Source organism: Sinohyriopsis cumingii, chromosome 12 (assembly GCF_028554795.1).
Source record: "Sinohyriopsis cumingii isolate HCF-2022 chromosome 12, ASM2855479v2, whole genome shotgun sequence".
Classification (NCBI taxonomy): domain Eukaryota; kingdom Metazoa; phylum Mollusca; class Bivalvia; order Unionida; family Unionidae; genus Sinohyriopsis; species Sinohyriopsis cumingii.
Genome location: NC_142972.1, coordinates 9,936,195 through 10,008,283, shown reverse-complemented (window position 1 = coordinate 10,008,283; position 72,089 = coordinate 9,936,195). Strand labels below are relative to the sequence as shown.

The 72,089-nt window shown below is 38.5% G+C and overlaps 1 protein-coding gene across 3 annotated transcripts; it reads right to left on the bottom strand.

Moving 5' to 3' along the window:
- Window positions 1–39,144: 39,144 nt before the first annotated feature.
- On the bottom strand, window positions 39,145–69,662 carry LOC149785994 (heat shock 70 kDa protein 12A-like). Of its 3 annotated transcripts, none has more exons than XM_089976268.1 (3): window positions 69,539–69,662; window positions 68,771–68,821; window positions 39,145–41,677 (listed from the first exon to the last, which is right to left on the bottom strand). In XM_089976268.1, the coding sequence occupies exon 3, from the start codon at window positions 41,663–41,665 to the stop codon at window positions 39,860–39,862; it is 1,806 nt and encodes a 601-aa protein (XP_089832394.1). In that variant the 5' UTR covers window positions 41,666–41,677; window positions 68,771–68,821; window positions 69,539–69,662; the 3' UTR covers window positions 39,145–39,859. The 3 variants fall into 3 exon arrangements, with proteins under 3 accessions (XP_089832394.1, XP_089832395.1, XP_089832396.1); XM_089976269.1 differs by having other exon boundaries at window positions 69,498–69,636; XM_089976270.1 differs by lacking the exon at window positions 69,539–69,662 and adding an exon at window positions 69,378–69,515.
- Between the last annotated feature and the right edge of the window lie 2,427 nt (window positions 69,663–72,089).

Genomic DNA, 72,089 nt, shown 5'->3' with positions numbered 1-72,089 from the left:
TTATGAAAAGTTGCAATTTGTCCATTTTTGTCGCGTGACACCAAAATTAGTATCTAAATTTCATTAGTGAGCATTTTCTTCAACCCTAAGTGGTTCAGAACATTTAATATGATGCAACTAGACAAAAGACGAGTGAAGATTCAGTGAAGACGGTATCGGGATTAGATTGTCCATGAAGTCAAGTTATCAGCGGGAAATAGAGGACTCTTATGAAAAAGAACGTTAAATGAATGACTAATCACCGTATCATTCTCTTTCTATGGATGCCACTTTCGCTTTATATGCTGCACTGGAGAAATGCCGTGGGCGAGGAATTACATCTGCGGCTGAGATATTTTGAGAATGTCAATGATCCTTGTAGGAGAGAGAGAGAGAGAAGAAAAAAAAAACACTTGCATTTTCTTCGTGCTGATTAATTATTCTGACGCTGAAAACAAGCTTTTTATGAGAGCATTTTTCGAGGATCAGACCAAATTACGATATAAACAAACTTTATGTACTTGTATTTGTATTATATTTCTTTCAGCGACGTTTTCAAAAAATATTAATGCAATTTATAGGTATACCATGTTAAAACTAGATGCCGACTATGAAAACCTCGATTCACGTAACCACATGACATTATATTGAGGTCATGTTGACCATTGCATTTTACAATTCAATCAGTAGACCCGATTTCACCCTTTGTATTGCCAACGAGGTCATGTTGACCATTGCATTTTACAATTCAATCAGTAGACCCAAGTTCACCCTTTGTATTGCCAACGAGGTCATGTTGACCAATGCATTTTAAAATTCAATCATTAGACCGAATTCACCCTTTGTATTTCAGGAGGTTCCTTTATATGACATGAGGAACTCGTTTTGAAATTGTTTCTGAACTTCCTGAGATAGATTTTTTCTTTTAGCTCGCTGTAGAAGACCTTCTTTGGTAGTGACTCGTCTAATATCCTGGTGACGCGGCCTGCCCATCTCAGAAGTGATTTCATTAGCAAAGTCTGGATGCTTAGATTGCATCCCTTTGTGAGAAGTTCAACGGCAGATGCATACGGACGGCAAAGTTGATTACGTGACTTTAATCTATTACAATTTTTAAGACATTGTCGGGCACCGAGAACAACGCTCAGCGCCAGCAAATGTGAATTTCAGTGTTCATATTGGTATATTTTGCCTCATAGTTCACATTTTGTAAGGCAAACACCCTTGCAGTGACAGCGTTCTAATGCCATTGAACGTTTTATGTATATATACGAATGTTTCTCTAACTGGTTAAGAACACAGAAACCCAAACCCTAAGCTCTTTATTTATGGTAATCTGAAATAATATACGACGGTCTTTTAAATAAACAGACGTGCAGTCTGATTAATCAGTAATAAATTAATCAATAAACTAATATAAAATGTGCGTTAAGTCGATGTTGACCTAGGCACACTCTAATGATCCATCACCAAGCACTGCTCTGACCCTCATACTGTCGTTAGCAGCATCAAATCCAATAATTCTACACGTTTTGAATTGTTTGTAAATCTCAGGTATGGCTTTTGATTTTCTGGACATGGAAAGGGTTCATAAAATCTCCCCCACTGGTTAAAGAGTGTTGATGCCATTGTTATATTAATACTGAAAACATGTATTTACTTATCCCTCGCTACATTCAATGTCCTCAAAGTCCTCGTCAATAGGTTCACTTGCTCCATTCAATGTCCTTAAAGTCCTCGTCAATAGGTTCACTTGCTCCATTGAATGTCCTCAAAGTCCTCGTCAATAGGTTCACTCGTTACATTCAATGTCCTCAAAGTCCTCGTCAATGGGTTCACTCGCTGAAGATTCTGTTAACGTTAACACTTTGAAGTAAAGTTTTGTTGCACAATATCTAGCATTTATTTTTCGTGCCTTTTGTTGTATTCCTCACCATGTTTAGTTCGTTGCCATTCCAAGATAATACCTAAGTCGATTAATTTATCAAGAAGTTCGGGATACGTATTTGAAAAATCAGACAACTTCTTTTGAGCATTATTAACAAATCTGTATTACCTATTTAAGCGAAATAGTGATTTAATCTTTTAGGTAACATTAGAAACACCCAGTTGGTATGGTAACATGATTCCAACATTAAATACGCTCATAGATCCTTTCAAAATGCAACATGAATTAATGTGTGAACCTTTAACCATTATACCTACCGCAGTAATTGTTTACTATAAAATTAAACATATCCGCTCGTGCTTGTGAATTCGTAAATTTGAGATTGTAGGCACGATGTCGGTTGTAAACTATTACACGTAAAGTTCTTACGGTTAAGTGAGGTTTATTGTCAACACTAATAACGGCTGTTTGAAGGCAAAATGACAGATTATAAGTTCCAAAGGTTATTAAAACTAAAGTAAGCGTCAGGTGTCAAAGAATTATGCGTGCTATCGTACACATAATCGACATTGACCTATTATTTTCATGTACAACCAACTCGAGTTTCGACGTTCCTCCATTATTAATAAAAATAATATATTCTGCGATTCATTGTGAGGCGAACCGGCAACATCCTGATCAGCAGTATAACACGGTAACTGACTAGACCACCGAGCACAATTAGCAAGTAAATGAAAGAACCAATACTTGAAGTTAAAAGGCTGGAGTAAAAAACATGCGAGCCCATCTTCCCTTTATTAAGCCAATGTGAAAAACTACGCCATTTCGATTTACAATTCCATGGCTGCACTGAGAAATTCATTTAAAGGGCTACATTCATGAGCATAGACTGTGGTAATACAATTCCCATTCTAGTTGTCGGTTTGTTATACAAGCATTGATGTAAATCCTGATCATATACGACTCTAGGGTCATAAACTAAGTAACACACAGAAGCAAAACCAACAAGTTTTGTAAACCTCAAACAATAGTTTAATTAACAAAGTTATAGGTGATAATGTGAGAGGAACTTACAGTTCTATGAAGTGGATCCAACATAATCCCGAAAAAGATCAATGAAATCCCAATAGAATAAACAGTTCAGAACCGGAAATGTACTGATCCGCCAGGAACCGTGACGTTGTCAAATGGTGTTGTCCAGCACTCCTTTGAATAATTTTCAATGTTCCAAAATAACATTATAGTCCGAAAAATTAGTGCTTTCTATTTCCACTGAAGAATACAAATAAATATTTTTCCTTTCAAATAATGTCAAAGTACAACATAAATTCGTCTGCAGAAACACAAGAAATAAGAATGACTCTAAAATAGGAATGGGTCTGTTTATCCGGTTCTCTCCTTATATACACCTTCAGGAGTCTATTACGACTATGTGTAACAATATGCCCCACGTGACAGAACTTACTACTCAATCTAATATTTCAAAATTCCTTTTCATCTGACTTAACTCATCCAATAAGAATTAATTTAATTCTTCTAAGATACCACCTGACTGATCTGTCCAATGGGAAAAAGGTCGAATCTTGTAAACAAATTTATTAATAATTTTAATAATAGTAACTAACAACACATACGTAAGCATCTATTTTTAGAGACTATGCAATTTTATGTTGTTAAATATCCTAAAATAGACACTATGCACGTATGAAATCCAACTATAGATAGTCACAAACAATTTAGAGCAATGAATCAAAATTACAAAAATTTGGAGTTAAAAAAAATATGGATATACATAACAATTTGAATGTAGAGGTGGATGTTTTCATTCCCGTGTCACGTCTGCATTGCATCTACGTCGTACCCGCGTTTTACACGCGATGTACTGTGCCTAAATAGTGTGATAACAGCGATTTTTTTTGGGTTAGTGTTCTAGTCTGAAGTCTTCTACCCCACGTGACTATCCTCTGGCATAGGCGCCTTATGATAACGTTCGTGGATTACAATCGTGGGTTCGCACATGGATTAGTGCGTGTGTGTGAACGTGTGATGTGAAGACAATGTCATGGGCTGTAGAAGGCTTGGATTAGTGCGTGTGTGTGAACGTGTGATGTGAAGACAATGTCATGGGCTATAGAAGACTTGGATTAGTGCATGTGTGTGAACGTGTGATGTGAAGACAATGTCATGGGCTATAGAATTCTTGGATTAGTGCGTGTGTGTGAACGTGTGATGTGAAGACAATGTCATGGGCTGTAGAAGGCTTTAACCTAAGTCAGTAACAACAATATCATTCTACTAAACCAATATAAATAAAAATATGTTTCATCCTTGCTGCTACAACTATCTAGCAAATTCCATCATTGTCAGTAATATTATAAATAAGTTAACTTAAATCACAGCTTAAATATAAAGTTTGAAAAATTTTTAAAGTACCAAACTTAATGTTAACATGGTTGAACTATAGTGAATGTGGGGGGGGGGGGTGTTGGATGTTGGTTGGTTCATGTGGGGTGTGTTGATGGATGTTGGTTGGTTCATGTGGGGGGTGTGGTGGATGTTGGTTGGTTCATGTGGGGGTGTGGGGGATGTTGATTGGTTCATGTGGATGTTGGTTGGTTCATGTGGGGTGTGTTAGTGGATGTTGGTTGGTTCAAGTGGGGGTGTGGTGGATGTTGGTTGGTTCATGTGGGGGATGTGGTGGATTTTGATTGGTTCATGTGGGGGTGGGGGGTGGATGTTGATTGGTTCATGTGGGGGATGTTGATTGGTTCATGTGGGGGAATCCAGTTCTACCTAATGATACTGTTGCCAGAGACGCTTGAAGAACACAATTAACATAAAAGGTATACAACAGGTCTCCTACTGAGTAAGGAGTGATGATACATCCATATATATATATATATATATATATATATATATATATATATATATATATATATATATATATATATATATATATATATATATATATTGATATATTACACGTCTTTCTCAGAAAAAAATCAGGAGAAAAAGATTGGTTGTGCGGAAGGACTCTTAAAAGTCACATTAATACTAAAGTAGGATACAATCTAGATTGCCAGTGATTATTATAAGTAAATACTTTCGTAAGATACCATACAATAATCTTCAGAAATCATTTCCAGGGATAATTGTCATATTTTGTAAGCTAAGCAATTTTCTTCAGATAGCGCATAGGTGTAAAAATTAGAAATCGATAAAGACGGATAGATCGTTGTAACTGTGACTTTAGTGCGTGCTTTTCATATTTACCGACTCATGAACATTTACATTGAATTATTATCCGATTCATGGCTAAAACAGAACCTTGCAAGTTCTTGGATAATAGCATCACGTAACATGATTAAGATCTCTTAAGAAAGATTATCTCACGATAAAGGCAAGAACCGAGGAAGATAGAAATTAAAAAAGTTTTGTTTAAAAAAGCACATTATATTTAGGCTGCACACACATGACTAAACCTGACCAACATGCACACACATGACTAAACCTGACCAACATGCACACACATGACTAAAGCTGACCAACATCCACACACATGACTAAACCTGACCAACATCCACACACATGACTAAACCTGACCAACATCCACACACATGACTAAAATGAAAACCTGCTGAACAGCCAGTGTACAATTGTAAACTGTATATGTATGGATCTAAATCGAGATCGATCGATGGAGAGAATCATAGTCTTTGATTTAGAAACATGCATACTATATCATCAGTCATGATGCATTATTGAATGTTTAACTGGTTTAGTCTTTAGTCGTAAGTCACACTTTATTCAAAGAGAAAATAGATTGTTAAAATCAAACCTCACCGGTCCATGGCGGTGTGAGGCTCGAAGGATTAGAGGTATACTAGAATGAAGCAAAATTTGGAACCATTGCCTTTTTCAGATCAAAGACACGTGATTTCAAGTGGAACTTAGATAAAGAGAAAAGAGAAATTAATGAAAGTGGAACTGTGCCATGTTATAGATTTGTACACGTGGTTTCAAGTGGAAATGAGATGAATAGAAAATAATAACAGGGACCTGTATTATCTAGTATACATGATTTCCAGAGTGGACTGGCTTTAACATTTTAAAATAAATAACTGAATTAGTGGAAATATAAAATCAATCCAGACAATAGACTAAGGGACTACACGATGCATCATCAAAATCAGAGAATGCAAGATTATTCGAAAAATGTGAAAATTGTTCACCTTTGTTCTAAGAGGAGATATTTTAAATAATTTAAAATAATCATTTCTGAGTAAACAAAGCTACACCTTACATGATACATGAAATGTTAAATTAATAACATCTGCAAGGAATGTTACAGAAATAACATCTGCACGAAATGTTACAGAAGGAAAAGCTACAGGGAAAGTACAGAAGAAAAAGCGAAAAGGAATTTTAAAGAAGTTACATCTACAAGGAATGTTACAGAAGAAAAAGCTAAAAGGATTTTGAAAGAAGTAAAGCTACAAGGCATGCAAATGAAGAAAAGGCTACAAGGAATGTAAAAGAAGGAAAAGCTACATAGCATGTTAAAGAAGTACATGGAATGTTAATGAGGTACATGGAATGTTAATGAGGTACATGGAATGTTAATGAGGTACATGGAATGTTAATGAGGTACATGGAATGTTACAGAAGGAAAAGCTAAAAGGATTTTGAAAGAAGTAAAGCTACAAGGCATGCAAATGAAGAAAAGGCTACAAGGAATGTAAAAGAAGGAAAAGCTACATAGCATGTTAAAGAAGTACATGGAATGTTAATGAGATACATGGAATATTAATGAGGTACATGGAATGTTAATGAGGTACATGGAATGTTAATGAGGCAAAAGCTAAAAGGAATTGTTTTAAAAGAAGTAAAGCTATTAGGCATGTAAATGAAGAAAGTGATATAAGGAATGTTTAAGAAGTAAAAGGTACCAGGAATGTGAAAGAAGAGATAGCAACGATGAATGTAAAAAGTGTAAAAGCTTCAAAGAATGTACATAAAGAAAACGGTATCGGGAATGTTACAGAAAATAAAAGTTAAAAACAAATGCCAAAGAAGCAAAAGCTAAACGGATTGTTAAAGAAGTAAAATTTACAAGAAATGTTGCAGTTGTCCTGAAACCCAAACCAAGTTCTAGTTGGCATTCATATGTACCTTTCAGTCTCCTTTGGCGTTCATAACGACCTTTCAGTTGCCTTTGTCATTCAGCTACGTTTCAGTTGCCCTTGGCATTCATAGCTGCCTTTCAGTTACCCTTTGCATTCATAGCTACGTTTCAGTTGTCCATGGCATTCATAGCTGCCTTTCAATTACCTTTTGCATTCATAGCTACGTTTCAGTTGTCCTTGGCATTCATATCTACGTTTCAGTTGCCCTTGGCATTCATAGCTACCTTTCAGTTGTCCTTGCAAGAAGCAGTAAAATCAGAACATCTTATATCTTCTTCAGAACAACCGAACGGTCAACCGTAACCAGTCTTTGTAAATGGTCATTCGTAACCAGTCTTTATAAATGGTCATCCGTAACCAGTCTTTGTAAATGGTCAGTCGCAATCACTATTTGTAAACGGGTGTGGTTTATTTTATAATGAAAATTTCTTTAAAGAACATTGCGCTGTTTGAACCCTTACCGTGGTCTTTTCAACCACTTTTCGGCTCATGTTCCAGATCCGTTTTCCCATTCTATCGCACCTAGATCATATTGATTGGTGAAAAGGCTTAACGTCTTTCCGTGCCTTCATTGTTGCTCTCTTCATCTGACAAAACTACATAAAGTTTAAGTGAGAACTGCTCTTGGAATTCAGCTTTGATTTACGTCAAATGCTTTACACTGGACTATCGACAAAAAACAAACAACAAGACTTTGGCATGAAGATATTGTAAAAAATAATGGTATGGCTTAGTTGTTATACACACTCAAATATAAGCCCTGAGTTGGACCTTATTAAGCGTATATACACATCAAATATAAGTCCTGAGTTAAACCCTATTAAGTGTATATACACATCGAATCTGAGTCCTGAGTTAAACCCTTTAAATATTATATAAGTCCTGAGTTAAACCCTATTAAGTGTATATACACATCAAATATAAGTCCTGAGTTAAACCCTATTAAGTGTATATACACATCGAATATACGTCCTGATTTAGACCCCATTAAGAGTATAGACACATCTAATATAAGTCTTGATTTAGACCCCATTAAGGGTATAGACACATCTAATATAAGTCTTGATTTAGACCCCATTAAGAGTATAGACACATCTAATATGTCTTGATTTAGACCCCATTAAGAGTATAGACACATCTAATACAAATCTTGATTTAGACCCCATTAAGAGTATAGACACATCTAATATAAGTCTTGAATTAGACCCCGTTAAGAGTACAGACACATCTAATACAAGTCTTGATTTAGACCCCATTAAGAGTATAGACACATCTAATATGTCTTGATTTAGACCCCATTAAGAGTATAGACACATCTAATACAAGTCTTGCTTTAGACTCCATTAAGAGTACAGAACCATCTAATATAAGTCTTGATTTATACCCCATTAAGAGTATAGACACATATAATTTGTCTTGATTTAGACCCCATTAAGAGTATAGACACATCTAATGTCTTGATTTAGACCCCATTAAGAGTACAGACACATCTAATACAAGTCTTGATTTAGACCCCATTAGGAGTATAGGCACATCTAAGTCCTGAGTTATACCCCATTAAGAGTATAGACACATCCAATACAAGTCCTGAGTTAGACTCCATTAAGAATATATATGTTGTGAGAGAATTTCTTCCGCCATTTGTTATGAGGCGATTTTCATAACTTTTTATAAAATGTCTCTCACCCCCATCACTTCTGGTTACAAAATGTGTTGCCTCATATGTGTTATAGAGAGTGACATAGTTAATTCTCCTTTAAAAAAAGTGTGTCAATCCTTACAGTGTAGATCTTGCCCACATCATTGGAGAAGGCTGCGAGAGAGGTACGGGATCGCTGTAAGAAAGGTGAACTCCATGAGTCCGGAGTGACGGACTTTATTGAAATTATTGAAATCCATATACAAATGGAACACAAGTCCTTAATTAGACCCCATTAAGATTATATACACATGCAAAACAAGTCCCTAATTAGACTCCATTAGGAGTATATATAAATGGAACACAAGTCCTTAATAAGACCCCAATAACAGTTTATTCAAATTGAACACAAGTCCTTAATTATACTAAATTAAGAGTATATACAAATAGAACACAACTCCTTAATTAAACCCCATCAAGAGTATATACAAAGGGAACAAGTCCTGAGTTAGATTCCATTAAGAGTATATACATATGGAGTATAAGTCCTGAGTTAGATTCCATGAAGAGTAAATACATATGGAGTATAAGTCCTGAGTTAGATTCCATTAAGAGTATATATATATGGAGTATAAGTTCTGAGTTAGATTCCATCAAGAGTAAATACATATGGAGTAAAAGTCCTGAGTTAGATTCCATTAAGAGTATATACATATTGTATATTTATGAAGATAATTCGTTATTGTTAAGACTCTATGGTCTAAGTAACAGAAAAGAGCGAAAACCAACAAGTTTAGTAAATTTAAACAAATAATTTAATTCCATTGACTACAAAGTGAACATTTAAAAAGAACGGACATTATTTTGAATTAAATGCCAAATACTCATAAACGTTTTTCAAATGTCCAAGTAAAATATTCCGAATGAATTATTGTGGTGTTCCGATTGAATTTCAATCTTTAATCTGCTGATATGCCAACTATGACTCCAGGTTTACATTATTTGCTATGGAGAGAGAGAGAGAGAGAGAGAGAGAGAGATTACGTTTCGGCTTTTTAGATAAAAATCGTTATAGTAGTCATAGAAGCAAATCCACCTAGAAACAATTTCTCTGTCTCTGTCTCTCTCTCTCTCTCTCTCTCTCTCTCTCTCTCTGTGCGAGACGATTCTCATACAGATGACAAATGAATAATACCTTACCGCAACATTAGAATATAAAACTATGTTATCTACCTCAATATACAGTATACAGTAACTTTAGAATATTAAACTCTATTTTCTAATTCAATGAACATTGTACATCAACTTTAGAATATATAACCCTATGATGTACCTCAATATACATATACATGAACTTTGAAAAATACAACTCAATTATGCACCTCAACAGCAAGAGACAATTTTCCGTCTACCTATATAAAAGCCCTGGTGTTAATATAGTATTTGTACCTATCGCTGTTTGACCTACTTACGATTCTTGTATAAACGTTCTTTCTTCCCTTTCTCCACATGAATAGAATTCACGTGTTTCAGACTTGATTTGCATTGGCCACATGTATCGTTGAATTTATCGATCAAATATGTAAAAAGGAGAGACAGCTGTTATAATAATACAATTATATCAGTAGGTCTGCCGCGATCAAATGTATAAAAAGGAGAGACAGCTGTTATAATAATACACCTAATCAAGCCAGTTTCATGAAATCATCGTTTTTTGGTTTTTTTGCTGTTCGTGATTTCAACATGATCAGGTCAACAAATTGCAAACGGTAACTCATTTTGTTTAATTACATGACGTCGTATTGATCACATAAGCAATAAAAATATTTAGTCTTTTCAGTCTTAAAGCTTCCAAACTTACCAATTTGTTTATAATTTTTGTTTTAAAGAAAACAATATCTGTCCCTGCTGTTAATCCATATTTAGTCCTCAGGCAGCCCATAACATTGCGACATGTCTACCACGGCGTAAGGACAATTGTGTCGGTGACACGGAGCAAGGACAGTTGTGTCGGTGACACGGAGCAAGGTCAGTTGTGTCGGTGACACGGAGCAAGGTCAGTTGTGTCGGTGACACGGAGCAAGGACACTTGTGTCGGTGACACGGAGCAAGGTCAGTTGTGTCGGTGACACGGAGCAAGAACAGTTGTGTCGGTGACACGGAGCAAGGTCAGTTGTGTCGGTGACACGGAGCAAGGTCAGTTGTGTCGGTGACACGGAGCAAGGACAGTTGTGTCGGTGACACGGAGCAAGGTCAGTTGTGCCGGTGACATGTAGGAAGGACAATTGTGTCGGTGACATGGAGGAAGGACAATTGTGTCGGTGACATGGAGGAAGGACAATTGTGTCGGTGACACGGAGCAAGGACACATGTATCGGTGACATGGAGCAAGGACACTTGTGTCGGTGACATGGAGGAAGGACACTTGTGTCGGTGACATGGATCAAGGACACATGTATCGGTGACATGGAGCAAGGACACTTGTGTCGGTGACATGGAGCAATAACAGTTGTGTCGGTGACATGGATCAAGGACACATGTATCGGTGACATGGAGGAAGGACACTTGTGTCGGTGACATGGAGCAATAACAGTTGTGTCGGTGACATGGAGCAAGGACACTTGTGTCGGTGACATGGAGCAAAGACACTTGTGTTGGTGACATGGATCAAGGACACATGTATCGGTGACATGGAGCAAGGACACTTGTGTTGGTGACATGGAGGAAGGACACATGTATCAGTGACATGGAGCAAGGACACTTGTGTCGGTGACATGGAGGAAGGACAATTGTGTCGGTGACATGGATCAAGGACACATGTATCGGTGACATGGAGCAAGGACACTTGTGTCGGTGACATGGAGGAAGGACACATGTATCAGTGACATGGAGCAAGGACACTTGTGTCGGTGACATGGAGGAAGGACAATTGTGTCGGTGACATGGATCAAGGACACATGTATCGGTGACATGGAGCAAGGACACTTGTGTCGGTGACATGGAGGAAGGACACATGTATCAGTGACATGGAGCAAGGACACTTGTGTCGGTGACATGGAGGAAGGACAATTGTGTCGGTGACATGGATCAAGGACACATGTATCGGTGATATGGAGCAAGGACACTTGTGTCGGTGACATGGAGCAATAACAGTTGTGTCGGTGACATGGAGGAAGGACAATTGTGTCGGTGACACGGAGCAAGGACACATGTATCGGTGACATGGAGCAAGGACACTTGTGTCGGTGACATGGAGGAAGGACACTTGTGTCGGTGACATGGATCAAGGACACATGTATCGGTGACATGGAGCAAGGACACTTGTGTCGGTGACATGGAGCAATAACAGTTGTGTCGGTGACATGGATCAAGGACACATGTATCGGTGACATGGAGGAAGGACACTTGTGTCGGTGACATGGAGCAATAACAGTTGTGTCGGTGACATGGAGCAAGGACACTTGTGTCGGTGACATGGAGCAAAGACACTTGTGTTGGTGACATGGATCAAGGACACATGTATCGGTGACATGGAGCAAGGACACTTGTGTTGGTGACATGGAGGAAGGACACATGTATCAGTGACATGGAGCAAGGACACTTGTGTCGGTGACATGGAGGAAGGACAATTGTGTCGGTGACATGGATCAAGGACACATGTATCGGTGACATGGAGCAAGGACACTTGTGTCGGTGACATGGAGGAAGGACACATGTATCAGTGACATGGAGCAAGGACACTTGTGTCGGTGACATGGAGGAAGGACAATTGTGTCGGTGACATGGATCAAGGACACATGTATCGGTGACATGGAGCAAGGACACTTGTGTCGGTGACATGGAGGAAGGACACATGTATCAGTGACATGGAGCAAGGACACTTGTGTCGGTGACATGGAGGAAGGACAATTGTGTCGGTGACATGGATCAAGGACACATGTATCGGTGATATGGAGCAAGGACACTTGTGTCGGTGACATGGAGCAATAACAGTTGTGTCGGTGACATGGAGGAAGGACAATTGTGTCGGTGACACGGAGCAAAGACACTTGTGTTGGTGACATGGATCAAGGACACATGTATCGGTGACATGGAGCAAGGACACATGTATCGGTGACATGGAGCAAGGACACATGTATCGGTGACATGGATCAAGGACACATGTATCGGTGACATGGAGCAAGGACACATGTATTGGTGACATGGAGCAAGGACACATGTATCGGTGACATGGAGCAAGGACACATGTATCGGTGACATGGATCAAGGACACATGTATCAGTGGCATGGAGCAAGGACACTTGTGTTGGTGACATGGATTAAGGACACTTGTGTCGGTGACACGGAGCAAGGACACTTGTGTCGGTGACATGGAGCAATAACAGTTGTGTCGGTGACATGGAGGAAGGACAATTGTGTCGGTGACACGGAGCAAAGACACTTGTGTTGGTGACATGGATCAAGGACACATGTATCGGTGACATGGAGCAAGGACACTTGTGTCGGTGACATGGAGCAATAACAGTTGTGTCGGTGACATGGAGCAAGGACAATTGTGTCGGTGACACGGAGCAAAGACACTTGTGTTGGTGACATGGATCAAGGACACATGTATCAGTGACATGGAGCAAGGACACTTGTGTTGGTGACATGGATCAAGGACACTTGTGTCGGTGACATGGAGGAAGGACATCTGTATCGGTGACATGGAGCAAGGACACATGTATCGGTGACACGGAGCAAGGTCGGTTGTGTCGGTGACATGGAGCAAGGACAGTTGTGTCGGTGACATTGAGCAAGGACATTTGTGTCTGTGACATGGAGCAAAGACAATTGTGTATGTGACATGGAGCAAAAACAGATGTGTCTGTGACACGAAAAATTTCGTTAGCGTGGGATAGTTATAATATTTTATGAGGACGATAGCGTCTTTTTACACAAGAATACGAGCAACCAAATGATAGTAGTATATGGCATATTGCGGTTGTTCTTTCTGAAAATAAGGAGAAAAAAAACAAAACAAAAACGGCAAAATTAAATCCTCTCAGATGGTTAAAAATTGGAACGACGTCTTGTAATTTAAATATTTTTGCATTTCTGTCAGTTTCTTCACTCCTTGGTGACTAAAATATATAACGGTATTTTCTCTTAGGTAATACACATTATTTCTCCGTTTGTATTAGTTACACTTATTACTATTGAGAATCTAATGTAATAATAAAAAAAATTATAGTATTCTTATTTTCCCCCCGTTTGTTTGTATACCACCACCCACCCACTCCACGATTTTACGAACAGAAATCATAATATAGACGATATAAAAAGATGAACAATTCTTAGTCGTTTCATTCATAAATTTATAATTTCAAACCAGAGGGTTCCAAACACTGTCAACTTGGTGTTTCGACTCAAACGGAATTTTCTTTAGGTCTCACTGGATAGTTTCGTATTTTGCCCCCCCCCCCCCTCCAATTTTTAAGGTAGAAGGCATGAACCTAATTATCACAAGCCTAGCATTTATAAATTCACACATAAGCTAAATCTATAATGTGGTTGAGATTTACTTTGAGTTAGGCTTGGAAATAGGTTGGCTTGTTGGTAACTGCCTGTCACAGTTAGATGAGCATTGGAGATCAAATGCGTGACTTGGGCTGCAAATGAGCTGCCGACTTGGCTTACGTCTTTATGTGTGTTTGCTACAGAGGTAAATATCTAAAAATCTAGATGGTTGAGGGGTGACGAAAAGTATGCTAATTTGTAATAGTACTAGTGAACTTTATTCATGCATAAGACATATGCTGATTCTTTCAGCTGCCTTGTCACAGACAAATATTCAAAATAGTTATTTGTTGTCAAAAATGAATGTAAAATTTAGGGGTTGGTGGCAGTGTTGGTTCAGTATAAAAACCACAGGTTGCATCAGGAATTAACCTGATTACTGCAGTCAAAATCTCACATGTATGCTTTCTACAAAAATCATTAGTTTGTTCTTATTTGTATCTTCAGTGTAACATTATTCTCATTTTTCTGTAATTGGTCCTTGTCGGATGAAAATTCACCAGATAAACTGTCCAGTGAGACCTTAGTAATACGGTCGTCATATTTGCATGAGCGGGTCTATGTTTGCAAGCGATATATATGACGTAGTTCACCGTCTTTATTAATCCCGAAAATGCTGTACATTTTGGAGTTACATCTCTATGAACACATTTATACAAAAGTTTCTCATTTTTATTTGTTCAATTTATTTTAGAAATATTAAAACTAGGTTTTGCCATTATTGGACGCAGACGACATAGTTTTTAGTGAATGGGGCTATTCTAGAAACCAGAAAAGAACGGTAATGAGTCTGTCTGCATGTTCACTTTGAGAACTTCCGTTTAGTTTGAAACGTGAATAAGCTGAAAGTGTTAAGGACCCCTGACGATAACCAGTATAGAAATTATAAATTGATGAATGAAATGATTAAGTTATATGCATTTTTCATATCACAGATACTTTCCGATTTTAAAATCAGCGGTGGTGGTGGTGATGGTGCGGGTACAAAAAAAAAAAAAAAACGGGAGAGTGTGCGATTACTAAAGTAACGACGCCATACCTCAGACCTGATGCCTAAATACCAAAAAATTAACAATTATCACAAAAGTATATGAAATTGAACAACAGGATGAAAATAACGAAACTGAATTAATGAGACATTTGAAAATATTTAGTTCTGTATTATTAATTAAAAGCTAATTTCAGTTGTTGAAAATGATCGATATTTAAATTCCAATTGTATTTTAAATTAGGAAGTAACTTATCGTAATCACCTCATACCTTTTGTCTTATCTCTTTCTTTGACACATTCGGTTATATTTACAATCATTATACGAACCCGTTTTGGTTAATTGACTGATTAACTGATTGAACGATTTTGATTTTCGGCGCACCAGAACTGTATGCTTATATACCGCGATAAAAGGGTGATCTGATTGTACGGTCTATGCATGAAAAGTGATTCACGATCAACGAACGGTAATAAAAACAAAACCTTAAAGACCCCAATGTGATGGTGAGGATAATAAATGAAGGTTCCCGATTAGGACTAATAGACATCTGCGAGCATGCAATGATAATCGAAGAGAGGCATCACGAAGGCAGTCGATTTTATCTGTAAAATCATTTACAGTTTTACCACCATTACCCCCACGTCCATTAAAACTCACAGCTCAGTTGCTTAAGAACATTATTTCATTGGCAAGTAAATTCGGTTGAATGCTTGTGTTCCTGAGAGAGGAAAAGACTACCACGCAAGTGAGCGTACAATAAAGTTGAATACTTGTGCTCCTGAGAGAGGAAAAGACTAACATGCAAGTGAGCGTACAATAAAGTTATTTGGCCTGCATTTTTCGTGTGTCTCAAAAAAAAAAATGTTGGGAGTCTTCAAACCGCAGTGAAGTAGTAGTTACCGACTTTTCTAATGTAGTTTCCAAGTAAATCACAGACCGTTTTAAAAACCAATAGTACAGGCAACCCTATAAGGGCCCCAGCAATAAAGATTTATTGTAACCAACCTATGACTTCTTACGGACGTTGATTGTCGAAACGTGTTTGCAATGAAACATAACGCATTTCCTTTAAACGACTTCTCAATTCGTGGTTGTGACGTGCATATCCTACGAACAATACAGAAATGAACAATGCTGATTTCCCTAGAATCACATCCAACAGATACTTGTCTTATTATTATTTTTTTTGTCCCTGGTTTGTTTTTACGGCACTTTTAATACGCTGTATGAACAGGTATCGAAGGATTACAAATCAACGTCTTACAAACTGAATTACAGCGGCTCCACATGGGGCAGATAAACAAGGCCACATAGTAACTCAGATAGCTCATGTTCGTATAGAAATCGTCAAATCAACGGTCTCACAAGGATTATGTTTTCAAAGCAAAATGTACTCTTCAGCTTGAGGGGTTAAAAATACGTGATTATGTTATATGTATTAATGTGCGCCAGAGAGAAATACTTTCATAAATTGTTTTTCAACTGGATACAAAAGAAATGTATTACTTCAAATATCATAGACCGAGAGATATGGCAGTCGTCCAGTATTCAGGACTATTTCTAGCGATTATTTTCTTTAACCTATTCAAATCGACCAACATACTAGTTATAAAGTGGTTACATACCTAATAGGCGACAAATTTGTTCTTTGAAGACTGATATCTCATATGTCACTTGTTTTTCTCGTGATCTTAAAAACATAAAAATAAAGACGACGGCAAAAGGAAGAAAGTGAGGGCAAAGACAAAAGATATTGATAATAGTGATTAAATAAAAAGCAATAAAAAAAGAAAAATTATTAATACTTGTGATTTTTCGGGGGTTTTTTTTTGTTGCTTGTTATTGTTTTTGTTTTTTGTTGTCATGTCGGTATCTTCAACCCTCCTTATCTAGGAAATAATGAATGAACGGACGAATGACAGCCAATTGTATTGAAATAGTAAAGCATTTGTAAACTGCGATTTTACTCGTTAAATTTCTTTAGCTTTGGAACTTGAATCATTCACAATGTATATTCATATACAGACGATGGTGGAGAAAAGTAAATGGTCATATATTTTAATCGGCATTTTCAATGATGCATGAGTGCAGTATTTCACACGTCCATCGTCATTTCGAGCTCGAAGAAAGGTGTATTGAAATGATATGGATTACTTTCGTAATAAAAGTGACACAGTCATGCTGGTGTCGCATAAGAATTTGTACGTTGTAAGTTGATTATGACGGGTACCATTCAATAATAATAATAATTATTATTATTATTATTATTATTATTATTATTATTATAAAAACGATAATATTAATAATAAATTAAATTGCCAGATTTGCATCTCTCAATCGATCCAAGAATTTTCGAACGGTTTCCAAATGATCTTCCCAGTTGTCCTTGTAGATGATGACGTTAATATAATTTTGACCAGCTGTTATCATGTTCGTTAAACGCTGGAATGTCGACGGAAATTGTTTAAAACCAAACAGCATCACCATAAATTGATAAAGTCCATACGGAGTTGCTCATTTCATAAGTGGGGTTTTCCAGAATCCTTTGAAAAGGTCAAACTTGGTGAGATGCAGTCATCGGTTCTCTGCATTGGAAATGAATCCGTTTTGGTGACACTTGTGACTTTTCCATAGTACACATAAGGAAAGTATTATCTGGTTTCGGCTCAAGAATACGTGGTGAACTCCAGTTACTATTACCTGGTTTTCTAAAATCATTCTCCAGAAATATTGAATTTCTTTTTTCAAACATTCCTGCTTGAGAGACTCGTCCTCTAAGAACGTTGTTTCACAGGTGTAGAATCTACAATTTCAGCGTCCTGTTTGATTTTATTTGTTCGTGTTGGAAGATGCGGAAACAGGTGCTAATATTCACACAATAACTGTTTCCACTTACTCTTTTCCTGTGAAAGTTTATATCCCAGATTGTTTAATATTTCTGAGTTCTGAAGAATGGTTAAACCGAAGTGGCTACAGTCCGATTGCATTCCATTCTTTACATCCTCGCTGTGTGAGGCAGGTACAACTAAAATGACTGACTGATTAACAAGGCTATATCTACCAAAATACCCTTTTAAAATATTTATATGACAAAGTTGTTTCTGTTTTCTACTCACAGGAGTGTTTATTATATAATTTAGGTCACTAACTTTCTTTTTGATTGTATAAGGACCACCATACTTAGTCTGAAGAGGATTTTGAGGTATCAGCAAAAGAGCCTGAACTCTACCACCAGACCGAAAATTCCTTTCCTTTCTAGTTCTGTCATAGCTTAACTTTCACTTTTGACTGAAGAGTATAATGAAGATTAGTTCTTGCTAGTATCATGCACATTTAATTTAATTTAATTTTATTATTTGTTGGATTTCTTAATGATTATATGTTATATAAATGTTTAATTAGCATTTGACCTTGTCCAAAATCAAGTTCTCTGTGTACCTGACCAAGGGACATTTATTTTTTAAACAACATAATACAGTCATTGGAATTATAAAGCGCCCGTCAATAAAAACAACAGCAAATGAAGATCTTCGTCCACATCTTTTCTTGTATCAAAGCATTTTCATGGTGATATGCAGAAGATTTAAAGATTTGGATGTCTAATACATGCATAACTTGCTGAAAAATTCAAGACATAAAATTTGACCCTTGATCAGACTGGACGGATTTATGAAGGCCAAAAAGCGAAGAGAAAAAAACTTTATGAGATTAATTTGACCCTTTATCAGATTGGACAGATTTTGGAAAACCAAAATGTGAAGACAAATCTTCATCAAAGGAATTGCTTCTGGAAATTTTGTGGACGCACACATTATGGTCAACAAATATTGGTTGTCTGAATTGGTCTTAGGTAAGAGACCAAAAGAGTCTACCATTATTATTCTCAATGGATAGTCAAATACAGTAATAGTTAGGAGATGAGCCTTGTGTGTCTTCTGATTGGATTTTCCAAGTGTGACAATATCTACAGTATTTACAATCATCACTTTTAATTTTCGGCCAATAAAAATGATTCAGGATCTTGCGATAAACTCATTGACTCCTAAATGACCAATACGTCTTGATTTATGAATTCCTGGAGCAAACATGGTCTCATTAAAAACTAACCAATAAATGAAATGTCTGTTAATGAATAATTTCCTTTTTAACATCATTCTCAAGAGCTATTTTTGCCATAGATCTGGCAATTGCACAAGCAGGATATTAATCAGGGATTTCAATCATACACTTTCTGCCAAATAAGAATTGTCAGTTTCAGGTGGATTAAGCACGATCTTATCTCCAGCATGGTCATTGCCTAGTAATAAATGAATACCCGCAATGCGTAAAGAAGTCACTGCTCTGATTGTCATGGGTCCTGAAACTAAATCTGATCCCAAATTGACACAACGGGGATAAAGATTAACTATGCTGCACTCTACTCCCTGCCTAAGAACACTTACACAAGAAGAAAATCACCTAGACAAAGGCAAAGTACCTGATAATAAAACACTCTGAGAAGCTCATGTGTCTCTTATTATTGTAATACATTTTGGTTATAGCGCCCCGTTTTAAGGAATATCGTTTATGTCGCCATGGTGACAAATGTGATGCAAGTTTACGGGCAAAAGTGGCGCAAGGTGGAGTAGTACAAATAGTTCCTTGTGTTAGGGAAAGTTGTATAGTTTTACGGCGTGAAATGCTGCCGGCATGGAAAGTTGATGAAGAGAAGCCATGCAGATGTGATGTTGATAGACAACTGGAAAGTTGTGAGATCCTTGGTCTTGTACTAATTAGAGTAAAATTATTTATAGAATGGAAACATTGGGCTTTCTAATTTACAACAGAAGTTGTATGGAAGTCTTTGTAAATTAGGGAAAAAACGAATGACTTCTAGCGCAGTATCGTCAGGGTTTGACACCGCTCAGTCAAAGCAAATACCCCTGGTTTGTAAAAATATTTTAAAAGGGATAGGCTTTGCGGAATCACAAATAAGTAATATATGTAATATAGAACATTTTGACATGAACGAGTCATAATTCTCCAGAACAAAATCAGACTGGAGTTTCTAGACCCAATCAAAATATTGCTTTTAACACAATACAGTGACCCTGACCTCTTAGAAATAAAAGCATTTAGAATAGACTTGTCTTGAGTCTGTTGCTTAGTTTTCAATCTGTAACGATCAGAACAAACGTGCCCTTTCTTCTTACAATATATGCAAGTAGGAAGAGATAATGATTTCCGATGAGTCTTTTCAGAAGTTTGAATCCTAAAAGTTTTGCCAGATTCAGATTGGAAGTACTAATATGGGGATGTGGAGATGGATCTGTTTTTACTAAAACACTGCTGAGATGACTTATTGACAAATGAAACTTTCTGAGTCAAGGAATAATCATCAGCTGTACGAACAACATTTTCCAAAGTTTTCCCTCTCTGATCAAGGTAGGTCTAGACATCACTAAGGAACAATTCTTCAGTTAATACGATTTGTCTGAGATTATCGTAATGTTCGTCAACCTTGTTGGCTGAGCACCACCTTTCAAATAGTTATTCTTTGATCCTAAATTCAACTTGGACTTGTCCAATTTATTTACTACAATTGCTAGACCTTTGTCGATATGCTTCTGGTACCAGTCCAAGCTGTTGAAAATATATTCCTGATCATGATCATCCCTTTTTTGTACCGAGAGTGAAATGTAGACTTCAGAAGTTGTGCTTGTAAGTACACTTGCTAATAACAATGTACAATGCTCTCTTATATATTTATAGGTTTCAGCAATTTTCACAAATTGAAGATAGTATTTATGTGCCTTATTTTCTTTAAAATGGAGGTGGTTATTAGCTGAATATTCCTGGTAACATCAAACCCTGAACTTGTATGTAAACGCGGGGAGTGTTTTTCGATTGCAAGCTTTAATTATTTTAATCAATAATGCATTTCTCTTTCTTCTTCTGTCTTTCTCTATCTCTGTATTTCCCTCTCATCTCTCTCTCTCTCTCTCTCTCTCTCTCTCTTTGTACCTGTATTTCACTCTCTTCTTCTTCTCTCTGCCTTTGTATTCTGTCTCTCAGTACATTTGCCTCTACTTTTCCTCTTTCTCTTATATATATGGTATGGGATTCCATCATTTCTTTCTCAAGCTGAAGTTTTGATAATTCAAATTCCATCCGGTATTTTAACTAGAATTTCTTTATTTTTCTGTCAAACAGATACGTACCTACTAATCAAACCCAAAGCACTTTTATAAAAAATTCTTTTCCAAAAAATATTGAATCAAAATACTTTTTTATTTCTTGCTTTGTTAAAGATGTATTTACTTCCGAAATATACAGATGTATGGCAGCCACTAGTATCTAGTCCTTTTTCATAGACTCTAACCCCTTCTGGTTAGGATTTCACTACATATCCCTTTAAAAGCTTGTTGGTTTCACTAAGGATTGCTTAAAGGGGTGAAATTAAAATCTTTACCAGGTACAAAGAAAATTAAAAAACAACGTCAGTTTAAATGTCAAAAGCTAAATATAATTTCTTAATAAAGTCTTATTCTCAATTACGGTCTTGCTCACAATACAAATTATATATCCATTATTAGATACAACAGTATAAAATGGGGGGGGGGGGGACCAGGGTATGCCCAGTTGATGAGAAGTACGAACAGGGAGACAAACGATTATCGAACTGAATGTCTGATAAGTTATATTGCAAAAGTTTTTAAACATCACCTCTTTTCAATCATGTTTCTGACAGACGACTTATCCAGGCAGGCGGAGTCCAAGGATCAACAGTAGGGCCGCTTCAGTTTTAATTTATATGAAGTCGATATTCAGTCATATATGCATCATTTCGCAGACGATCCTATAATAAACTGTGGACAAGCCTGCATCATCAACGTATATACTAAATTTTTATCTTTTGAAAATTAACTATGGTCAGATAAATGGCTTGTTAAATTTAATTTTAACAGAATAAACGGTTAATTCTAAAGAAAACTATTGTTACACGCACACGGGTATTTACTTGACCGAGCGGTTGTCAAACCCTGGCGCGATTCTCGCTAGAAGTCATAAGTTTCCCCGACTTTCCAAAGACTTCCATACAACCTCAGTTGTAAATCAGAAAGCCCGACGTGTCCATTCTATACCTAAATTTTCCTCTAATTAATGCAAGACCACAGATAAACCAAACTGCCAACTATCTATCAACCGTACATCTGCGTGTTTTGGCTTCATTATGTTTCCGTACCACCAACCGTTCACGCCTTAGAACATATATGAGTACTCCCTAACAATGGGAACTATTTTAACTCCGCCACCTTAGGTCAGTCAATGTATGCTTTCCAAGCACATTTCGCCGATATAACTGCACCATATTCGCCCACATGGTGACATAAACGGTGTCTGTCAAGTCCCTTTTTATTTATTTCCTTGTGTAATTTACCGGTTTAATACCGTAAGTACTGTCCTTGCAGTCACGCTACCAATGTATACCACTAGATTTTAATATGGACTATTTTACGACAGGGACATTCATTTGGTTTTGGTCGGAATTCACTACTAGTGAACCGGGACATCATGGAAACACACTAACACTTCACTCCGTGACGTTTGCTCCTATTCATTAGCTCATTAGTTCGGGCCAGGAATATTTCCATGGCGCCGAATTCCAATAATCAAACAAGTAATCACACAAATCTAAGAACTGCTTAAAACGGGGCACTACAACCAAGTGCACATACTCTGAATTTACTACACTATAAATCATTCCTCCGTGCCATGTACCATCATACTATCAATTAGGGTGACACTCATTGTCACATAAGGATACTTCTCCAAGGACGGCACGTAACATAGAGATATCCAATATTAATAACCTCAGCCTCGTTTCCACTAAAAACTACTGCGCATTTTTTTCCCTTGATCGTTAATTAAGAACGACGCTTAACTTTCTTTTTAATTTGTTCTATTCCTGAATATGCAGATGAAGTATGACACAATTGCACTTTATGAATTCACACAAATTAATGTAGGTATTGTGACAAGCAACATGGTTAGCTTATCATTGGTGTTATTAATAATTAATCAGGCTTGGACAAACTTGAAAATACAATTAGAGAACGTACACTAATATATGCCTTTAAAATCGAAGATGTCCTAATAACTTGCAAAATATCATGCCAAGTCTTCATAGACTCTTCACAGGACTTTAGGTTTTGATAGAGAACACTCGTCATACAACAATCATTTATCCCAAGGAATTAACAAAAACGAGGCCAGTGGCTGACATATTTATTTTTTTTCGTTCTACATGTGCTTAATTGCACGTATTTATTTAATCGTCGGGAACATTGTACATAATGTTAGGTACGCCAGAAAATAAAACATAATCTAACGTTTTGATATTCTAATACATATTAAAGGGTTTCTTCTGTGGTTTTAAAAGTTAGCTTCTTTGTTGATATTCAGCGCTAAAAATGTATATGATATGTCTTATGCATTACAAACGCTCGTATCTGTGTGGGTGTCACAAAAATTACTAAATAATACAAGACCTTTCGACCGTTCCGAAAATGAATGAACCTCCCCGTTATGTGACTGTGACGTCAGAGGCACCTGAAGCATCCAACCATTTAGCCTTCTTGTGAATTTTCTATGCCTGAATTTTGTAACTTTGGAAACGAACATAGTTTCGAGCGTAGACCGACATTTTGATCAAGACCAGTTTGATAAAGAACTTGATTTTCACAGTTCTGAAGTTCGTGGACCAGACTTGAACTCAGATAAGCAGACTTGTCAATAGGGAAAGGGCTGTTAAGTTGTCTGTATGTTTTACGATTTATATTTAAAACAATACCAAGTTCAGTTTTATTTTTAGTTCACCGAATTTGAACTTGACTGTTTATTTAAATAGCACGAGATAAATCTTATCGGTGTTAGGATTAGGCTGGAGCTGACTCTCTGACCTGCCTGACGTGACGACACTCCCGAATCAATTATGGTGACGTGACGAGTGTCTAGTTTACCATGACATGGAAATTCACTTTCCAGGCACTGCAAGTGACAAGCGCCGGAAGCGATCCGGTTTGTGGTCTTACCTTGTGCACATTCTTTGCTTCGATTATCCTGACATTTTTACCAATCGACAGCATGTGATTTTAACACTAGTTTCTGCCTGGATGTTACTCATCCTATGTGACATATTGTAATGAAAGATAATTAAATTATTTGTACATATAATGTCACACAAGGCGTTGTATCACGTCATACACGTGAATATATAGGTTGTTATTACAACTGATTTTAACAGGTAATCACTATGCAATCAGGAAAACAACAGTTTCGCATTACAAGTTTAAAAGAATCCCTTTTGGTTATGGTTGGGGAAATCATTGTTCTCAGATTAAAAATTAATAATGTTTAAAGAGAAAAACAATCTCCAGCAAATTATCACTAACCGATCTCCGTAATATTGAATCAGCACATCCTGAGTAGCATTATTTTTTGGTGATGTGTGCTTAGTCGTGAGGGAATAATGGGCTCGTGTGTGCAGGCAAGGCGATGGGTGCCGCTTACCCGCGGACCTGAGTTCGAATCTACGTAGAGTACGAATTAAAAATTCTCTACGTGTATGGCAGTATATATATATATATATATATATATATATATATATATATATATATATATATATATATATATATGGTATGATGTAGACTTATTCGAACTGTTGCACAAAGTAAAGCATACTTGTTTAGGTCCGAAGTGTTCATATGTCTGATGTTTTCATTGAAAATCACAGAGATCCTGTGCATCATTATTTCTATGAGAGAGAGAGAGAGAGAGAGAGAGAGAGAGAGAGAGAGAGTTGTCGTGGAGGGTGATGTATACTAGTTGTGTTTTTTTTTTTCTGTGTCATACCGCTTACAAGAGGTCATACATAAATGTGTTTAACGTAGATATTAATTCAGTGACATCAATGAGCAATACATTTTACATGGACTGGGTGTGGGATGGGGTGGGGATTACTGATAATGCACGTCACAAAGAATTAGTAACCATTAGGAAAACTGGCATCATCATTTTGAGCTGCAATTCATACCTCAACGAGAACAAGAGATCAGACAAAAAGCTTATATTGAAATTATTTTATTTTATGGATCAGTAGTGGAGGAGCATAATCGAAAAGTCATATAAAAGTTTAAAGTTATATTTACCCACAGAACATTTGGGACAATGCATGACTTTTCGTTACTGACAGGTAATTATCAGTCGCACATTAATAAGATGTTTCTAGTTTACACACTTGATTATTTTTGGCAAGCATCACTGCATCTTAATTTAATTCTTTATAATACACTTGCAGGAAAGAAGACAGGAATGTAATATTTAACCCACTTTTGATTGTCAAAGCCAACAAGAGACCCAACCGAGCCTGAGACCTCTCATCTGACTGACACCTGCCTAAATCTCCAATGCTTGAGTATTTGATCATGAATTCGGGGTTAGTAGGATGCCTGCTGTACAAATATTCTTTAAACTCTGGTGAGTGAATACGAAAAGAATTGTTGGAGGAATTTAAAGCTTCATTCAAATTTGAGAGCAGATCACATTCTTATTGGAATAAAAGTATTGGATGGTAGATCGGTATAGTTTTCACATATAAAAGGGTTTCGTGTCAGAATGCCTTCTCTACTGAGCGGTTTTTGAGCAATCATTTTAAGATTCTCTATAATATTGGCAACAATGATGATATTTGTTTACGGATCGATGTAATTTGATTAAACTTGTAAAGTCTCTTATCCAGAATATTTTCTGCCAAATTGGGTAAAATTATGTTAAACGTAATTTGGCAAGATATAATTTGAAGTGGGTTTTTTCTTCTACTTTTATTAACAACAACCATATTTGAAGGCATCTTGGGATAAAATGTATCAATTCGTGACGCATTCATTCCAGAATTATTTGTGTCAAATTTGGTCAAATTGTGGTAATGTGCTAAGGGACGTTTTTGAAAGAGTATTTCAAATATTTTCATGCATTTAATTTGTACAAACTATCAGGGCCTTAATGCCACGCTTTTACTTTGAAATTTTGATAAATTCAGTGAAGCTTTCTTGAGAAGAGGATGTTCACATTTTGTTTATATTTAGTAACGGAGGAGATAATTTGTATAAATTAGAAACCCTTCAACCAGAATAGAACAGAACATAACTGACCATGAAAAACTAAAACCGGATGAAGATCACAGCGAAAGCGTACTACACGTGTTATGATATTTTAAAATGAAGTAAAGGATTAATTACATAACCACATGACACCATCCGATACAAGAGGAAAACGTAGAGAAAAATAGCCCAAAAATACGGGACTGTATTTTTAGACAAGTCATAGCATACAGCACAAAAGACCAGATACTGTACTATTGACAATGAGACGGACCTGAATACGTCATACTGTACAAGTGACAATGAGAGGGACTTGAATACGTCATACTGTACTACTAACAATGACGGAGACCTAAATACGTCATACTGTATTATTGACAATGAGAGGGACCTGAATACGTCACACTGTATTATTGACAATGAGAGGGACCTGAATACGTCATACTGTATTATTGACAATGAGAGGGACCTGAACACGTAATACTGTATTATTGACAATGAGGGGGACCTGAATACGTCATACTGTATTATTGACAATGAGGGGGACCTGAATACGTCATACTGTATTATTGACAATGAGAGGGACCTGAATACGTTTTACTGTATTATTGACAATGAGGGGGACCTGAATACGTCATACTGTATTATTGACAATGAGGGGGACCAGAATACGTCATACTGTATTATTGACAATGAGGGGAGGGGCCCCGAGTGGCCGAGTGGTCTAAAGCGCTCTCCGTTACGGATCACTGCCATCTCACCTCTGTCTGCGTGGGTTCGAGTCTCGGATTCAGCCAATGTGGATATGTGAGAAAGCTTGCCAGTAGCTTCTCGTGGGTCGGTGGTTCTTTCTGGGGTTTTCCCGGGTTCTTCCTCCACCATTAATACTGGCCGCCATGTATAGCCTATCGTGTGCTGAAAAATGGCGTTAAACCTTACAACAACTACAACAACGACAATGAGGGGGACCTGAATACGTCATACTGTACTATTGACAATGAGAGAGACCTGAATACGTCATACTGTACTATTGACAATGAGAGGGACCTGAATACGTAATACTGTATTATTGACAATGAGAGGACCTGAACACGTCATACAGCATTATTGACAATGAGATGGACCAGAAGACCAGATACTGTATTATTGACAATGTGACGGACCTGAATAAGTCACATATGTTTATTTCACTCTGAATCTTTATTCCCGTTATCATATTTATATTAGCAGCAGCAAGGTAATCTGTAGCGTAGAACTTAAAGAGTAATTAACTCTAAAGTGTAGAACTTAAAGAGTAATTAACTCTAAAGTGTAGAACTTCAAGATTAATTAACTCTGAAATGTAGAACTTAAAGAGTAATTAACTCTAAAATGTAGAACTTAAAGAGTAATTAAGTCTAAAGCGTAGAACTTAAAGAGTAATTAACTCTAAAGTGTTGAACTTAAAGGGTAAGGAACACTATAGCGTAGAACATAATGAGTAAGGAACTATGTAGCTTAGAACTTAAAGATTAAGGAATTCTATAACGTAGAACTTAACGAGTAAGGAACTAAGCGTAGAACTTAAAGACGCAAATACAATTATTAAGGACATCGTCCACAAGCTAACAAATTCTGAAAATAAAATAGAAATCTGACCTTGTTAACACGGAGATTGCAAAAACTTCTCACACTTCGACTCGGAGTGTACTGAAAATTCTGAGGTCTGACTGGTTCGTGAATTGACATTAACCGGTCGTCATACGTCAGTCAATTAGATGTCAGCCAATAATTCTTCAGCATTTGACCTTGATTCTGGACGTTGCGTTTTGAGAATTACTGCCAAAACTGGTAAAAGTCGTGTGGGAGTACTGAGAAAATTGCCACAAACTTGGATATAGCTTGAAAAAGACAGGAATAAAAATTAGCCTAAATGCTTTCGGATGTTGACTCTTTTTGCACCTTGGCGGATCGATAAGATATTTCAATGCTTCGGGTCTGTGAATTTCATTGGCGGCGGCGGCAAGCCACTGCATCCAATCAAAATTAAGTTGTTGAAATTTGAAAACTGTTCCTATATGATCGAGACAGGGGAGCATACAGCTGGAAATGGCTCGTAAATAAACAATCTTCCACTGCCGATCCATGTTTGTATAAATACATCCTTTCCCTCAAATACACCTGTAGTGGCTTCTCTCTGGTACGTAGTCATACTTTCAATGTTCAACTTACTAAGTATCCTTTTGATGTCAGTTGCCTCTACTATTTTTGGCCGATGTACAATGTACCGCCTTTATACGCTATTGGTTAGTGGGCACTGCATACTAAGGGAGGCAACTCATGAAATCCAATAAATATTGCCAGGACAAAGCACTGAAATATCTGATCGATCCGGTTCTAATATCAGAACCGTGGCTAGTGAATGAGAAATCGGTACATATCTATACTTCTTTCTAAATTAAAATCGTAAAAGCGATACGAGTACTTAGCTCACTGAAGTTCTGAGATATGCAGGTATTGACAGATGACAAAATATGCTATATCTTCACAAAACCTGGACGAAAATATAACTAAAACACTGATCACGCGTGCACTGCTCTGCATCATTACCAGCGCGCGCGCGCGCGTGTGTGTGTGTGTGTGTGTGTGTGTGTGTGTGATTTGGATTCTTAACGTAGCTTTTAAAACAAAATTCAGTCATATCGCTACGATATCTACAGTGTGGCAGTTTATAGTGATGTCTATCACTGGGGCATCATGTCCCACCCAGACATATTCCCTCTACCAGTTCTAATTAATAGAAGGTAATACAAATTAGTATAAGATAATACAAATTAATGGAAGGTAATACGAATTAGTATAAAGTAATACAAATTAGTATATGGTAATACAAATTAGTATATGGTAGTACAAGCGAGTATAAGGTAATATAAATGAATATGTTGTTGTTGTTGTAGGGTTTAACGCCATTTTTCAGCACAAGATAGGCTATACATGGCGGCCAGCATAAATGGTGGAGGATGAACCTTGGAAAACCCCGGGAAAAACCACCGACCCACGAGAAGCTACTGGCAGGCTTTCTCACGTACCCACGTTAGCTGAGCCTGAGACTCGAACTCGCGTTGACAGAGGTGAGATGGCAGTGATCCGTAACGGTGAGCTCTTTAGACCACTAGGCCGCTCGGTGCCCTTAAATGTGTATACAAATTAGAATAAGGTAATATAAATTAGTATAAGGTAATACAAATTTATAGAATGTATTACAAATTTGTATAAGGTAATACAATTTATCATAAGGTAATACAAATTAGCATAAGGTAATATGTATAAGGCAATACAAATTAGTACAAGGCAATACAACTTAATATCAGGTAATATCAATTAGTATAAGGTAATACATCTTAGTATAAGGTAATACAAATTAGTATAATGTAATACAACTTAGTATAAGGTAATACAAATTAGTATAAGGTAATACAAACTAATAGAAGGTAATACAAATTAGTATAAGGTAATACAAATCAGTATGTGGTAATACAAATTAGTATAAGGTAATGCAAATTAGTATAAAGTAATACATTTTAGCATAAGTTAATACAAATTAATATAAGGTAATACAAATTAGTATAAAGTAATACAATTTAGCATAAGGTAATACGAATTAGTATAAAGTAATACATTTTAGCATAAGTTAATACAAATTAATATAAGGTAATACAAATTAGTATAAAGTAATACAATTTAGCATAAGGTAATACAAATTAATAGAAGATAATACAAATGAGCATAAGGTAATACAAATTAAGAAGACATGACTGTCACTGTTAAAGAACTAGTCACCGTGTCTCTGTACGTTGCTACATATTCCAGTGCCAGATTAAGGCCTTTTATGGCCCTACGTACTGACATATTATGGTGCCCCCCACCCATACAAAATGTGAAACTCCAAAAACAGTAATAGTAAAAGCTATAAAGGTGGGAAAATACCAGTGTTGACATCATTCCAGTACATTAAGATGATGTCCTTTACGTGTAAGCCAAAGTTTAATTTCTTCCTCGTCTTTTCCAATACGTCATCGAAGATGACAAGATGAGTTTGACTAAAGTCAGACACGACCCCGTCATCTTGGAGAGGAATTCTTTCTACAAAGAAGTATATTCTCCTTGTATTTCTTTGAGCAACGTGTAAGCCGACTGCCACCATTTTTAGCACCACACAATATGCTGTGGAGGACGATCGAACAACTATTGATTTACGTTCGATCACACTTTTGACAAAATCGGTTTTGCCTAAACCACTAGGTTAAAGGTATTGCGAGCATACAGTGACTCCCAGCTTTGACGATCGGACATTTCGTCAATCATTTCGAGACAGGAGGATGCTTCAATAACAATCGTGTTTAGTATACTGAGAATCCATCAACGACAGAAGACGCTGTATACATGTTTAATTATTTCTATTCTTGGTTGCGTAGCAAAACAAAACATATTTACATTTGAAAAACAAAGTTCATTTTTGTTAGTTTATTTCATCAGTTACACAAAATGTCTTTGGCATAGTCTCCTGACTCTTGTATCCAAACGTCCAATTGCAGACGCGTCCAGTCATGTAAATCATTCCAGTTGGAAATCTATTGGAGCCAACTGGATATACACGCTTCTTGGCAAGTATGAAGAGTCAAAAATTACGACGGAAGTCTTCTTCACACTCAGGTACCCAACTTGTATTTAGCACTATTCGCAACATTTTTAACTCAATGTCACTTTCTTGCACAGTTTTGGCTATCATATCTTTGCATGTACTATTCATGAATTGGCTACAAAGAATCTTCTGGTAAACGAAATCCAAGAAAGATAGTCACGAAAGCACACTCCACATGGCGTCCTAAATTCAATGGAACGGTCTCGCCTTTCAGTTCTTTTAAAAGTACTTAGTAATCAGATAAGTCCTGAAGACTATCATTGACTTACTTCCATGGAACTTCTGCAAGAGTGATGACAACTATCGTGACATGTAAGTCTGATAATTGTGTTCGCAGCGGAACAATGTCTCACCATTTGAACATTTTAAAAGTAATCAGTCTTCTTATAACAGTCAGGTAACATTGATTAAAAAACTGATGCCATTTCGGATGCAATTGTTATTTGCTTTTCACATGAGTCTGCACAAGATCTCTGTAAATACGCTCACGCAGTTCCAGTGGCAGAATCTGAATGTGCTCTTCTACACTGGCCTTTTATAGGAATGTCTTTTCTTGATGAAATATGCCAACCGAAAGCTGCTAAAGATATAAAAAAATTAAGTTATTATCTCACCACATATAGCATGTCGTGAAGGAGGTCGTCGTGAGGCTATGCTTCTTTTTAAAGCGTTTTGTAATCCTGTAAGTCTTGTACCTTTTCATGGACTTCGTCCCAGAAAATTCTAAGTATCACTGCAACGTTGTAGGCAGAAGTTGTGACATCCATATTTTGACAAAACCAGGGTCGCTGTCGATACATATCTGACCATTTGAACGTTTTCACATTAATAAGGTGTTTTTTTTTTAATTATAAAATATCATTCATATGCCAAGGTTTGAAATGTCAAATCTGTAGAAAGACTCTGCAAATTCATTTTCGCAGCTACGATGGCAAACTACGAATTCTCTCTTCTAAATAATATGTGAGGCTGATGATCATCGCCCACGAAAAGAAGGTGACGACAACACATATCTCATGGTCAAAGAAAGCTGAATCGATATAGTCCAAACGGATCATCACACAATAATTGAAACACTCTACTTGATCTCCTCGTCCCAAACAGACGATTCCTGTTCTGCCTAAAGATTTTGGACTAGGTTCTTCCAGATATTAATGTCATTTCCGTTTAAACGCTTGGAATCGGCTTTCGAAATTTTCAGAGCCATGCAAAGACACAGGAAATCTGTATGTTTTGAACTTGAAGTCAGTTGATCAGTTACACTGTTGCTGTGGTGAATTCGTCATTCTAGATGAGCGTCTGGACTTAAAATGATCTTTCTGTCTCGGAATTTATTTTTAATACCGTTTTGTGTATATCTATAATTTTTGTAATTTGTATTCATTGTAGTGATTATCTAAAGCTGGATTTTGTCTACGTGCAAAGGGTCTATTTTGGGATGTTATGAACTTAAAATTGCGTAGGATATATAAGTTGGTGCTTACATATGTCCTTACAGTTACTAATAATACAGTTATTAGTAAATATGTTGACAAGATTCGGAGTTTTTCTGATTAGATAAGTCATGTGCTATCTGAGAATAGTTAAGTTAATTCGAATTGGAAGTGTTAAATCATGTGAGTTCCTTGATGATGTTGGAAATTAGCGATATGTCAGGTAGTAAGTAGTTGCAAATTACGTTTTCACCCTTTGCTAGTATATAAAAGGCATATATGGATAATTTTAGCCATTCTTATTTCTTGTGTTGCTATTGTAACATTAAATCTGCAGAAGTTATTTTATGTTGTATTTAGACATTATTTGAGAGGAAAAACGTGTGGATTATTCAGAAGAAATAAAAGTGCGTATTGGACTATACTATTATTTTGGAACTATTGTGAATTATTCAAAGGAGTTCTGGATGATGGCATTTTGACACATAAGGACTGTTGGCGGACCAGTACATTCGTGGATGGTACTTTTCATTTTTTTTTTTACTTTAAAATAAGTTTTTCAGGATTATTTTTGAATCAGTTCATAATATTAAGATCCTCTTTAATTTTCATTTTTATAACATTGATAATCCAATTGTTTGTTGAGTTTGATAAAACTTGGTTTCGCTTCTTTCTGTTACTTAGTTTATAACCATAGAATCGTAACAACCCGTACAGTACCGATTTGTGATCGGGTACTCACACTCAATTATGGTAGAGTGTTGTGACTCTAGGATCTTAAACTATGTAACAAAGAAAGTGCGATAAACAACAAATTTGGGATAATTTAAAATATTTATTGATTTTCTTAAAATACAAAGTGAGCATTAAAAATAACTTACAGTATGGTGACTAAATTTGTAAAATCCTAGAAGTTCTATTATTTCAAAAGTTCCAACTACTCTGAATAAGTTCCAAAGGTATTTAGAATGATGACAGTGTTGTACTGATGTACCAACAATTAGAAGAATGTTAGTGTTAATAATCCAAATGTTCTTAAATAAATGCGCAGTAATTCCGATACAGCTATAAATCGAAATGTCTTGGAATGAATGTTAGAGCGCAGTAATTCCAATGAATGGTTATTAAATTAAATAAATGAATAAATCCCCTCATATAACTCTTCCAAGACCAACAGTATTATTAAGATTTGATGATTCAGCGTATTAATCCTTTTATATAGAAAATTACTACGCAATAACTAGAATGGAATACAATTATTTTGAATTAATCGTATGGTATTTGGAAATACTCATTGCAGTAAACAATGGTAGCATGATTTACTTTAGCTAGTCAGGAAATCGATCAGTTCTTTTCTTTTCTTTTCGGTAGGCCAAGAACTCCAATCCATGAAAGTCTGTCCTTGTTGGATCACGTGCAGTTTATTTGAATTTACCAGTAACCTTGAAACTTCTGAATGAAACATCGTACGCACTATATATAACTCATCTTGAAATTTCAGACTACGATGATAGAATATTAACATTAAAAATGTCATTACCTTAGTGACCCATGCTAAAACTATTCTTATGAAAATAATACACCTAATATTGATAAACATAGCACAAGGGTCGATTGATTAAGTGGTGATTTGACAAATCTAATATTATGGGATGATCCGTTGTTTTCTTTAGTTTGATTGGAATTAAAAGATTCTTTTAAGACATCAAAGTTTACCACTTGACTGGAACGATAGTTCAATATCAGTCATTTTAATTTGCTTTTGGCATCGTGGTCTCCTTTATATGTTTATAAACTGGTAGCCGTAAGTTTTAGACTCACCACTACCAAAACTGAATATAGTGTCTTAGGGATGTACATCGGTCCAAGCTCCAAAACGTTCATCTTCGATGTGTGAGTAATAACTTCCATGGCTATTAATGTACATGCAACTAGTACAGCACTCGATCTCCTAAAGGTTATCACACAGAATACTATTTTAAACAGGTATTTTCTCTCAAGAAAGCAGCAATGATGACATTGCCAAACTCATCGGTTCTTTGTTCATCTGGACAATACTTCGTTTGGTGCTGAGAAATTGTTCCCAATGAAACTTTCTAATAGACACAGTGATGCAAATTTGACAATTAATTTAAATAAACATATTTTTTGTCATGTTTGTGTTACATTTCTAGGACATATCGTGGGACACGGTCAAGTTAAACCTTTAGAAGTTATGGTCAAGGCTATCTCTGAATTTCCTGTGCCTATCGGTAAAAAGCAACTGATGCGATTTTTGGGTTGGCTGGAAATTTCGCTCCAATTTTTCCATAGTTGATAAACCCCTTACCAATTTGGTGAGTAAGAAAACAAACGTTCCATTTGTCTGAAAAATGTCAGGAGGTTTTTGATAAGTTGACGGCAATACTTAAGACTGCACCAGTTCTTTCAGCTCCAAATTTCAGTCAGTCATTTAAACTGTCTGTTGATGCAAGTGATGTTGGGATTGGTGGAGAATTGATTCACGAAGACAAAAATGGTGTAGATCATCCAGTGAGCTAATTTTAAAAGAAATTAAAATGCAACAGAGAAAATATTCCAAGATCGAGAAGAAATGTTTGACTTTGATGATGGCATTGCAACACTTTGAAGTGTATATTAGTTCAGCTCCATCTCCGTTTATTGTATTCAGCGATCGAAACCAACTTACTTTCATTAGCAAGATGAAAAGTAAAAATCAGAGATAATTAAGGTTTGATGTTGCAGGAATACAATTGACATCAGGCACATGAAGGGAAAATATAATTGAATTGCAGATGCACCTTCGCGTGTATAGAAATATTATTTTGCTTCATGTATATTTTGTACCATTCATAGGACTTCATCTTGTGTAAAGTTTGCTTCACGTGTAGTTTTTACTAATAGCTCAAAGAAAGCTTTAGTGTATAAATTGTACTTTTTCGTTAGGAGGGGATGTGTTACGTAAATTTAATTTGTATTGTTTTTTGGCTTTTCTTGATGATTTTACGTTATGTATGTATTTTGTACTTGATCTTTGTTCAAAATTAAGTTAATAGTGTACATGACCAATGACATTTATTTGATAAACAACATAATACATAGCTACATATTTCTCTATGATTGTGGATTAAATATTCAGATCATTGTTAGTGCTAAACCTGTTCATTTGAATTTGAATTAATAAATAAAGACTTGATTTTGATTTTAGAAACTTCCAGAATGGACATTTTCCATTAAGTTACTGTTACTATGTTCGAGACAACAGAGTTGTAACCCTAATCCCTCCAATGCATTTAGGGGAACAACAATAAATATTTTTTAAGTGTCCGCCTTGGCGATCATATTAAATACGAGATGAGTACGAATTTCATTTTGAACTAGGAAGACGTGACGGCGAATACGCGTGTTTAGGAAACATCCTACAGAACTCACGGTACTAATTCAATTCCAATGGTAAACATATGGAAACACTATCATATTCAAAATTCAGTAACTTAAAATTTCTGGGTGCTGATGATGAGACCTATAATTCACCATGCACAACTAACCTTGGTGCAAGCTTATGTGTGGAGAACACCATATGAGCCGCGGCATTTTATTTATCTACATGTGCATGAAACACATGTTATTGATTCTGTACCAAATGAATCAGGTGCTACTTTCATTACTGAGTACTCCTAACTCAAGCCTGTAAAAATACTAAAATTGCATCAATAGAATTTTTCCTATATGTTTTTAAAAATTACATATAGGATAAGCTCTCAAAAGATATTTTTACTAAAATTTTAATTTTCATTATTAGCCAATTATGGACCACCAAACCCGTAAATACTCTATTATTTGTTCACCCATTTCTAGACTGGTTCACAGTTCTTCGGTATAATTAGTACCGTGTGTCCTATAAGCGATAAGAAGATACGTGCTAATAGACGAAAGGATGACAAACATATGACGTTGAACAACACATAATCGTTCACGCTTGACTGGACTGATTAAAGTCCCTGCACATTTAGCAAACTCCTTTCCCCGAACCTATTTCAATATTTGAAAATGGGGGTAGTTTTGAAGAACTGAATGCGCAGATGAGCCACCTTATATATGATATATCATTGCGGAAATGCAGTACATGACGATTTATAACACATTATGTATGATATCGTATTGCGGAAATGCAATACATGACGATTTATAACACCTTATGCATAATATCGTATTGGGGAATTGCAATACATGACGATTTATAACACCTTATGTACGATATAATATTGCGAAAATTCGATAAATGATCAGTTATACCAATTCATGTATGCTATCGTAATGGTGGAATGCAATCAATGCTAGGAGTTTATACTTCTGTGTCATTTGACAATAGAGCTGCGTAGAGGTTGACAGCAAGCATAACGTGAGGTATTTCAAGGAATAAAAACAAAATACCAAAGAAACAACATCGTCAAAAGAGAACGCCTTTCAGACAACAACACAACATTTCAAAAATGACATCCTAATACGAATGGGCTCGACCTTGAATTATCAATAAATGTTCACAATGACTTGTGCGTTAAACAAGTCACAGGGATCTTATTCCTTCTCCATCTTTGCTCGTATTATATCACTCCAATCTGCCAAAAGATCGACTCGTGAATTTATTTTTAAGCCTGATAATCATTATAATAAGATGAATAAGCTGATTCACAATTCCCGTACAAACCATTGCAATTCACATAAAATGAAAGACGATCAAAAACATCTGCTAATGTACGAAAATTCTGCAACCCTCTGTTATAAGATAAATATAAAGTTTACACAAGTGCAAGCCTGTCTCGCAAAAGTGAAAGAATCTTAATTAGATTGAATACAAACCACGTACAGAGAGGAATCTTGTCTATAAAATGGATAATCTCTAAGGCAAATAAGCCCTTTGACCACTTCCACCTTAGACCAATGAAATATAACAGAACACGTACTATGTATGTACTGTGCCGTTTAATGACAACAATCAATTGTCACTAATAATATGTTGAAGGTTTTCCTAGACATATACTTGTGGTATGAATTAGGCAACCAAACTGTACAATCATATGGTAGAAAAAGAAGTACGAAGTCGACATCATCGAAAACCTGCACAACTTTAAAGAAAAGAAGAAAAAACAAAAACTTAACGATCGACCACGGAATTATCAAATGTCGTTCATGTCCATGTTAAAACATACTGAGCTGACGTATTTCGTAATGTCCTTGTGGTACACAAATATTGCTGACGTATTTCGTAATGTCCTTGTGGTACACAAATATTGTAAATCAATAGAAATGTTAGAAATCATTATTTTGCCAATAGACTGGCAGTTTGCATATTATAGTAAATAAACATGTTGAAAACAATATCATGTAGAATATAACTTCCATGGGAGAAGATCAAATCCAGTACATACAACAGCCTAGGCAATCCATGGGAGATCAAATCCAGTACATACAACAGCCTAGGCAATCCATGGGAGATCAAATCCAGTACATACAACAGCCTAGGCAATCCATGGGAGATCAAATCCAGTAAATACAACAGTCTACGCAATTCCTAGGAGATCAAATCCAGTAAATACAACATTTTATGCAATTCCTGGGAGATCAAATCCAGTACATACAACAGCCTAGGCATTCCGTTATTACTTCAGCTGATGTTGACTGATAATTGGATTGTGGTCGACAGATATAGTTTGCACAAGTGAAAATTTACTATAGGCGAATAGGAAAAAAATTAAATTTGATTGCTTGCAAATATTTTGGGACGGGAAAGTTGACATTAGTAAATGGTAGCTATATAGGTCGGAAACCTTTAAAAATATACAACACAATGAAAATCGACGACGAAAGTGTGCTCTGTTAATACAACAGGCACCACCACTACAACGTCTGTTACAAAATAAGTAGTGATAAAAGCTACATGTATACACTGAAGATTGTCTTTTAAGATTCGGAGACTTCTTACTCTCCTTTCGATTGTGTAATTACCAAATTATACTATAAAATAGTTAGTCACTAAGCGGATGCAAACCAGTCACAAAAGGTCCAAATGCAAAACAGTCACAAAAGGTCCATATGCAAACCAGTCACAAAAAGTCCAAATGCAAACCAGTCACAAAAAGTTCAAATGCAAACCAGTCACAAAAGGTCCAAATGCAAACCAGTCACAAAAGGGCCAAACCTCCTTGCTACAAGACAATATATTATGGTATTTCTCGCAGTATCTTATATAGTGTAAGATTTCCGAAATATTTGAGAAATTATCTGTTAGTGTGTGTTTCTTGGGTAATTTATCAAACAAAAGGATGAAGCGAATATAATTTACTTAAAAAGTTTCAATTTTGTAAATAAAAATGGGTAGGGTTTTATCTTTCAAAAATGTACACCAGTTATATTCAGTATAAACTTTTTTTAAACTTCTTTTACCCAATTTAGTACAACATATTTTGCATTTTTCCGGTTCTGCTACTGTTCTTTTCACAGCAGGCGTTAAAATCGGAAACCTCATCACCTGCGTTTCTTGCCTTTTTTGTGTTGATTTTAGTGTAGTAAATAATAACCAACAATCACACGTATTGTATACATTACAAGGATACTAGTCCGAATTTGAAGGGGAAAAATGTAACAGTTGTGTCATTTCATGGAGTTTATTGAAAATTCAGGTAAAAGCACTTTTAGAAAAACTTTCATGCACCAGAGTTCATCCCTGAAGTGTTAAAACTCAATATTGTCGTTTCCAGACATTTTAATTTATATTTAAGTCATTTTCCTGTCTACAACTGAACGGGCCCTTCTTAATCATCAAAATGTGATGAATGAATGCTATAGTATGTGTAGGCTTACACCATTTTTGTAACTTGTCTAATGAATATACATGACTAAAGTTTATGAGACTGATAAGATGTAGGTAATTAAAATTAATGATCCTTTAAAGAAGTCATGTTTTAGCACCAGACAATAAGTATATCTTAGTAACATTCAGTAAAGTTTGAATTCAGTCAATAAGTACATCTTAGTAACATTCAGTAAAGTTTGAATTCAGTCAATAAGTATATCTTAGTAACATTCAGTAAAGTTTGAATTCAGTCAATAAGTATATCTTAGTAACATTCAGTAAAGTTTGAATTCATGTTTACCTAAATCAGATAAGGCATTATGTGAATAGGAGCAATGCCTTGTCTTTTTTTCTCTGACATCTAACAAATACTTTAATAACAACAAAACGTTTGTAGATACGGTTTTACAGCTATAATATTAAAATATGTAATTTTGATTTCATTCAATGTCTGCCGCAAAAAAACTAGGCATGGATATGGATCAATATGTTACTGAATCAACGGTTGTCAAAGGAGATCAAATCTAGCAGATTTCACCCTCTGACCAGTACGATCTCTGACTTTAGCGCTGATTTCTGTTCCTCCAAACTGCACCTGTATGAAGACTGATCTGTTGACTCCCTCCCTGGAATAGGGCACGTCCATATATAGTGTTCCTATATGCGTGCAACCTTCGTCGGTGACAAAGCGTGGAGATTTCTGGGTGGACTTGTAGAATGGGAACGCAATCCTTTCTTGAAACTTATAGGTTACGAATGTTTCAATCTCCTCGCTGCAGTGTCCCACATTTACCTCTTGCTCAAGCTCAACAAGCTTCTTGAAGACGTCGCAGCAGTAAGGGCCATCATCGGTGTGGACCCTTTTACTTGGAGGATGAATTCCCGGGATGTACTCCTCAGACCAATCAAAGCCATAGGTGAATTTGCATATGCGGCTTTTGATAACGGACGGGTCTCTTCCATATAATATGGCTCCTCTAAGCACGGCAACTGTGGCTTCTGGTGGTAGAATTACTCTTTGGTTCGGGAACTTTGTTTTGATGGAATCTTTCACCAATGGACATTCTGAAAATCCACCAACTAACAAAATTCTTGTCAGATTCGGCACACATTGAATGATCTCTTCGAGATGTTCAGTGATATTTTCTATGCAGCTTGCAAAGAATTTCTGTTGAAACACGTTGGCATCTAATGATAGTCTGTTGCCCTGTTTAAACTGGACAGAGGCGTCAGGAAGATGCATCGATTTAAGAGACATCGATAAATCACAACCTTCATTGTTTCTGTGTAGTTCCGACAAATTTATAGGTATAGATATATTTACTTTCTTACTTGGTTTCGAACATTTCTTTCTCTCAAAATCTTGCATAAATTCATAGAACTCTATCGGAAATTGTTCCTCAAACTTCTTCCACACTGGTGCACCAAATATTGTTATCATAAATGCACTGAAAGCTGCATTTACTTGATTTGCACCCCAATCCCCACCACTAGCTCGTTTAATTTCTTTTAAAGCTCCATTTTCTGTTATTTCATGTACCGTAACATCAATAGTTCCACCGCCCATGTCGACAACCATGTATCTCGATCCTGATTCCATCGTCGAAAGATCTGTTACTGTTCCACTATGAGACAAGGACCTCCTGACAGCGACGTCTCTACAGAAAACAGATGCACATTCCGGCTCCAGAGCCAGTCTCAAGTGAGAATTTTCAATCCCAGCTTTCTCAGCAGCCTCTCTCATGAACTGTTTTGATTGGTCACTCCAGATAGCAGGTACCGTCAAGACCCAATGAAAATCGGATTCCTTTAATTCTTCAACTCTCGCTATCGCCTCCTCGACTGCAGTGTCCTTCAAATATTGTATACACATAGCAAAAACATCAATTGCAGGCATTTTCTTCCCTGTAGCATCTAACAATTCTGTGCCTCGGGATAGGTCTTGTTCTTTGTAGAGTAGCATTTTGAAATTCTTGAAGAAGTACCAATCGGCAGGCTTTTCGTCTTCATCTGGCAAAGCGCTAAAGTGCCCTTCAGCTTCATATCCGAAAGAATGGAATTCTTTGTTTGCATTACAAAGAACACACGTCGGTGTTTTAAAGGTTGTGATTGAACCTGATCGCCATAATCTGGCTTGCACTTCGTCAATACTCCTTCTTCTATATGTATCAAGAAAAGATATAGCATATCCGGAACACGAAGTTCCGATGTCCAACGCTACTACAACAAGGACCTCTGTCCAGGGAGCATCCACTTGTATTCCTTGAGCCATGTAAGACTGTGGATCGCTTTCACATCGACAGACTGGGGACATGCAAGTGATGACCTGATCAGAAAGTCAATAAAAACATTACATCTGACTGTAAGCATTTCGATTTGTAATAGATGAGTACAATGTTGAAATGGTCATATCCTAATTAGATTAAACCAGACAAATATCTTTTAAAGTTTCAAGACTAATTAATCCAAAACTCCAGGTTGTATTTACCAATTTAATTACGTACAAGAATAATTTTTAAATATTAGCATTCTTCTGAATCCAAAAGATAACTTTAATTAATCTACAATTAAGTAATATTTAATATATTAAATTATTAAGTGATGACGAGGAAATACATTCGTTGACTAAGTTCGTAAGAGTCATTTTCATATACATACATAGGACAATATTAGTTCCTAAAAACACAGCAGCCAAGTACAAAAAACAGCAGCCAAGTACAAAGAACAGCAGCCAAGTACAAAGAACAGCAGCGAAGTACAAAAAACAGCAGCCAAGTACAAAGAACAGCAGCCAAGTACAAAAACACAGCAGCCAAGTACAAAACACAGCAGCCAAGTACAAAACACAGCAGCCAAGTACAAAACACAGCAGCCAAGTATAAAAAACAGAAAAGTGAAAAGTAAAATTATAAGAATAAGAGGGCCAGGAAACTGAATGACGTCACGTGTTTGTTTATATGATTTATTCGGTGACATTAAGTGTATCCATTTATGTTAGGACAATCTTTGTTTGCGTTCACGAATAAGAGATAAAAAAAAAACAGAAGTTCTCCTCGAAACAAAGTGGAATAACACAACTAATTGGAAAACAATACACGAAAAGAAAGTTGAAACTAATTTTCCGGGCAAACTGCAATATTTTGTAGACCAAGAGCTATTTGGAACTAAACAGTTGACTCGGGGACAAATTATACCATGGGTGAATATATATGTGGCAATGGGCTTCCTTATTTTTTTAGTAGCTCACCTCATTAAAGAACATGATTTTACGTTCTATGAAGTATGTGCATATCAAACCATTACAAAAAGTCACTGAGACCCACATTTTACATTACTGGCTTCGTTTAAATGTTTGCCTTTTGCTCATGACTAAATATGCTTTTTTACTGTTAAAACTAGACTAATTATACTAGTTGGTTGCATACATCTCCTTTAGTCCCTGACCGGTGCAAAAAGAAGATTATTGTTACCTACATGTTGTTGTTGTTGTTGTTGTGGGGTTTAACGCCATTTTTCAGCACAAGATAGGCTATGTATGGCGGCCAGTATTAATGGTGGAGGAAGAACCCGAGAAAACCCCGGGAAGAACCACCGACCCACGAGAAGCTACTGGCAAGCTTTCTCACATACCCACATTGGCCGAATCCTAGACTCGAACCCACGCAGACAGAGGTGAGATGGCAATGTTCTGTAACGGAGAGCGCTTTAGACCACTCGGCCACTCGGGGCCCCGTTACCTACATGTAACATTTTACTAGGTTATATTTTTGCATTTTGTTCATGAATACATGGGTAGTTTTGCTACTGTGTAATACACTATCCTATCTAGAATCATGGATTTTTTAACATGCTGCATGCACTGAGTCCTTCATGAATCAGGAAATTTGGTGAGATCATACATATTGATAACTATTGCATCCTTCTGTGCAAAAAGAGGTCTCTGTGACCTTCATTTTATGCTTCAGTGACGTTGTTGAGACTCTTGAAACTTCGTACGTGGAAGAATATCTCTTGGTTCTAAACTCTTACAACCAAGAAAGGTCAATGTCACCTACATTTTTCGTATTACGAACACAAGTAGTAAGGTGGGGTACATTAGCGTCAATGGGAATTAGCATTACAGAGACCCCTGGGTCAGATTAGCGTCAAGGGAAATTTAACATAGAGAAAAATCGTGGGTCAGATTAGCGTCAAGGGAAATTAACATGGAGAAAAATCGTGGGACGGTTTAGCGTCAAAGGAATTTAAACAGGGTGGGACTTTATAGCGTCAAGGGAAATTGAACATGGGATTTTTTTTTTTATAATTTTTTTAAAAAAGGGGTAGGCAATGGAAAGGCTATCTCTTTTCGAGAAATATGGCTGGCCCTGAAAAGGGCCTTTGGGTTTTCTTCTTCTTCTGCTTCTAGTTTCTTCTTTTTCTCCACCAAGTTCTTATTTTATCTCCAACACTCTTTCTCTTCTTTTCTTTCTTTTTTTCTCCTGCTCTTCTTTCTTCTTCTCTTCCTCCTCTTCTTTCTTCCTCTTTTCATTTTCTTCTTCTTTTTCAATTTTTTCATTCCATGCTCTCATCCTTATCCTTTCCTTTTCATCCTCCTTCTCCTCCTTTATTTCTTTCAACAGATCACTGATGATTACCTTCATTTTTCGTAAATTGTTTATCTCCATCTTCACTCGATGGGGACTATAAGAATAGTGATCCTCGTTTAGGTTAACCAACATTTGCTCTATCATTCCTAAATTGTCGAGGACGTTTTGCAATTTTTCCATTTTGTCCATTTGGTTAGAAGCCATCTTCTTTTTTTTATTCTTTGCAGAATGGTTTGAACGACGAATACTGTGGGTTCTTATACGAAAAGCGCGGACGTGAAGGAAAACATCCCCCCTACTTTTTCATTTCATATAATAAAACCCAAACTATACTCTCCACATACGCTAAGAAACAATAAACAAAATCCATAATCTACTATCCACACAATCGTACGTGAGCGCTTACAGAACCCTAACTATACTCTTCACCTACGCTAAGAAACAATAAAGAAACCCATAATCTACTATTCACACAAACATACCTTAGCTCTTACAAGCACCAACACACAAACACATACCCTCACACTATCTTAAAAAAGAGTTAGTGTTTATATTCACACTACTCTACCTACACATTGGCAAATTGATGGTTATTTCTTTTCTAGAGTATTGGGTAGCCCTGAAAAGGGCTGTTTTTTTTGGAACTTCATGGACACCTGGTTAATGGTGGCACCTTCCAGGCCTGGCGCCGCATACACATCTTATCCCCCAGTTACTTTTTACCTTTTGGGGGGAGAGAGCAGAGGCAGGATATGTCGCTTCAGAATCCCAATTTTCGCTCTCTGGGATTCTGAAATTTCTTCTTCTTCTCTCCTTTTCCTCCTCCTCCTCTTCTTTGTATCTTCTCTCCTCCTCTTTGTACCTTCTTTCCTCTTCTTCTTTATATCTTCTCTCCTCCTCTTCTTTGTTTCTTCTTTCCTCCTCCTCTCTTATCCTTCCCTCCTCCACAATGGCTTCCGCGGCCAGTTCATTTAATATGCGCCTGGCATATTCCAGATGCACATGAAGTTCCAACAGTTTCTCCAGTCTCGTGTTCATTTTTGGTGTTGATCAATCAACAAGGGTAGTTGGACTGCCGAACGAGTTTCAATTTATAGTGAAAGCGCGTACGTGAAGGAAAACATCCCCTAAAAACATAAAATTGATCTTACCTACATCATGACCATAAAACAACGCGCGGACCTAAAAGAAACACTCACTCACTTTTTTATGCTACCCATCACTATTTTAAAATTTTTTATAAATCACTTCAATAGACTATCCACATACGCAAAGCAATCCAATCTAACTCCAAATATACACCTCAAACACCAAAAAAGACATCATTTTAATCTACTATCCATACCAACTTACTTAACCACTTACAAACACAAACACACAAACACATACCCTCACATTTTTTTAAAAAAGAGTTAGTGTTTATTTTCACACTACTCTACCTACACACATTGGCAAATCGATTGTTATTTCTTTTCTAGAGTATTGGGTAGCCCTGAAAAGGGCTGTTTTTTTTTGTTTGCTATGGCATTCTTTTTAGTTTCTAAGAATGCGATGTCCTCTGAGGATAGACTTTCTAGCGATAGGTCTGCTTCTTCGAAAAGAGAAGAAGAACTCTTTGGTGTCGATACGACAATCGACAAAGCCTCTGTCAGCTTCAGGTTGCTGCTGCTGTTGTTGTTGTTGCTGCTGTTGCTACTGTCTCTGAAGTCTGTACTTCTCTGTCCATTCGTCTTTTTTCCTGTTCATTTCTTCTCTGAAGAGCTCTTCTATCAGGTCTTCAGTGATTTTTAACATTCTCACATTCTCTATTTCTTCTGGCTTCGGTATCAGACTGTGTCTGACCCTATGCAAATTCACGTAGGCTTCGTTGAGTTTAGCTAGTTTGGAGCACATCTTCTTAGGAGGATGAGTCGACAATGGATGGTTAGACTGGAACCAACCCCGGTTCTTAAAGTCAAAGCGCGGACGTGAAGGAAAACATCCCCCACACGGTTTTTGAGTCGCAACGTTTAGTCATGAGAGGGATAGTAAGAAATGAAAGAGCATCAATCCAACATTCTTATAGTTAAACAAAAGACAAAGGCATTTTTTTTCAAAACACAACATTTTTTATTCAAAAATCACTTAACACTAAATAACAACTCTAACATTTTTAACAATAATCCAACAATATAACATCAAACAATTTTTTCAAAACACAACATTTTTTATTCAAAAATCACTTAACACTAAATAACAACTCTAACATTTTTAACAATAATCCAACAATATAACATCAAACAATTTTTTCAAAACACAACATTTTTTATTCAAAAATCAATTAACACTAAACAACAACTCTAACATTTTTTAACAATAATCCATCACTAAAAGTTTCTCCACTAGGTAAAAAGGGATAACAGTCTTCCATGGTTTCTAGTAATCTAGGATGACTTCTCTCAAACTGTTGATTTCTATGGTATTATCGAATTCTGCATACAGGATGACGTTCACCGTTTCATCAGGGTCTCGGTCTTTAAACTGAATTTCCACACGAATCTGGCCGGATTTTATAGGGTGGAAATGTCCCTCGTCGCTGCCTTGGTCTGGAGTGAAATCGAAAGCCCACAAAGCGTAGCCTCCTGCATAATCCTCGTACGTAATACCGTGACTGGTATTGGTTCCTAACTGTCCGGTGCCTTCGTACAGGGACAAGTACGATCTCAAGTAATTCTTCTTTTTAAAGTCAGGTTCGAAAGGTCGGGTACACAAGGTCTTGCCATCGCGACTGACTTCGATTTTGGACACGCCAAAGTGTTGAAAGTAGAAAGGATTTTTTTTCGGCAGCTCCGTTGAAGGCTGTATTCTCGACGATACCAACGATCAAACGTTTGGGTAACTGTCCTTGGAACAGATGATCTTCGATCATGGATCGCTGTCCCTTGGGAATGGTGAAGGTTTTCACTTCCACGCGTCGTATGGGATACTTGGCGGTCGTTCTGCTCAACGTCTGACTGATGTCGTTTCCCACTTTAGGTAACACTTCCACACGACGTACGTAGAGTCTGGCTTCTAGGATTTTGGTTTTGTAACCGTCACTATCAGCCATCAAATGGAAAGCGGCACTGCTACGATTCAGTCTCAGGCGGACATCCACCCCGTTCAGCAAATACTTTTCTTGCAACCACATGTCCAAATGCATACGATCCATCAGTTCTAAACTTGTGTCGGCTCCCGTGATTCTCTTTCTTCGTTCTACAAATCCATCATTGTTGTCTTTCTTTTCATCAGTTTCCAATATTTCAAACTTGGTAGGTTCGTCAGCTTCCCATACCACACAGGCATTGAGATGAGTGTTCTTGGCATCTATTCCGTACGTCAAGAGATTTTCCAGGTAGGCACGATAAGGGTAAGTATCCATGCTGCTACTGATCAGTTTGTTATTCAAGTACAAGTCCACTCCACTGAACAAGGAATGCATGAAATTGTTGACGGGAGCTACTGCTTCATCGTCTATAGCACCTCCAGTCTTATCTAGAATTTTGACTTTCTGGTACAAGTAACTGCTATTCAGATCGATGTAATCTTCGGGCTGTCCTTTGATTTCAAACTCGATGGGAGCGGAATCGGTCAGTGAGGAGACGGGGTGAAATTCCACCCACTGGGATTCTTGCATCGTCATCATCGTGGGGGGCATGGCAAACAGATCCAGTTCCGTCCTGGAACAAGCGCAGGATTCTCGGTGCATCATTTTTTTTTTTGTCTCTTTTCTCAATAATCGAAAACGTCTAAGTCTCGAACGGTTCTTCTTTTCTTGGTCTTTCTCGCCTGAAGTCTGGTGAAAGGGTGTTTTCTTCGTCGTCTCTTTCTGCCTTGTCCTTGCTGAATGCCTGACTCGGTAGCGTGCAGGGCATTTATAGGTGTTTCTCGTTGGCCTAAAATGTCTTTGCCCGTTTGTAGCAAGACATTTTTGCCTGCCCTCATGAAGGCTTCTTTAGGGTTTTGTTTGTCGATGATGACATTTTGGAGAAATTCTTTGCCTTGCGTCAGTGCCGCATCTTTCAAGGCGTGCAATCCGCGTGTCACCATCGGTTTCAACACCGGTGCCACCGAACGAAAGGCCGATTTTAACATATCTCCTAAACCGTGTCCTCGCTGTCGAGCAACCCCTCGGTACACTGGATACATGACTTACGAATCGTGAGAAAACCGTTTTCGAAAATGGAGTTTCACCGTGACTTTTCCTTTGGTGAATGGAATATTTTGTCCCAAATCTCCTTTTATAGTAATGTTGACCGTGTCCAAATACGACTTACTGACAGGCAAATAGTGAGGATGTACAAATTTGCGGTGGACGTGGTAAGTGTTTCCACCTTCCTCATCAGTGTTCGTGGCAGAATCCACTTTGAAAAGAATGACACGCAGTAACGGTACGGAGGTGTGTCCCACCACGTTATACTCCACCACATCGGAGTACACAAACATCAAATTCAGTCCTTGGTTCAGTTCTACCGGGGCACGAAATAACTTGCTAAAAGACTCGTTGTCGTAAACGATGGGTAATTCGCTTTTCTTCATCATGCTCATTCTCAGGTTCATGCCTCCGCCCAACATGTCATACAATTCAGGACAAAATAAAATGGACAGGATTTTACTCCGTTCAAATTTCATCAAGAAGCGACGAGCTGTTTTGTGGTACTCCATGGTGACACTTTTGTTAACATGCACCAAAGCTTTCAGAAACACGGCATTAAACCTGGAGGCTATGGTGCTGACCAAATGTTGACCACTAAAATAATAGCCTGGGGAAATGAACAAGTGATAGGTGGTGTACTTTTGTGTACGGGTTTTCTTGTCATATTTGACATTGCTATCCATCCACTGTTGCAATTGTTCGTCATGAACTTCCACATCAAAAAAATTTTGATTGGGAAGGACATTGAGGACTTGGGTCGGGTGAATCATTTCTACTAAAGCCACTTCCCAATGGGCTTCGTGATCTAAGGGGATGGCTTGAGGTAATTTGGCCGTGTAACAGCACAACGTGTTCTTGGGAAACACCTCCATGGAACTGTCACTGGGTAAGGTTAAGTAAAATTGGTTTTCGTGACTCATAATTCCAGAGTTCTGTGGCTGTCCGAGGGGTTAGTGGACGTCAGAGGCGTGTCTCCGCCCAAAATAGGGTTCTGGTTGTGGTTGGAGTGGTGACTGGCACTGGACACAAGGTTCCCGTGGTTCCCGTTCGAGGTGAATTTCAGGGAGGGATTAGGAAGCAGGTAACCGATGCAACTGCTCAATAAAATGGTCCACAATTGTTTGTCTCCTTGTTGCAAACTCAAATTGGCGATGGCTGCCCCGATGACATAATACACCACGAAGATTTGGCAGAAAAAGACGATTTGCGTTTTAGGCACACGTTCTCCACACCACACCCACAAGGGTTGTTTTTGTAAATCTTGTACAAAAGAACTGGGTGAAGGAGGAGTGGTCGACGTAGCTGCGTCTGTGTGAAAAGGCATGATGGTCACTTCTTTTTATAGTCGATGACTTGCGAAGCGTCGATCGAAGAATCAAAACTGGGCGGATATCCTTTCCAACGTACTTTGACTTCTTTGACACGTCGTTTGCCCACTTTACGGGTTCTGCGTTCGAGAATGCTTTCGATGTCGTACACGTCGTCTTCTTTTTTGGTGACACGTTGTAACTCGGGCAAATAAAACGTTCCTTTGAGCACTTCTCCGTTCATGTCTTCCAATTTATAGACGGCAGGATGACGGCCATGCACTCGTCCAGTGACGCGAAACAGTTCGGTTGTCCAGTTAGGTAAGTAACCTTTGTCAAAAGTGCGTTTGGTTTTGCCAATGCGCACCCAATCTCCTACGGCCAACTCTCCACTTTTCTTGGGGACAGCCCTCGTCGGGGACGTACCAAACAGACGCTCAAACACCAGCACTTCGTTGTCGGGAGTCACGTCTTGAGGGGTACGTCCGATGCTTCGATGGTAAGATTGGTTGTACGCTTGCACCAGGTGCGGTAAGATGTCGATGTACTTCAGAGTGTGGTGATGCGTAAAATATTTCCACATGCGTTCTTTCAAAGTGCGTTGAAAACGTTCCACGATGCTGGCTTTGGTTTCGGGATTCTCGGTGGTAAAAAAATGAATGTCACGTTTCTTTAATTCTTTTTGGAAAGCTTGGTTCAGAAATTCGGTACCTTTGTCCGTTTGCCATCGAAGAGGGTGACGACCGCTTTGTTTCAACACCCGTTGCAGGGCTCGCACTAACTCGCTGCTCGATTTGGAAGTCAAGGGTACGACCCAAGCAAATTTGGAAAAGACGTCGATGACAAAAAACAAATATTTGTAGCCACGATTGTAGCTGGCCAAATGAGAGACATCGGCTCAATCGGCTTGCCATTGATGATCGATGCCTTCCACTCGGGTGCGACTTCTGGCAAATTTGCGTCGAATGGGTTTGTGTAAAGTGTAGGTAGCTTGTTCTTGTAACCATCGTCGCACTTGAGGTAAACGGAGACTTTTCAGTTGCGTTTTGGCAGCACGATACAATTTTTGAACTCCTGCGTAACCTGCAGGATGGGAGGGATCGTAGTAAATGCTGGCTAGGACTTTTTCCATTTTTTTCTGTTGGTTGGTGTGTTAATAAGGCACCCACTCTTGGAGGAGGCTACTCTTTTTCTCTTGGGGTATTTTCTTGGATTGCAATGCTTTGCGTGTGCGACCGGCAATAGGTGTTGAAGAGGAGGAGGATGTCTGACCGGGGGATATCGGTTCTTGTTTCACTTCTGTCTTCACTTCTGTCTTCACTTTCTTTTTCTCTTGTGAGGAAGAAGGGGTGGCCATCATCTTTTTAATCCATCCAATTCTGGAGGTAGGTGGTGTTGTTAACTTGCGTACTTTTTCTGGTGGAGTTTGAAACCCTTCTTCTTCTTCTTTTCCTTTTTCTGTCTTGGTCACTGGTACTGGTGGTACTGGTACTGGTACTGGTGATGGTGCTGGACTTTTCATCAAGGTCTTAAAATCTTTCAGAGTGGGTAGAGCTGTTTCGTCTAAAGCTTTCTGGTGAAAGAGTTGCAGTCGTTGCAAGAGTTGACCGTACTTTTGCGATTTTTCTGTTTCGGACAAATCTTGACGATCCATCAAGGACTGCAATTCGTGTTGTAACTGGGACATCACGCTCAAATGGGGATTGGGAGGTAAATGCGGGGTGTGTTGTTCTTGCCACCGATGGTATTCCATCCATCGTTTGTAAGGCACTAAAGCTAGTTTTCGTCCTTCCATGGGGTTGTCAGGGGTCGATTCTGAGATCTTGGAACTTCCGAGGCCTTTTTATCTTGCTCCCACCAGTCCTCCCAACATGGTTCCCAAGACTCCTTTCAGTATGGGGCCTAACAAGAGAGGTAAAATACCTCCACGTTGCACTAACATCTTCTTTTTTTGACGAATGGGAATTTTCTTTTGAACCATTTGGCGAAGAACGTGACGATGTTTGCCTAAGCATTGTTTCTGGTGTTTGGACAAAGGGATCGTGCCTTTCAAAACGTTCAAACAACATTCGCACACGGTATCGATGACCTCTTTGGAGGCCGTTTGAATGAGTTATTCTCGTAGGGGTGGAGAAGCTTTGGACAGGACAGATAACATGTCCCCATGTTTGGCTAAACGTGGTGGCAGTCCTTTCCTTTTCTTTCCTTGGGGTTTTCTGGAGGGTGACATCTTTGAGTCTTCAGGAGCACCAAAAAACACTGATACCCGACTTGGTCACAGGCTTTTTTTATACTGGAACGCGTCGCCAATGATTGTCTTGACGTCGTATTAGTTTGAGGACAGGCATGACACGTCGTGCAGGGGTACGTAACGGACTAAATCGAGCCAGTTCTTGCTTGGACAAATCCAGTAAACCTTGTAACATGCCCGATCTTTCTTCAACTTTGATTTTGGGAGAAGGTACTTTGTGAGCAGCAGCCACTGCCACTAAATTGGAAGGTCCTGCCACTGGGGAAGTTCTTTTGGGGGTCATTAACGGAGAAGTTGTTGGTGTGATCAACGTCTCCAAGTACTCTTCAGTTCCTGGTGTCATCAACGGAGAAGTGGATAAACGTGAGGATGCCGGAGACGCAGTTACTGCCGTGGCAGATCGTGGTTTGCGAGTGTAAGGTTGCGTCCTGGCCGAAGTGCCTCTCTTGCGACTAGTTTTCTGTGGACTTTTCTTTTTCTGGGGGCTTCTTTTCTTTTTCCGGGGTGGTGGTGTCTGGTCAGAGGAGGGTCCTGCCACTGGAGAAGTTCTCCTTGGGGACCTGGTCTTTTTCTTCTTGGGGCTTCGTTGGACTTTTGTCTTGGGTATAACTTTGGGGGCACTAGGATCCCATCTTAAGAGTGAGCGAATGATGACCCCTCCTAGAGTACCGCTCCCTCCTGGTTTCAAAATGATTTGTTTTTTGGTTTGAGTGTCGATGCGGGGATCGGCCAGTTGGACCAAAGCGACTTTGTTTCGATCGAAAAAGCGTTTGGTTTGATGAGGAATCTGAATGATTCCTTGGAGTAATTGACGTGCCGTCACCGTGAACCATCGTAAGACTTCTTTGAGACTAGCTTCTAAGACACGAGCTCGTGTTTGTGGATCTTTTTCTCGACTGATGCCATACAAGGCACGAATCAATTTGACGGGAAGATGCGACTGAAGGGACGTCATATTCGCACTGAGAGTGAGATAGACGAAAAAGGGTCTGAGGTTTTATAGATTTTTTTTTATGTGGAGTGAAATGAAGTCGAGGACGGAGACGTGTACAGGACAGGCCCTCCGTCTTGGCACCAGTGGTGAAACAAGTGGGTACGAAATCGCAAATCCTCGGGAGTCGTAGGTTTCAAATCGACGAGTAAATAGGCGTGTGGCGTTTGAGTGGCATCGTCGTACGCCTGAGTCAGCCAAGGCGTTCCTAACTGTTTGGCTAAGACTTGCACTTGCGATTTATCTCGAGGGCTTTTAAACAAGACCACGTAATGCGCATTGAGACTGGTGGTGCGATGGGCTTTACTTTGTTGAAACAAATTTTGGGTGATGTAAACGACACTGGCATTACGGTGATGCCCTTTGCGCGTGAACCACAGTTTAATTTCTTCTTCGTCTTCTCCTAACATGTCGTCAAAAATGACCAAATGGGTTTGACGGGAGTCAGAGACGATGCCGTCGTCTTCTTCAGGAATGCCTTCCACAAACACGATGGACTCGCCTTGACTTTCTCGCAAGAGGCTGTACGCCGATTGCCACTCTTTGTAACACCACACGATTCGTTGAAGGGGTCGATCGATCAAATGATGTTTATGTTCGATCAAACGTTTGACGAATTCGGTTTTGCCAGAACCGCTAGGTCCAGCAATGAGCATGTTAAAGGGATGGCGAAGATACAAAGCCTCCCAACTGGCACGATCTAAGTGTTCGTCGATGACTTTGACAGTAGAGGAAGAGGGAGTAGAGACAGCAGAAGTAGCCATAGTGTGAGGAATGTCACTTGTGACACGAAAAACAAACAAGACAAGAGTTTATATACTTTTTCAGAACACGTTTATTGAATGTTTTTTTCAAACATGAATACGAAAGACAAAAATACATAAAAGCCAAAGGCTTAAGTATAAGAATAAACGGCACATGATAACAATGAACGTGGAATAAAAACAAGTGTCTGTACAACAACCACATGTTTTGTGTAAAGTTCTAACCAGTTCTATAGTAGGGGTAAGGTCACACAAGTGTCCTCCCGAAAGGGTCTTTCAGGCCTGTCCACGACAGTCCTGTCCTGGGTGACGGGTTCTTCTGGCACCGTCACTAACACAGGTTGAAAAGTAACTTTTTTCCTTGAATAACTCTCGTGCATACTGGGCCACCTCTTGTGTCCAAGCCACAAAACCCTGGTCTCGGTGATGTCCAACATTTGACTCCTAACCAATCTGGTTTCTTCTTCGTCAACGACATGGTAAGTTACTTCAATGAACAATGAACTACCGATCTTGCCTAGGGTTCCTTTTCATATACAGACCAATACCGACGTGACCGTACGGCAACATAAAGTGTTTGGGAAGTCTCACTCGCTTCTGGTACACGATTTGATAGACTTTTTCCAAGGGTCGACTGAGGATGTGGTGAGTGGGTAAACGTACAATCTTGTTCGGTTGATAGGTGGTCACTTTAAAGTTTGCATCCTCTCCCGATTGCAAGGCTTCTTTCAATACCCCAAAGTTGACCACTCGACTGGTACGATGATTCAGAGTCAATCCTTTCACTCTGCACGTCGTGTGCACTTCTCCTTGTTTGTCCCGGTATTCGTAGCCGTAATTTTTGGGGTCGCCACTGGCGAAACTTAGAATCTTGTCGTCGGGATGCTCGTCTGTCCAGGCTCCTAAACGGTCTCCTTCGATGTCAGGGTGATGTTGAATCGGGTGATGGATGTAAATGCAACTGTCCGTGTCAAAGTACAGGACGCGTTCCCCTAACAGTTCTAAAGCTTCGTACAATTTTAAGCGAGCATGGGCTGTCACGTAAGCCGCAATGATGACATTTCCAAAAGGGTCGTCTTGTACAAAGTCCAGATCTTCTTCGTAATTGACCAAGATCAAATCCTCTCGAACGACGTCCACGTGTTTCATGTATTTGGTTTTGTCGTGAATCATCTGGAAGTAGCGGGAAGGTTCTGTCAAATATTCCGTCTTGGGTAAATACGGTCGTTGTGCCATTTTACCCCACAAGCAATTTAACATCACTTTGGCAAACGATCGCCTGCCTTCGTTTTTCTCGATGTGGTCTAAAGAGATGCCTTCTTGTGCATAGTATTTCTCTTTGAATTGTATTTGGTCTTCGGGAGTGTGACACCAGGAAGGATAGCCGCTGACTTCTTGCTTCAGTTTCAAAAAGGCATCCACGTAGTCGGCGAAAATGCCTTTCTGAGTAGGGTCACCCTTGTGGTACTGTTGTGTCTTGGGAAAGTGGCAAATTTCGTACACTTCTAACAGTTGGTATCCCATGTCCAGAGCTTTGAACAATTCCACGCTGACCCAGGTTCCCGTCAAGACACGTTCTTCCTGGCTGTGATGGCAAGGTTGGTCCTGGTTGCACGTTTCGGCACAAGTACGGCACAAGGGAAACATCAGTTTGCCTTGACAATGGTGAGGTAAGACGGGATGGTATAGGTTCGTGGGAGGCAAAACTTTACACTTGATCAAGCCTTCGTATTGTCGAATGTTTTTCAGGTCGATGTGTTCCGTCAACAATTGCGGGTGCCCTACAGGAAAGCGACAATATTTGCACACGTAGGGATACAGCGAACACACGTCCAAGTATTTGATTTCATCTCCTTTCTCTTCGTCGGCTTGGTACAGCAAACAGGTGGCATTGGTCCTTCCTCCGTACAAACTATCCCTCGGGTTCAGCGGGTCCATGAACTGGTAACTATCCACGAGACGTTTAAACTCGGGATCGGTTTTCAAACGGTGATCGTACTCGTGTTCCCACATTTCCACCACTTGGTATCCTTGCTGTTCTAACTTTAGGCGTCGCTGACAAGTGTCCTGGTACAAGTGTTCCATGGTTCGTTGCAAAAACTGATTTTTAGCGTCACGGTCAGAGTAACAGACGGGACATCCGTGAAATAAGCAACCGTTAAACTCGTACACGATCTTGGGGTTTTCTAAGTCCCAGCCATCGACCGAATACGTTCCGATGGTCTTTTAACCTCCTCCGTTGCGGGCCTGCTGAATCCATTTGTCTTCCTTGTCGCACAAGTAATGTAACCAACGTAGGGCTTTGACCGAGTATTGACGCTTGACAAAGTTGGTCGTTTGAGGACTGATGACAGCCACGGTGTTTTCAGGCATGAATCGTTGGCGGTACACTAAGGAACACGCTTTGGCAATGGTGCAAGCTTCTTTCAAAGGATCGACCCCTCCGTGTTCCATGAACAGTTCTCGAAATTTTCCACAGCAACGCCGTAAAATTTCCACGTCGAAACGACAATACTTTAACATTTCTTCCTGAAAGTCGAAGGGGTCAGAGGCATGAGCCTGGTACCAAGCGTAGAAAGCTTCTCGTTGTTCGGTACGCATGTTGTCGGGGTCGTAATAGTGAGCCTCAGGCAAATGGGGTAGAACGGCATGTTGATTGGCTTCCGTATTGAAAAAGTGAGGAAAGTACCCTTTAGCCATTTCTGTCATTCCAAACGTTTTAGGCATTCGACTCAAAGGCATGGCCAAGTAACTCATCGAATCTTTAAACTGTACTTGTCCCACTTGCATGAAAATGATTTTGGCTCCGTTCAAAGTGACTTTAGGACGTTCGGTGCCTTGTTCCGTATAGTATCTGAGAAGAAACTGTACATCGTATCCGGAGAAATTGTGAGCCATCACCGTGGCATGACGATGACAATCTCCGTAACGTTCGATGTCCTCTTGGCTCCACGTCTTGTCGATGGGGTCTAAGACCCATCGGGCAAAATCGGCTAACGTGTTCGGTCCCCGAAAGATTTTTTCACGTCCTCCAGGAATCTTGCTGCAGTGAGGGCAATGACTGAAGATAGGTTCTTGAATGCACTTCTCGCACGCTCGATGAGCCACGCAGAAATTAGGAATGTGAATGCCAGTCTCTTGCATGCATTCGAAATCGAAAAAGATGAAATTGCCTTTCTTCTTGTGACCGTCCTCTTTCTCTGGTGGGGGTTGGTATTTTTGCACGTAGCATTGGTGTTCCAAGTCCACGATGTGGTGACAAATGTGACATTTTTTCTTTCCTCGACATACGTGTGCCTTGGCATTATTGGTAAGTATGCCTTGTCCACAGGTAGGGCACAATCTCAGGAGCTGACAAGCACATTTCTTCTGTGAACCTTGTGTTTTCAAATGTTGTTGGTAACAGGTAGGGCTGACAAACGTGCGCAAACAAGTCGAACAAGGCACTGGTCCTTCGCTCAGACAGGGTGGAGAGGCCAAACATCCTGGGCATTTCATTCCACAATGCTTGTGTTGCTCTCGATTGTTATAACCATAGTCACATTTCTCAGAATAATAACTGTATCCCAGGAATCCAGTGATACTGGTAATGGTATCGAAATGGTCATCGTGATGATAGACATGAATGTATTTTCCGTCCTTAAAATCTTGTCCTCGAAACAACAGAGTTCCACGCATTTCTTGAGGGTGCACTTTCAAGGTGTAGCGTGGAGCTAGGGCATCTTGCAATTTTTGCATCTCAGGAATGCCACAGGGTGTGTCTTTGGACAGTCCGGCTTGTTGTAACAGGAGTTCTGCTTCATTTCGTTGTTTGGCTCGGTCGGATTGTTGAATAGTTTTCGAGGTTCTTTTCCATTCTACCGTGTCGTTCTTGTTCGCATAGGTTCGTCCCACCACGATGGCACGGGCTAAACACATCTGGTCTTGAGGGTTGTTAATTCGGAAGAGACTCTTTTTGGTGTTGCGAAGGTCGTCCACCAATAACATCTTTTTGCATCCAGTTCCTTGAGAAGGAGAGACGTGGCCATTTTCAGTGTGGCTTTACCATCGGTGATGTCAAACTGGTCATTAGATTGTTGCACCTGTTGTATCTTGTCCATGACTTTGGAAGGGGTCAGTTCTGCGGGTCTGCTAAACTCGATCCAAACAGGGGATTTCAAACCGTCGTGATCTATGGATAGTGTCAAGCGATCGTCTTCTTTGGGTTGACACTGTCGCTTGAGTGCGGTGAGCAAAGAATCCCACATCTCGGTGATAAACCCTTCTGCTTTCTCCAAGGGTACGTCGGCCTTGAAATCTTTAAACTTCACCGTGTAGGTGTAAGCCGTGGTTCTAAATTTTCTAGAGGAGCGCTTTTCCGTCTCTCGAATGGAATAGTACTTTTCAGGGTTGACTAAGGGTGGTGAACTTTGTTTAGAGGGTTTGGATTCTGGTTCGCTCATGTCCTCTTCAAAATCACTGGCATGAATTTGTGCCAAGATTTCAACCCTGGTACGAGGCGATAGATCACGTTTCTGCCTCTTACTTTCTTCTTCTTCTTCTTTCTTCTCGAATGAATGGGATCGTTTCATCTTGAGTGCAAAACGTCAAATGACTCAAGTTTAAACACCATAGACTAATTTATATTCTTGGCAAACCAGCGTATATAAAAAGGGTGTGTCTTGTCCTTTCACTATTCATTTCACTCTCAAACCGAGGAGAACGATGGAAGAGACTACCCAGATGGAACGTTTCGTCAGAGCTTTGCGAGGGGTCATTAGAAAATTCTCTTCAGACCAGCCGACGGACTACTCTCCTTCCTTTCGAGATAAGAGTCAGGATACTTGCTATATCTGTCAGAAGAAAGGGCATTGGTCTTCAGAGTGTCCAGACCGAAAAAAAAAAAACAGGGGCTAAAAAAGACAAAAGTCAAGATACCTGTTATTATTGTCAAGAAAAAGGACATTGGTCTCCAGATTGCCCAAAAAAGAAACAAGAGGAGTCAGAAGAAAAGAAGGATTCTTCAGAAGAAGAGAGGGATTCTTCGGAAGAAGAGAGGGATTCTTCGAAAGAAGAGAGGGATTCTTCAGAGGAAGAAAGAAGACAATTCTATTTAAAAGAAGCAAAGAAACAGGAGAAGAAAAGAAGAAGGGAAGAAAATGAGGAAAAAACGGTGAAGAAATTCAAAAAACAGAGAGACTAAACAAGGAGAAAGAAGAAGTCAATGAACTTTTAATTAAAGTGTTGTGTTGTGAATTGGATTGTAAAAAAAGGATAAAAGAATACATGAATGATATAAGGTAAGTGTCTTTGAGTTTTGATTTTAAAATAAGCTACACTCACGCACTCATACACAGACACGTACTATAAGGGTAAAATGGGTGGGGTTTATTTTTGAGTTATTGGCAAATTGAAATTGTATTTCTTTTCGAGAAATGTGGGTGGCCTTGAAAAGGGCCTTTTTATTTTGGTGTAGGGGTGAGTTTAACCAATCAACTTTAACTGCCTTAAGCCTTTGCCACGGCCAAGGCCTACTTCTGATGATTGGGTTGAAATCACTAAGGGTGGTACGACAGGCTTAGTCACAGGGCTGGCGTGTTTAGCTCGGGAAGGTCGTATTCTCTTCGGTCGTAATAAAGAAGTCTGATACATTTGTTTCAGACTTCTTAACTCCGCTAAAATGTCCAACAGTACCGTAGCCGTTTGATTTTCACCCTCTTGTTTCTTTGCTGCTACTTCTTCTTGCTGTTGTTGCTGTTGTTTTTTTTCTTACCTCTTCTTGTTGCTGTTGCTGTTGCTGTAGGAGAAAAGCTTGTTCCGATTCCTTTTGTCGTTGCATAAATTTCTCCAATTCTTCTTTCTGTCTCTGTCTAAAATTCTCCACTTGCGGTAATGAAGAAGGTAACGAAGGTTCCGGAACAAATTCTTGCGAGGTAAGAAAATCCACAAAATCCCAATGTACCTCTTCTGAAAGTAAGTCCGGGTTCCCTTGGGCAGTCTCCCCTGCTGGTGCACCCCAATGGATCGTTTTCTGAGTTTCCGTCATGTTGAATCACTGTCGCATAGATTGACTGCACACAAGCGCTAACGAATCTATATAGACCACGTGACGTCACAGACTGCTCTCTTCGGATTGGATGCGAGCTGACTGAATGTAACGCGTGTTTGGATTGGTGAATGAATTCAATCCGTTTCAATCCTTCCTGTACCTATAAATAAGCGCAGTTCACTGCATTGATTCACCTATTCTCGTCGCTTCAAGATGTGGACCACAGTTGAGTCATCCACCCTTGTGTCTTCCATGATGTTTAGGACGGACATGCTCATGTATGTCAGATCCAAGTGGACTGTTGTTGATAGGACAGATACTAGTCAATGGATGAGGAGAGTTTACATAGAAAGACAAGGATGTCTCAAGAGGGTACTTGTGTATGGACCGGCAGTTAGAAGGAGTTTAAGAAGAAGAAGAAGATGTGACAGATGCCATCTATGTTAATATTAATATTAACATAAACCCAAAGGCCCTTTTCAGGGCCAGCCATATTTCTCGAAAAGAAATAGCCTTTCCATTGCCTACCCCTTTTTTAAAAAAATTTAAAAAAAAAAAAAAATCCCATGTTCAATTTCCCTTGACGCTATAAAGTCCCACCCTGTTTAAATTCCTTTGACGCTAAACCGTCCCACGATTTTTCTCCATGTTAATTTCCCTTGACGCTAATCTGACCCACGATTTTTCTCCATGTTAAATTTCCCTTGACGCTAATCTGACCCAGGGGTCTCTGTAATGCTAATTCCCATTGACGCTAATGTACCCCACCTTACTATTAACACAGGTTAGGTATTTGTGTTTAGCTTATGACCACACAATTATTTCCATATTATATACACTTTAGCCTACACAGAAGACCCTTTGTGACCAGTGCAGTTGTAAGAAGAATTAAATATATTTATTCAATGTAAACTATCCATATTAATTACTAATATATTGTATATTGTGATATGAGGCCCTCAGCAGGTTAACTGTGTATTATGAATGAGTATATGAATTAGATGAGTGGACTGCAGGCTGTAGTAGCTAATCAACGTAATTACTGATGCATGGTACATGCTTTTAATAGTGGCCATACTGGTTGCCACTCTAAAGTTCCTCACAACGTGTGACTTTCCCGAAGTAAAGCATGGCTTCCAAGGTATATTAATGATAATAGCTTTCGAAGCTAATTTTAAGAGCAGTAATATTAATTTAAAAAATCGCAAAAAATAACAATCATTATAAATGAAAGAAAAAGAAACAACAATTATTATCTGGTTTTAAGAAAACACTAAAATTCGTCTATTTTGATATCATAGAAAATAATGGTCTTTTTATTCTTGTCTTTTATACCTTACAATGGTATCTGCGTTCTGGTTTTTATTTATATTCATTCACTAGCCACAATGACCAAAGATCAAAACCATCTATAAAGTCATTAACCGGACATAATGATCAGAGCAAAAGACAAATTAATGGGTATCAGCAGTGTTCAAAGTATAGGGAAACAAGTCGTTGGGCTGCATGCCTTTCCTTTGGATATTTTGGATACAAGCAGCCTTTGTATCCAAAGTGCATCTGTAACTGACAGTAGTTATGTACGACATTCGGGGGCCAATGTGTTTATAAAGAGAAAATGAATGAAATATGTATAGAGCAAAAGGGGAATTTAACATTGGAGCGACACTTTGGTTCCTAAGCGGAATTTCAAAAATGGGTGACGTCACGGTAGTGGACACTTTTGAAAAAATGGCAAACGTGTTACAAGGGCTGACCTCAATCGGGCAGTGAATTAGTATCGGGGTTCGAGTTGACCTCAATACGTGCTACTGCAGGTAGATATGGAAAAGGTTATGTTAAGTGTTGATAGGGACAAACATAACATGGACATACACCAACAAACAAACAAATACTTATACAACATAAAGACGGGGAGGCAATGAATATATCTTATCGAGGCAATTAAGTAGCTCTGAAAAGGGTCGTTGGCTTCGTCCTATTAATTTTACCTTGGCCTCCACTTTTTCAACCGACTTCTGAGTTGGTCTAGTATTGTTCCTTTCTTTTTCTCTTCTTCAGAGGTCCAGTCAGGATGCCCCATTGCTCGAAATGTTTCCTGCACCTTTATCCAATTGTTATTCAGTCGGTTGAATACGTCCTATCTCTTCTTTATATACTTATCTTTGCAGTCATGTGCAGTTTTCTTGGTTTGTCTCGGTATTCGTAACCCTAATTTGTAGGACCGCCGCTAGCAAAACGGCAAGTCTTGGTTCTAGGGTATTCGTCCGTGCAGGCTCCTGAACGGTCTCCTTCGATTTCAGGGTGAGGATGATCAGGGATAGATGTAGATACAACCGTCCGTGTCAAAGTACACGACACGATCTCCTAACTGGCGTAAGCCTTCGTACAGTTTTAAGTGAGCGTGGGACGCCACGTAAGCAGCAATGGTGACATTTACAGATTCGTCGGTCTGAACACATAATTTCGGTTCTTCTTCGTAATTGACTAGGATCAGATCTTGGCGAACGACCACCACGCGTTTCATATATTTTCGTTGGTCGTGAATCATGTCGTAGTAGTGGAAGTGCTCTGTCAAGTACCTCCGTATTGGGTAAAAACTTCGTTGTGCCATATTTCCCCACAAGCAATTGAACATGACTTTGGCAAACGAGCGTCTTCCAGCTCTTTTTCTTCGACGTGGTCAAAAGTTATGCCCTCCTTGGAACTGTAATCCTCTTTAAATTTGTCTTCATCTTCGGGAGTCTGAGACCAGGAAGGATAACCATCGGCTTCTTGTTTGAGTTTCAAAAAGGCATCAACATAGCCCGAGAAAATGCCTTTCTCAATGTCATCGTCCTTTTCGTACTTTACTGTCTTGGGAAAGTGGTAAATTCCGTACACTTCTAACAGTTGATATCCCAGTTCCAGTACGCGAAACAATTCCACGCTGACACACGTTAATGTTAAAGCGCGTTCTTCCTGGGTGTGATGACAAATTTGGTTTTGGTTACAAGTTTTGGTACAGGTAAGGCACAATGGAAGCATCTGTTTTCCTTGGCAATGGTAAGGTAAGACGGAATGGTACAAGTCGGTGGGAGGCAAGATAGCATTTTATCAGTATTTCGTATTGAGAATGTTTTTCACGTCGATGTGCGGGTGTCCTGCTGAAAAGTAACGATATTTGCACACATATATTTCTTCTCCTTTCTCCTCGTCCGCGTGGTATAGCAAACATGTGTCACTAATTGGTGCTTCTAGATGTTCCACCAGGTTGTCACTTTCCACGATTCACTTTTAAACTCGGGATCGGTTTTCAAACGGCGGTCGTATTTGTGTTCCCACATTTCAATGGCTGTGTAACCCTGTTGTTCTAACTTCAAGCGTCACATACATGTTTCCTCCTCGTATAAGTCCCCCATGGTACGCTCTGAGAATGGATATTTCGTGTCACGTTGATGGTAACAAGTAGGGAATCCGTGAAATAAGCATCCCTGAAACTCCTACACGATTTGGGGGTCTTCTAAGTCTCAGCCATCCACCGATTATGTTCCAATTTTCTTTTCGATTCCTACGTTTCTAGCATGTTGGATCCATGTGTGTTCCTTTCGTACAAGTATTGTAGCCAGCGCAGAGCTTTGACGGAGTATCGACACTCGATGAACTCCGTAGTTTGAGGGCGTATGACTCTAGGCTGTTCTCGGGCATGAATCGCTTCTGGTACACTAAGGAGCACTCTTTGGCGATAGCGCAGGCTTCCTTCAAAAAATCGATCTCTGCCTGCTCCATAAAAAGTTTTCGAATTTTTGCACAGCAACGCCATAAAATGCCCACGCTGAATCGACAATACTTTTACATTTCTTCTTGAAAGTCGAAGGGGTTCGAAGCGTGAAAGTGGACCAAGCCCAGAAAGCTTCTCGTGATTCGGTGCGCATCTTGACGGGTCGTAGTAGTGAGCGTCAGGCAAATGTGATAGAACAGCGTGTTGATTGGCTTCGGTATTGAAAAAGTGTGGAAAATATCCTTTGGCCATTTCAGTCATTCCAAACGTTTTAGTCATTCGACTCAATTGCATGGCTAAATAACTCACGGACTCTTTAAACTGTACTTGTCCCACTTCCATGGAGACGATTATGGCTCCGTTCATGGTGACTTTAGGGCATTCGGTGCCTTGTTCTGTATAGTATTTCAGAAAAATTGTCCATCGTATCCCAAAAAACTGTGAGCCATCACCGTGGCATAGCGATGACAGTCTTCTTAACACACTAGACATTTTTGTAGAGTTAAGGTATCAGAGACAAACTGATCAGATTTCTTTAACTCGACCCAAGAGAAAACGAACTTCGCAAGCCAAAAATTCCAACCCAGTCATCACTACAGCTACGCTGACTACCCCCAAGAGGCTATTTGACGTTACCTGGGACTTTCACTGTTTACTTCTCTCCTTCGCCCTTTCTCTTCTCTTTTTCTTCCTCCTGTCGTTTTCTTCTTTCCTCTTCTTGCTGTAGCTGTTGAATGACAAAGGCTTTACTGCTTCTTTTTGCTGTTGTAAAAATATCTCCAATTCTTCATTCTGCCTCTGTTTAAGGTAAGGAAGGAGAAGGCAGTGAAGGTACTGGTACCGGTGCAAATTCTTGCGATGAGGAGTGACAATCGACTAAATCCCAATTAAATTTATTATCTTCTGGAAGTATCACTGTGGTTGTTTTGGTAGTCGCCATGCAATCAGTCCTCGTCTCCAACGCAGACGCCCCCCATCTTCTTCTTAGTTTCAACCATGCTCAAACTATATCGCATCGATTCACTGCGCACGGACGCTAGCGCAACTATATAGGATATGTTACGTAACACGTAGCTGTCTTCTGATTGGAAGAGAGACTGTGCTCTGACTGAATTATATAACGCGCGTTTGAATTGGTGAAAGACGTCAATCCGTTTCGATCGGCACTTAGACTAAATTGAATTCATATGTTCCTATGACATGATGTGGACAAACGCTGAGTCGTCTACCCTAATTTCAGGGATGCTGTTCAGCCCATGGTACGCTATATATATGAAATCAACATGGGCTAAAACGAAGTTAACATATACCGTCATTTGGAAGAGAAGAATTTATGTGGAGAGGCAATGCTGTTTGAATTGAATACTGATGTACGAACTCACTGTGAGTTTAAGGAAGAGAAGACCAGTGCGATGCTCAATATTTGAACAACCCCAAACGGCCCTCTTCAGGGCCGCTCAGTTGCCGAAAAGATATATTCATGGACAATTTTTTTTTGTAGAAGTATTTGTTTGTTTGTTTATTTGTGTATGTCTATATTTTTGTCCCTATCAACACAACCTTTTCCATAACTACCTATAGTAGCACGTATTGAGGTAAATTCGAACAATGTAACTAATTCACTATCCGATTAAGATCAGCCCCATGTAACACTGTTGCCATTTTTTCCCTAGTGTCCACTACCGTGACGTCACCCATGATAAATTCCCGTTATTCCCCCAAGTGTCGTTCTCACGTTAAATTCCCATTATGTCCTATAATTTTTCCGTCATTTTCTCTGCATAAACCCATTTGCCCCCAGGTATCGTATATAACTACTATTGACCAAGGAGCCATATTTATTTGGACATTCTACATTTACTTACTGAAAATTGATGTGATAAATAAAATTTATTGAAAAATAACAGTATATGTTCAAGGACGGATCTTAATGACCCTGACACATGTAAGTCAGCATTAGAATGTAACCATGCCAACAAAGTCCAAGCGGCATATGAAACGTTTTCAAGGAGAACTGGGGCTGGTAAAGTTAATTCAGATAACTCAAGTTCAATAACGTTTTTACGTTAAGACATTATGTTGCATTTATCACCAGAAATGAAGATATTGCTGATGAATTTTAAATATTTTTTTGTAACTGTGCTAATTAAAGTAATAAAAAGTCTACTAGATATCGTCATCATGAAAACTATGATGAGTAAGGATAAAGTGTTAAAGTATGTCAAAATTCAGATGTCAAAATATTCACCGGGAACATCGGGTCAAGATTACTACGAACTGCAGTTTCCCGACTTCTACGAACTGCAGTTTACTGACTTCTACGAACTGCAGTTTAGCGACTTCTACGAACTGCAGTTTACCGACTTTTACGAACTGCAGTTTACCGACTTTTACGAACTGCAGTTTATCGACTTCTACGAACTGTAGCTTACCGACAACTACGAACTGCAATTTACCGACATCTAGGAACTGCAGTTTACCGACTTCTAGGAAGTGTAGTTTACCGACTTCCAGGAACTGCAGTTTACAGACTTCTACGAACTGTAGTTTACCGACTTCTACGAACTGCAGTTTACCGACTTTTACGAACTGCAGTTTACCGACTTCTACGAACTGCAGTTTACCGACTTCTACGAACTGCAGTTTACCGACTTTTACGAACTGTAGTTTACCGACTTCTACGAACTGCAGTTTACCGACTTTTACGAACTGTAGTTTACCAACTTCTACGAACTGTAGTTTACCGACTTCTACGAACCGCAGTTTACCGACTTCTACGAACTGCTGCTGACTAACAATATTTACAGTAGTTTCATTTCCGACAGTAACACATGCAGTTACAAAAAAAGAAATAGATAAACGTAAAAAAAATAATGTCAGATTCATTTCAATCCTTCCTGTTTTATCTAAAGCTTTTGAGAAGCAGTCTCACGATTCTTTACTATGTCTGGAAGAGTACAAACTGTTGCATAGTATAAAATCAGGTTTTCACCCTTATCAGTCATGTACAACAGCTCTTGTTAGTATGACTGAAAATCACTAATAGCACCAGGTAATGGACATCTAGTGGGACAAGCAGATAATGGACATTTAGTGGGACAAGCAAGTGATGGACATCTAGTGGGACAAGCAGATAATGGACATCTAGTGGGACAAGTAGGTGATGGACATCTAGTGGGACAATCAGATAATGGACATCTAGTGGGACAATCAGATAATGGACATCTAGTGGGACAAGCAGATAATGGACATCTAGTGAGACAAGCAGGTGATGAACATCTAGTGGGACAAGCAGATAATGGACATGTAGTGGGACAAGCAGGTGATGGACATCTAGTGGGACAAGCAGATAATGGACATCTAGTGGGACAAGCAGAAAATGGACGTCTAGTGGGACAAGCAGGTGATGGAAATCTAATTGGGCTAGCAGGAGATGGAAATCAAGTGGGACAAGCAGGTAATGGAAATCCAATCGGACAAACAGGAGATGGAAATCCAATCGGACAAGCAGGTGATGGAAATCTAGTGGAACAAGCAGGTAATGGACATATTGTGGGGCAAGCAGGTCACAGACATATCGTGGGGCAAGCCGGAAATTGACGTCTAGTTGGACAACGAGGTTACGGACATCTAGTGGGACAAGCAGGAAATGGACGTATAGTGGGACAAGCTGGTAATGGACATATAATGGTTAAAGATTTACAAAATCAACAATGGTGATTCAAATAGGGTGAACCCTCTTAAAAAGGAAGAAAACAATTCCCATCAGTGTCGTAATTACTGCAGACAAAATATGTGACACGTGGATTGCCACAGGGATCTATTATGGGACCACTGTTGTTTCTTATATTCATTATTAATTTACATGTCATTTTTAGCAATGCTTCTATCAATCTCTATGCTGATGACACATCTTGATGCAACACCAGTTATATCGTGATGCTGTGTAAATGCATATTTATAATGCTATTGTTGAAATTTCCAAATTGTGTAAAGAATGTAGTTTCTATATATTTGGGCAAAACATGTTTATGATAGTAATTACATAACAAAAGCATAACAGGTCTGTAAGTACTGCCTTACACGTAAAAGGAAATTATGTCAAACAGGAAAATGTCACAAATTATTAACTTTTAGGTCAATAATTTGCTTTTGGTCCAATCATATTAAAGACAATAAAAACTAAATCTAGTAATAACCGGTTTATCTACAACAAAAGAATACCTAATGATTAAGCATTGTAGTATGTCTAATAAATGTTATGCTCAACAAAATCTTGACCACTACAAAGTCATAATGGTAATACTTGAAAGACAAGGGTATCCAAAATAAAGAGACCACAAAGAAAGCTTCTCGGGTCGTTTTTGACTGTAATGTTGACAATATTTATGAATACATGAATGATTAAAAATGACGTCTGTAAAGGAAAGAACATTCTTTAGAAAAGCTTATTCATCGTCAAAGTTCCAATTGTCTCTTTCCTGATTACACATATGTTTTTAGTAATAGACAATTAATACTAATAATAAAGCCAGTGTGCCAGTCTATCTGATCTTTGTCATCTAAACACTTTTTTCTTCTTTTCTTCCTAAACCTAATAACTAATTACTGCTCTGGTCCAGTCACTTAGACCTGACTGCATAAGAATGTCAAAGAGGCATTTAAAAATAAATATTGCAAATAGATGTTTGTGTTGGTTGAAATCAAGAAATATGTAATTCTGGTACACGTCACGAGTGATTAGGTATTTATGTAGGTATATGGATGTTAAGGTTTGTACTTGGTTTTGGATTTCTACCTGTAAAGGGGGCAAAAACGTATATGCATGTGCACGTGGATTTGTTGCAGATAGTAGTGTACATGTGCACAATTTTTCACAACTGAGACACGTTTGTACATTTGTGTAATAGTGAAAGTATTATTATGATTATTATTATTATCGTTATTATTATTATTATTATTATTATTATTATTATTATTAATCCAGCCTGGGTAGGATTTTTTAAAATATAAATAGTGGTACTCAATAATTAAAGCAGTTATTGGCTTGGAGCTATTGCACATCACATGATATTTCAGTCTTGTAAGATATATGTAGCAAGTTCTATAATACCAATCTGAGAGATAAATGATACAGCTCAGAACGACAATATTTCTACATGGGTAACACCTAAAATAAATGGCAGAATGACATTTTATACACAATACATCGCTAGGTCACACAACAGTGAAATCTGGCTATAGCAGCCTTCTATGGTAAAAAGAAAATTGGCCTTTCATGACAGGTGGCTGCCTAATGAAAGTTCATTCACTGAGTACTTTAATGCAAGAGACATTGAAAAGTTAGCTGTTGTAGACATGTGATTGGCTGTTGTAGACATGTTATTGGCTGTTGTAGACATGTGACTGCTGTTGTAGACATGTGATTGCTGATTATGCAAGTGACTTGCAAGACTGATATATAAGAGAGAGAGAGAGAGAGAGAGAGAGAGAGAGAGAGTGAATTTTTTTAATGTTCTGGAGATGAGTGTGTGTGATGTGTGACAGATACTTACACAAAATCTGCCTCTGCCTGCACCGAACCCGATTTTTATAGTTTATGTTCCCTTGAGAAGAAAGAAAAACATAAGCAACAAGCAGCAGATAATGAAAAGTTTTTGGATGTTTGGCCAGAACGGCATTCAATGGGGATAATTTCTCTGTTGGAAACTGCTCTAGGCATTCCATTGGTGACCCACATATATTTTATATTTATACATTTACAAGAGGTAAATAAGGGTTTTCCAACCTTTATGAATGCTATCCTATGTGATTCAGGAATTATGAATTATAAAATACCGCCCAAATGATTCGATAAAATGTGTTTGCAAAAAGTGATATCAATTTATGCTTGCAGTGTCTGTGATCCTGAGATCACACAATATGGTCTATTGTTTTAATACGTTAGTAAAATATAATGTTAGTAAGAGGTCTTCTCCTCTCCTCGCAAGAGAGGAAATCCCTGATCATAGGCCAGCTAGGCCGACATAAAAATAGTATAAATGCTTAGCATTTTGTCTCCCACATTAAATACCAGCCCTTTCAAAAGACTACCTTTTATGTGATATGGGGTGAATTCATGAAAACGAAGACCACTGAATTTATGATAATACACAACAATACCTGTTGAAATGTCGAAGGAATGGTGGGTGGGTGGATGACATGACTGTCGGTCTCAAAACATCAGAAACGAAAGTAGGTGGACATCAAAATAATCTTGATATACAAAATCAATATACGTACGTAAAGTTATCAATAATTGCAGAAATCCTACAAAGTTGTACCTTTCATGGAGGCTGGATGGGAACATAGGCATTGCGACAATGTTTTTCTTCCACTCCAGAAGTACCTACATCGACAACTGAGAATCATAAACGTCATCGATTTGCGGTATGTCCTACACATAAAGTCATGACGTAACCTTTGTTTAGATAAGACACATTATCATGCTGCAGTAGTAGAACGGGGCATTTTGAGAGCCGAACTGGAGCTCTGTGTATAATAGGGTCAAAGGTTTATTGAGATAAACGGGAAATTAACATTGGGCATATCTATTTCTGATGAAAATACCTTATGTGATATTATCTCGTCTAAAACTGCCGTCTTAAGAAACTTACACCATTCTCTTGTAAAATTCTTTGAATGGTGTAAACATAAGGGAAAGGTCATTAATTTAGACAAAGCCAAAATTTATGTTGATAACCACTCAAGAGGTACATAATAGATTTAAAGATAATATTTCCCCAAATCCATTTTAATGACATGGAACTGAAAAATGATGAACTTTTAGGATTTCAAGTTGATAACAAGATGTTAATGATCAAAGCACAATTATATGTTACCGAAAAGATGGTTTCATCCTAACTATAAAAAAATTAAATAATTTCTAACCTTAAACCACAGGATAAAATTATAGAATGCTGCAAATTCATATGGGGTCATGTTTCTAAAACAAATTTATTATGAGTGGAAAGACTTCAGAATGAGCCATCAGAATCATCCATGACAACAGAGTTGATAATGTCCATGAATGTATGAAGGATTGAAGATCATGCCTGTCTATCAGAGAATATGTTTAAGAAAGGCTAAATTTATGTGTAAAGTTTCTAATGGTTTTGTGCCCAACTATATAAATGGCATGGTCTCTACAAGGACAGATAATATCAATAGTTTCATGTCTATCGATCGTCAAATAACTTTCTTCAACCTAAGCCCAGAACTGAATTGTGGAAAAAAATTGTCAGGCTTTCTCTGGTCCAATCATTTGGAACTGTCTAACTAAAGATGTTAAGGAAGCCTCATCAGTGCCTTCCTTCCATCCCAGACGTTTCAAATAGATGCATTCCAGGTCATGTTTATAACTGGCTGTGGCCAACTTAGTGGTATATATGTATATCTTATATAAACTGTCTCTGGGTGTTCACGTGTGTGCTTCTATATATGTGCGTGTTTAGGTGTCTGTGTGTGAAATAAGTTTTCAATTATGCATGTTGGTGTATACCATGATCTGTGTGCTGACTCCATATTTAGTTGCTCTTACGTACACTAATCCATTATACCTTTTTTGTATGACATTTGTTTCTCCGCTGCATTTTATATATTTGCCTGTTCATATGTAGATAACTGACAATCAGTTCTGACTATCTATCGGACGCTCGCAAGCGAGTAATAAATTTATTTCGACTGACCTTTGTATGCATATGTTAAGTAATATATATATATATATATATATATATATATATATATATATATATATATATATATATATACTGACAGGGATTAATGTTAGAAATATGAGTGTTCTGAAGGATTTAATCCCATGGGTCAAAAGAAGAGGCATTTTACTTAGCATCCGCATACAAAGGTCAGTTGAAATAAATGTATTACTTCCTTGAGAACGTCCAATAGTCAGAAGTGATTGGCGGGTGATAACCAGTGTGAAATACGGCCCGGCTCGGTTGATTTCAGCTACCAGTTATGCCAGAAAACAAAGTTGAGATCTGCTTGTTGGCCTAAAGGGTAAACGATTTGTAATTGTATCTATATTTTAAATGCCTCATATAGATATAGCGTTTTTATCTTGAATTCTGGAAAACTTTGGTGTTTGGGTACTGAGAAATGTCTGACCCCATAGAGTCTATACCGATATAGAAAATTGATGGTAGCTTGTATTTTATGGATTGGGGGTTGGATGCCATGTTTAGTGTATTTCTATATGTTCGGTATCCCTTGGCATCCGTCCGTCTACGAGAGAAGTAGTAAATGGGGTCACCCTAGCGACAATGGGAATTAGCATTACAGAGACCCCTGGGTCACTCTAGCGACAATGGAAATTTAACATGGGGAAAAATCGTGGGTCACTCTAGCGACAAGGGAAATTAACATGGGAATAAATCATGGGTCTGTCTAGCGACAAGGGAAATTAACATGGGGAAAATTGTTGGGTCACTCTAGCGACATGGAACTATAGTGTGGGTCTGTCTAGCGACAAGGGAAATTAACATGAGGAATAGAGTTTGGGTCTGTCTAGGGACAAGGGGAATTGAACATGGGGAATAGAGTTTGGGTCTGTCTAGGGACAATGGGAATTTAACATGGGGAATAGATCGTGGGACTGTCTAGGGACAATGGGAAGTTTAACATTACGGAAACCCCTGGGGGATATAGCCTCAAGGGAATTTAACATATGGATATTGAACATGGTGGATCTGTATAGCGTCAGGGGGAATTGAACATGGTGGGACTGTCTAGGGACAATGATGGTAGAGGGTCAAACACAACAGAGACAGAAACATACATACACTAGTACAAGCGTGGGATTTATATATAAAGCAT

What these genes read in the sequence shown, in the direction of transcription:
- LOC149785994 (XM_089976268.1), bottom strand. Translation starts at nt 41,665, where the DNA reads ATGTCCCCAGTCTGTCGATGTGAAAGCGATCCACAGTCTTACATGGCT.